The 71,337-nt window shown below is 51.0% G+C and overlaps 1 protein-coding gene across 8 annotated transcripts; it reads right to left on the minus strand.

The window, feature by feature from the left end:
- Nucleotides 1-555: 555 nt before the first annotated feature.
- Nucleotides 556-59,387, minus strand: Bin1 (bridging integrator 1). Of its 8 annotated transcripts, XM_041659783.1 has the most exons (19): nucleotides 59,127-59,386; nucleotides 29,512-29,592; nucleotides 23,677-23,731; nucleotides 23,454-23,548; nucleotides 22,978-23,073; nucleotides 21,862-21,969; nucleotides 21,136-21,228; nucleotides 16,732-16,817; nucleotides 16,516-16,591; nucleotides 14,927-15,009; nucleotides 12,104-12,251; nucleotides 10,702-10,830; nucleotides 7,733-7,840; nucleotides 7,337-7,360; nucleotides 5,741-5,848; nucleotides 4,812-4,883; nucleotides 4,468-4,578; nucleotides 4,152-4,253; nucleotides 556-1,154 (listed from the first exon to the last, which is right to left on the minus strand). In XM_041659783.1, exons 1-19 carry the CDS (start codon nucleotides 59,208-59,210, stop codon nucleotides 1,047-1,049), a joined length of 1,767 nt encoding a protein of 588 aa, XP_041515717.1. In that variant the 5' UTR covers nucleotides 59,211-59,386; the 3' UTR covers nucleotides 556-1,046. The 8 variants fall into 8 exon arrangements, with proteins under 8 accessions (XP_041515717.1, XP_041515718.1, XP_041515719.1 ...); XM_041659784.1 differs by lacking the exon at nucleotides 21,136-21,228 and having other exon boundaries at nucleotides 59,127-59,387; XM_041659785.1 differs by lacking the exon at nucleotides 5,741-5,848 and having other exon boundaries at nucleotides 59,127-59,384.
- Between the last annotated feature and the right edge of the window lie 11,950 nt (nucleotides 59,388-71,337).

Below are 71,337 nucleotides of genomic sequence, written 5' to 3' on the forward strand. Positions count from 1 at the left end.
TACAGGAAGGCACAGGACTTCATTCTAAACCCTAGTTGGCCTTCTCTGGAGGCCAGGCGGTTTCTGCAGTCCTGGACCCTGAACCTCCCCGGCTGTTCATGAGGCAAACATCAACAGCTATTTCCAGAGGTGCCATGGGGAGAGGGCACAGAGGGGTAACCACGGAACTGGTTCACCATCTACCTTCGTCCTTCCCCTGCTGGACATGCGCTCTCCATAGAGTCCGAGGTCCCATCGCAGGCCACCAGGGTCTCCTCAGGCCTCAGGGCTCTGATCCGCTGTGTGCCGCCCTGGCATCCACTGCCCACCCTCTAAGTGCCGAAGTAATAAATAAGGTCACCTAGGACAGTTTCCAGGAGGTGTCCATCACTTGTCCTCTAACCAACCACCAGTGGGCACCCCAGAGAGCACGTGCCCTTAGCCTAGGGGAGGCGGCATCCCTGCAGACAGAGTCTCCCACACCCAGTACCTGAGGGGCATCAGCAGTATAAAGGCCTCAGCTGGCCTGGCTCCCCCTCACACAACAGAGGCGAAGAAAGACATATGCACTGTTCCTGGGTGGTTTTGTCAGGTTTTTTGTTTGTTTCGCTGCATTTTGAACACTAGGGCTTATATTCAAACAGCACACGGATGGTCTGCAGAGCGGGACCAGGCTGGGCCAGTGTGCAGGCCCCACCCACGGCAGCTGCCAGAAGAGGACCCAAGCCCCCGCCCAGCGCGGCCAAGCGTCAGGCAAGTGTGGCGGTGGCTCAGCGCCCCCGGCCCGCCCTGAACATGCGGGCACCGGGAACTCAACTAGGGGGACACAGCAGCTTCGGGAACACTGGAGAAGTCCACTGAACTGGGCCGGACGGCTCTTTGGAAAACCACTTCATCTTTGGGGAAACACCTCTTGGCTTAGGTCTCCACTCCCCAATTTCCCGGCATTTTTCAAGAGTTTCAAAACAAAAACAGAAAAGAGAGGAAGAAAAACAAAGAAAAGGAAAGCACACATCTTTTGGGAAACGGTGTTCTTCACACACCGGAAGGCTGCAGGGGCTCCGCCGTCACTGCACCCGCTCGGTGAAATTCTCCGGGAAGACGCCCCGGCATTTCTCCAGCTCTTTGTGCTGGTTCCAGTCGCTTTCCTTCACTCCCATGAGCCAGCCTTCATCCTGCGGCCAACAGAGCGTGGGTAACACAGGTCCACGTCACAACACCCTCCAGTACACTAAGAAGACCCAAGCAGGCCTGGGAGGAGCCTGTCTGTCTGCCTGCCTGCTATTCTGAATCTTCAGTGCCTGACCGGCACTGGTCTAAGCCTCAACTATGTCCTCAGTACCAGCCCATAACCATCTGCTCCCTGCAAATGCATCCCTCCTGGTATCCAGACCCTTCAGATACAACGAAGGGCCAGGACAGGCCACACTCAGCTGCCGCCTGCCCTCTCATAGCTCTTACAACTTGTTCTGGGAAGAGGTCCTAAAAGAAGAAGGGCTGTAGACCATGACAAACGGCAGCTGTCACATGCTAACTATACCACCGCTCTTCCAGACAGTCCTAATCCAGTCCTTGTGACTCCAAACACCTGCCTCAGCCAGAAATACAAGCTTACATAGTACCTCACAGCCCAGTTGTGATTGCTGATGATCCCAGACACACTTCCTTGTCCCAACACACCCGCCCCGCCCCTCCCCTCCTCTTCTTTCTCTCCCCCTCCCAGCTGAAACTTCCTTCGGATCCCATTGCTTTGTCAACTCTAAGGAACCCGGAGGGTGTTCTGACTCCTGTGTCTCTCTCTGGTACGGGATTTTCCAAACTCTAACAACTTCTAAGAGGATCCCAACTGTCCTCCCAAGTCTCCAGACGTCTATAAACAGCAAGGAAGTTCTGGAAGTACTAGCAGTTAAAAGTTTCTAATCAGACCTTCTGGGGGCGGGGGGGGGGGGGGGGGGGGGCTGAGAAAGGATGGTAACAAGTTCAAGGCCAGCCTGGACTACAGAGTGAATTCAAGGTCATCTTGGAACAATTTAGTAAAATCCTGACCCCAAATTAAAACTTAAAAGAGAGGGCTGTGGATCTAGTGTGGTGGTAGGGTATACACGTGGTCCTTGATTCAACACAACACCCAGTGCTGAAAAAGAAACATGGGAGGGGAGGAGGGGATGAGGGGAGGAGGGGAGTGAGGTGGCTCCGTGGATAAAGGTGCTTGCTACCAAGCCTTACAACCTGGGTTCAATCCCTGAGGCCTGCCTGGTGGAATGAAGGAAAAAAGGAAAGGCTCCTGTAAAGTGTTCTCTGACCTCCACTCATGGACCAAGCCACATGCATGCACAAGTACACACACACACATGTACACACATACAATAAATAATGTAATAAAGATCTCAAGCCTCTAGTAGATGTGTCCAACGTTTAGATGCTGAGGCAGCTGCTCTCCTCTACAAAGCTCGCGCTCGAGAACTGGTCAGTCGAGTTGGAAAAGCAAAAGAACAAAAATCCCCTACTACCGGGGATTGGGATATGGTTGAGTTGGCAGGGTGCCTACCCGGCATCCACCAGGTTTCATCCCTGACACCACATGAACAAGGCTTGGTGGTCAGCAAGCCCAGAACTCTGGAGGCAAAGGCAGGAAGATCAGAACTTCAAGATCATTCTCAGCTGCACGGTAAATTCCCTTGTCTCAAAACAAAACAAGATGTTTTAAATAGGTTCACTGTTTTATGTTAGATCGTATTCACAGTTATCCCAGGGCACATGTGAGCCACAGGCTACAGGTCGAACATGCTTGTTAGAAAGTCCCAAATCCACTTTATGAAGCCCTTCAATCCCTACTTGCTTCTTCCTTCAACACTAAACCGCACAGGGGTTTTCTCTGCAAGCCCTCACTGCTGGAGTTCCATGACTGTCCCAAAGCTGAACCATGCCTGGCAACCTCCCGGGTCTTTACAATTTTATTCTATCATGATCTGCATTGTTATAGATCTCTACTGAGTCTGTACATAACCCATCTCAAGCCCTCTATTACCCATACACAACTTTCCTGCTGGCTGGTGGCCAAGGTTTACGCTTCTCAAAACCCTACCCAGCTAGGAAAGACCCACCGAAGTGGCCAGGAGATACCTCTGACTTTAGAACAGCGGCAGATGGGGCTAGAGAAATGACTCAGTTAGTAAAGTCCTTCCCACTCAAGGCATAAGGCTCTGAGTTTGAACCTCAGAACCTAGGTAAAAAGCCAGAAGTAGGGGTATGTATTGAAATCCCAGCATTGAAGGAGAGACGGGCTGACCTTATCACAGATATAGGTAGATAGTTCCTAGGGGATAAGTAAGATTGTCTTCTATAACACACATACACACACAAGGCACACAACACACAGGCATACGCATGCACAAAGGTACACAAAACATACACACACACACAAGCTGCTACGGGATATTCAAGCCTGGGCACTCCCTGCAGCTCAGCCCACACCTACTGAGGGCAAGAGCCAGCCAAGGTGCTCAGTGTCAGCATGGGTGCTACCAGCAATATGAAGGCTCGCTATGCCAAAAGTGGCACTGGGGCAGAGGAGTCAGCCACAGCAGGTCCATTAGGAGCTGCCTTCCAAAGTTAACTGACGTTAAGGCGGTGGCAGAGGTGAGAAAGGCCTAGAAGACCCAGCTAAGAATGCAGCTGAGGAGCTGTACAGAGTGGAGCCAGCTCTGATGGCGGATGTAAGCCTGCCTAGTGCTCTACCACTGCAGGCGGGAACCCTGCAGAAAAAAGGGACAAGTCTTGTGCCCAAGAGCATGGCAAAGACAAGAAACAAACTCAGATGCAGAACGTTGGCAGGGCAGCTGGAAGAAAGAAAAAGAACAGGCTGAAAAAAGAGGTACAGGCAGAGGAGGGAAATGGGAAGGAAAGACCGGAGGGGGACAGGGAGAATAATACAAGTAAGATGGGGGGGGAGGGGCGGTGTGAAGGAGGCTCAGGTAATGAATGGCAGCCCAGCCGCACCCTGCTACAGTGGGCCTCTGCTGCCCCCTGCTGGCCATAACCACCACTGCAGCAGCAGCCCCGGGATTCCCGTCCTCCACACCCCACTCCACTAGGCTCACCGGAATTCCCATCCTCCCCCACCCCCGCATTCCCCACTCCCCACCCCCACACTCCCCCTTCCCCTCGCTCACCTGCTCCTCTGGGTTCTGGAAGGGGATCACCAGCACCACATCGCCAGCTTTGAGTTGCAGCTCGTCCGTGTCGGTGGCCGTGTAATCGTGCTGGGCTTGCACCTGCGGAAGTTGGGAGAGCATGTCCAGGGGCTGTGTCCCCCCATCCAGCCCACAAAATATGGAGGCTTTTCTTAAAGTAGACTCAGAGGCTCCGTTAAGAGTGAGCCACAGCCACAGGGCTCTTGGGCTAAGCATCTTAGCCTGTAAATGAGGGTGACCCTGGCTCCCAAGGCACCTGGGACAAAGGCTCTAGGGTTAGCTAGGCTAAGCTCACCTTGAACATGAAGCCCGGGGGCAGGTCCAAGCGCCCAGTCCCACTGCTGCCCTCCACGGCACCGTTCACAGTTGCTGAAAAGGTCTCCACCACCACGGCAGGAAGAGAGCTCTGCGAACAGAGCCGGGGAGTTAGGCAGCATGGGTAAAGTCGGCCACCAAGAGGGAAAGGGATGCGTTCATGTCCGGTGCCAAACTACCCTTCCCGGTGCTCTTCCAGGGAACTGCGGCCTGCACCAGCATGGGTGAGGCACACAGGTAAGCTGCAGCCAGGCAGAAGACAGACAGCACTAGACAGACAGACAATGGGGAAGAAAAAACAGGGCATGGTCCCTGCCATCTTACGGAGGCTGCTTCACTGGCCGCTGTCTCCCCTGGCTCCTGGGCTCCACCCACCACCTCGGAGGCCTCTGCTGGCTGCAACATAAAATGCCAGCAAGGGATCAGACACGGAGCGGGATGCCATATCCAGGACACATCACAGGAGGGCAGCGTACAAGTAAGGGAGCCTGGTTGGCCCAGAAATGCGTCTCGCATAATCCAGGGGCATCCGGCAGGACAGACATCTCTGTACGGGAGGCGACTGGTGAGAAAATCCTGGCTAACACAGGGGTGACACGTGTATGCAGAATGCTCTACACCTCACCGAATGGCATACCACCATGCATGCTGCCCCCACCTAAGCCTTACAGGCCCTTCCCTCCAAATACCCAGCTTCCTCCTGCCCGCTCTGCCAGCCACGCTGCCCCTCACAGCTTAGCTGGAGCCCACTCGTGAGCCCGGACCCACCAAGCATGTTTAGGATGTCAGACAGCCTCTTCCAGCCTGGCTGCCATCATCCCCACAGGGACAGCGTCAGAGCCAGCACTACAGGAGACCACGGCAAAGGCTCCACTATGTGCTAGCCTCTACCAACACTCAGACTCAGCCGCTTCTGAGCACTGGAACCTAGTTACGTGACCTTTCTGCCCTCCACTTCCTCAAATGTAGCAGAAGAAAGTATCTGGTTGATTGGGTTATGATGAAGATAGGCCAGGGAGATTCTGGGAGATGCCTAGAAAAACCTGTTAGGGCCTCTGAAATGTCCCTCTCTTCCCACTCTGAAGGGCTGCTCTGAGGTAAGAGGGTGGGTGTACTCTGAGCCATGATTACCACTAAGGTACCACCTAGTGACACCATCTCAGGTTTTGTCCACACTGTGTGTTCCCTCTGGCTCTTTGTCCACGCTACACCCGAGATGGGAAGATGCCAGATGGGGACAAGGGGGCACTTACTTGGACAGGCCCTGGCTCGGCCGTCTGGCTGGGCCAGGCCACAGCAAAGGTACCCTCAGCAGAACTGGGCTCCCCGGAAGGCAGGACGCCAGCTTGACTCTCTGTGGGCTAGTGACAAGCCACCAGGATGGGGAAGGGGTAAGAAGGCCGGGGTGGGGGAGGCATATTGGACAAGGGCAGGAGACAAGAGAGGGTGGTCTTGAGTGGACAGCAGTAACAAGGGATGTGGCCTGGGGTAGCAGCCTTGTCAGAATTTTGTGAGGTCAACTGCCTCCCATTGCTCTGGTCCTGCCACCATCAAGGGGTCAGGCAGGTGTGATGCCACCTCATAACACAGCATCTACCAAAAGGGGCAGAATGGCCCTGCCAGCCCACTCCAGCCATATTTCTCTGGCAATTACAGAAAGACTTGTGTGTGTGTGGTGTGGTGTATGTGTGTGTGCTATGTGATGTGTGTGTATGTGTGTGTGCTATGTGGTGTGTGTGTACATGTGTGTGCTTATGCACATATGTGACATAGATGATCTTGTGTGTGGAAGCCAGAGGTCCAGCTCTTAGTCTCCTCAGTCACTACACACACAGACACACACACACAGACACACACACACAGACACACACACACAGACACACACACACAGACACACACACACAGACACACACACACACACCCTTGGCTTTTCTGAGGCAGGGTCTCTCTCTGAAACTGAGGCTCAGTGCTAGGCCGGCTGGCAAGCAGTATCCAGTGATGCCCCCACCTCTGCCTCCAGTAACAAGTGCTGGGGTTACAAGCGTGGGCCACCACAGTCGGTATCTTTTTAAAAGATTTATTTGCTATGTATTTACATGTATGTGTGTGTGCCTGTATAGGTGTACATGTACCAAATGTGTGCAGGGGCCTGCAGAGCCTAAGGCTCAGACCCCACGGAACTGAAATTACTGGCAGTTGTACACTCGCTGGTGTGGAAACCAGGACTAGAACCCAGGAAGTGCTCTTAACCACTGAGCTATCATTCCCGCCCAATGCCTGGAGTTTTTGCCTGAGTACTGAGAATCAAACTCAGCAGCACTTTATAGAACGAAGCTTTTAGAGAAACTTTTGAGCCCCCCAGAGTCCTGGCTGCTGTGTGGCCCAGCAGCACCTGCCACATTGACTGGTCCTTGTTAGATTGTGTCCTGGAACCTACATTTTACTGTAACCGCTTACTGGGCACATTCCAAGTGTGAGTCTCGGAGTCTCTCCAAGTCTCTGAATCCCCATGCCCAGGGCTCCCAGGGGTGGGTCCCCAGAAAAACAGTGTTCTAATACTGCCTTGTAACCAGGACTCCTTGACTCTTCTAGATGACCTGCTGGCTATTTGTGAAAGTAAACAGCAAGACCTGGACTCTAACCAATGGAGGGCACGGTCTTGAGACACCAAGGAGCCCACTCCTGTGGTTCTGACAGAGGGATGAAGTCTCAGTGGCCCCCTGTGCACATGAACATGGAGAAGCGACTGTGCCACATGCAAACTGGGTGCAGGGACGAGGGCGCCTCCGCACAGAGAGAAGCAGCCACCAGGGCTGTGGGCACTGGTGCGGAGCAAGGGCGTGGCTTACCTCCCAGAGGTCCCACGGGATTGGCTGAGCGAAGCGGTAACGGAAAAGGACAGAGTTAGTACAGAGGTTAGAGACAGCATAGCAAGCACACCCAGGGACCCCACGCACACCCCAACCCGGCAGGCTCCAAGTTGGGCTCTGAGGGCTTCAAAGCCCAGTTCAGGGAGGCCCAGTCTGGGCAGGATGCTGGAGGTTGTGGGACATGTCCAGAGTGAGAGTAACCCAGCTAATTCACATCTACTCTGCCCTATGTCTGAAGAGGAAAGAGGCTAGGGCACTGGGCCAAAGGCCTCGTGAGCTGTCCCCTCACCCCCGAAGACTTGTGTCTATATGGCTCACACAAGCACAAGGCCTGGTCCTCAGGGGCATGAATGGGCACTGGTGGGCACAACCAACCTGACCAGAGGGTGTGGGTGCCTTCACAGGGCTTGCCACTGGCGGAAGGGGGTCGAAGTCCAGGTCTAGTAGACTGGCCTGCTCTGCGAAAGGCCCAGGGGCCTCAAACTTGGTAACAGCAGCAGCAGAGGAAGAAAGCAGTTAGCAACAGACTGAGCCTATGCCTTGTGCACACTGAGGAAAATGGAGTCACATACACACACAATTGCACACACGCGTGAAGAAGTATTATCCACAACTACACAAACTAGTACAGGCCCCCAACTGCGTGAAGACACCTGATGCCAGCTAGGACATCCAACAACCGGCCAGATTTTTCCAGCAGCTGACAACAGATCACTCCCATGGCTTCTCGGCCCTTCACCCCCACAAGCTCACCTGACTTTGCCCTGTGTATCAAGAGCAGCACAAGGCTGTGGCCTGGGCTGAACATGCCCACCTCAGTCTTCCAGCTCAGAGACCCCAGGTCAAAGGTTTCACACTGGCACCTATCCAAACCACTCTCTGGGACACCCCAACCTGCCATCCAACTCTAGGGACGAGGAAAGGGCACCTTCATTGTGGGATCCCAGTGTCAGGCAGCTGGGGTACCTACATTACAGCTGTAGACAATACCCACAGATACCTCAGGATTCCCTTTTGGGGAAACTGGATGCAGCCCAGCAGTATATATGACGCTAGATCTCCACCAACAATATAAAGCTCCAGTATATGCCATCATGAGAGGTATCTCTCTCCAGACCCTCGAAAGCGACCCTTGAACAAGTCAGCAGTAGCTGACCGGGACAGGCTTCCAATGCTGGGTGCGTGCTAGGCAACCTCAGTTCCCCAGGGACACTCTGACTTAGCTGCCTTTGGGCTTCCCCCTCAGAGCTCTGGCAGACGCCACCCCAGTTCGATCAAGGATATGGTGCTATGTGCCCCCTCCACAGCCCTCAGGTGACAGCAGAGAGGCTACAGTCACACTAGTTCAGGCCGGCAACTTCTTACCTCCACTTGCTTTCTATGGGGGCCCAACTCGGAGATAACACCCCAGGTCCATGTCCCTCCCGATCAAGAAAGGCTAGAAAGATTGTGATGTGGCCTGCGGCTCTTCAGAGGAGCCTCTATGGTCCTGGGGACACTAAGAGCCCAAACAGCATGAGAATCTGGGATCCCTTTCAATTGGGTCTAGCCAAGTGGACCCACTTCCCAGAACAAGTGGCCTCTGGTTGACCCTTAGCTGTCTCTCCTTCCAGTTCAGCCTTGTCTGAAAGCTGGGCTAGAGACCTCGTGGCCATGGCCTCAGGACGTGGAGGTGCCTGAGGCACCACTGTCACACAGCCACCAGCCTCACCCCTTCTGCACTTCTTAGAAGTTACCCAAGTCCAGACAGCAATACTCCTGGAACACCGTCGGGGGAGGCCCACAATTAGGGTGTTGCTCGTCTCCTCTCAGTCCTGCCTCTGGCAAACGACTCTTTCCCACACAAGACCAAGACACTGCATGGGTGCAGACTGCTCACCACATCACACACCAAGCAGCCTGTTGGCACAAGCACCGTGGACATGAGCCCTCCCCCAGGCATGCAATACCACCCAAAGTATTCTCCCACCCCAACAGACTGGTAGTCCCAGCTCCCTGCAGATGGAGATGAGAGGCAACAAGCAAGGCGTGCAATGACATGGGGGGGGGGGGGCGGGGAGACAGGCATACATGGAGCCTGGTGGGCCATTCAATGGCTCCCTCTGACACATGACCATGGGAAGCTCAGCAGGTAAACAGGGTATGGCCCCTTACAGGGGGTGTTGAAAACCAAACAAGATGGCATAAGTAAGTAGCTACGACATCTCCCGCCATGATAACCCATATCTCTCACCTTAAACACATTCTGGCCACCTGCCCAGGCACCCTCAAGGCACAGGCACGCTCAGGAAGGGAATGGCCCCACAAGGAGCGAGCCTGGAGATTTTCAGCCCCATTCCCACACTACCTATTCCTCCTGGCCTCTGGATCACCTTCTTTCATAGAGGAGCTTTGGTTCCACCCCCTAGTCCTTCCACGGGAGCTAAAAGCCCATCCTCTCTAGGTTCCTGTTGTAGTGGTCCCTGTTCTCCATTCCAAGCTGCCCCTTCCACAGTCCCATCCTCAGACCCTGGCCTCCTTCTCCAGATATCTGGGATGTACAAATGATCCTGGGGAAGGTAGAGTCTAGAGACACCTGTGAAGGGAAGGGATCTGGCGAAGTCCCCCAGGATCTAGGATAGCCACCTCCTCGAAAGGGAAGCCCTGCACAGGGTTGGAGGCTTAAGGCCCGCTTGAAGCAGGGAGCCGATCACCCCAGGCTGCTCTGATGGTGTGTCCGCCTGCTCCAGTCTTAACAAGATGTTTTCCCAGCACAGAAGGTGGCTCTGTCTTTGTCTCCACCTGAGGGTGGGCATTTCATGACACTTAGAAGCAGCAGTGCTGACAGATTAGTCTCTGCCCTTTGGTCATTACAGTACCCAACAGGGCTCTGCCTGACTCCTACCTGCACCATTTGTTGAGTCTGTCTCTTGTCCCTTCTGGCCCAGTTCTGATATCTCTAACTAGAACAATGCCTGCGACTCCTTCCCAGGCAAATGTCACCCACACCAGGAATCACCCTATGGCTGCCCAGCCACTCCATGTCCCCATTATATCACCAATCAGTGTGAGGTGACAGCCAAGCTGACCACTGCCATGAAGAACAGGGAAGACCTGTCGTTAGCACATCCCTTTATCCAGCCATGGTGCATGCTCGGGTGGGAGGAATGGATAATGATGGGAGAATGATGAAAAGGAAAGGGGAGATAGATGGAACAAAGATGGAGGCTCCAGCCCATCTCTCCAGCCAAATTCTTGGCTCTTGAGAGAAGCTTGGAGCTCAGGGTGGACGATGGAAGGCCATGCATGCTGTAAGAGAAAGAGTGGCAAGGGGAGAAGACTGGGCCGCGGTGGACACGGCTGACCTGGGAGGGGGTGGTCACGCTGATCTCGGGGACAAATGCGTCATCAAAAAGGCTGAGAATCTGCTCCTGCTTCATCTCCTTAGATGGGGTGTGTTTGGGAGGCGGAGGGACAGGTGGGCCTTTCCGGAGCTGTGGGCCAGCAAGGGAGGAAGCATGGGAGACATGGTGGAGCACAATACGGGGAGACAGAGACAAAGCCAAGGTTACGTTAGTCAGTCACTCCCAGGCAGTGGGGGAAAACAAACAAGTCATTGTTCCCCTAAACAGACACCAAGGGAGCAGGCCACCCCAAGAGAAGAAACCAAGAATGGAGGTCCAAAACCACTGTGCAAAATGAAAGGAGAAAGAGGGAGGAGACAGAAACAAGGGGGGTAAACAAAGGCAGAGCGAGTGACCCATCAGGTCTCAATGCCTGACGTGTCCCCGTAGCCCACTGGAGGAAGGTCTACCCTACTTACTTAGAAGGGAACTTGGACTTAAAGGCCGCCTCCCCTGAGCACCGCCCCCCCCCCCCCCCCCAACACACACACACAGGCCTTACCTCCTCTTCCCTAGGCTGGGATTGCCCAAAGGAGGTCCAGCTCAGGCTCAGGCTATGCCTACGGAAGCCAGCCTGAACTAGGTCCCCACAAGGACCACATACGTAGATCGGGTGAAGGATCGCCCTAATCTTGGCTTCTACCACTTGCCCAAGGCAGTGAGAGACCCAGTGAGCAGAAGGGTGTCCGGCCCTAGCCTGGGACCCAACCTCAACAAGGGCAGTACGTTATCAGGTGTGGGTTCTTACTGCCACTCTTGACTTCCTGCCCTAAGTTCCCATGGCCAGAAGCAAGAGGACCCAATTCTTTCAACCAAACCCAGGTGCTAGCTCCTGGGAGCTCTGCAGGAACCCAGAGGGCTTGAGAGGACAGGAACAGAGGTGAGACTGAGGCCATGTACCTGTCCCCCCGACCCGCCTTTCCTCACAGAGCCCCTTCTCTTTCTGTTCCTTGATGGCCCTGTGAGACCATCTGATAGGGTTCTTCTCGCAGTCCCTACCAGACGAAGGACAAGACCTCCTGAATCTGGAGAGAGACTGGCTACTCAAGGCTGAACATCCAGAGAGCTAGGGAGGATGGAAGAAAGAGTCAAGGCGACAGGACAGGGAGACGGGAAAGGGGAAGATGCTCACTTCTGTGGAATGTTTACAGAAACCATCATCAAGTAGACCAGGAACACCGAGAAAGTCTAGGTTCAGTGTAGCCCAAGGAGACTGAGGTCATAACAAGTCTCTGCGGAGCAGAACCTCGGGCTCAAAACCTGTGTGGCCCCAGGTAGGGGATGATGGAGAAAGGGGAAGGGACAAAAGCAACGCAGGAAGAGAAGGAAAAGGTCAGGTCATGGAGACAGCAAACATGCCTACCTGAGATGGGGACTTGGGGATGGTGGCCCCCGGTGATGCCCCACCAGCCGGCTCTGGCTCATGGTTCACTCTGATCTCGGGGGTAGCAGCAGGGGAGCCATCTGGAGGAGGTGAAGGGCTCTTGTTCCCCTTTTCAGGGGCACTGTCACTGCAGAAGGACAAAAGGAGAATGATGTCAGTGGGACCAAGGGCTAGAAGACATGGAGCAGTTTGTGAGCGCCCTGAGGGTGCCCATGGGGAATGACATGTATGTATGCGCCAACTCCACGGATTCACATGTGGAGCCGTGTACCTATGTGAGCTCCTGGGATCCGCGTGTGAAGCTGTGTGGATGAGTAAGCCCCGTGGGCCTGTGTGTATATCAGTGCATCTATGTGTGAACCCCATGAATCCATGGGTAAAAAAATATAAAATTGTGTGCTGATGTGTGTCCTGGGCATCCCTGTCTGGAACTGTGTGCACGTGTAGATTGGAAGTGTAAGGAACAAGGCACGATCCTGTATGGTTCATAGGGGGCTTGCCTTCAAAGCAGGGGTGAACCAGTGAGAACCAGTCTCTTCCCCACCTATGTCCAAACGCCCAATGTCCACAGCATAAGCAAGCCATACATCCTAGAGGCAAAGTGAATCTCTCTTTCCTCAGGCAGCATCCTGTCCACCCAGGCTCCTCCCCTCTGACCTGCTCCAGCGGCCTTCCAGCCTGCACAGATCAGACCACAGCCCAGGAGCCCTCACTACCTCTGCACTTTCCTTCCCATGCTTCCTCAACTTAGTGCACACCCTGGAGAAACGGCTCCACGCTGGTGGCTTCACTGCAGAGAAGTGACAGTTGAGAGAGGGCAAAGCGAGCAGCAGGGTCCACTTGGGGACATGAAGGGTTGGGGACACACACTGCAGCCACTGGACATGCAGGAGCAGGGGATCTATCGGTGCCTGCGAAAGGCAGCAGGCAGCAGCCACCATTAAATTTACTCAATCTAAATAAATTAGCATCACCATCATGGCTTCCAGAATCAAAATGCACACATTTCAGCTGCTCAAGAGCCACTTGTAACTATCAGCTATGGTGCTGGCATCTGAAGATCTAGACATTCTAGAAGGACCACTAGGACCCCAGATGCCTAGTCTGAGGAGGCCTTGTTTTTTAGGGGGGTGCACTTGCCTCCCTAGAGAATATATGGCAAAGTAGAATACAGTGTAATGGGGATGCTTTCAACAGTGGGGCTCCTTGTCCCTGCTCAGTACCTGTGTGCTAGTGGACTCTAGGGTGTGCACAGGACAGGGGTACACTAACCCTCCAACCACCAACCTTGCACCTCCTACCTCCCTCATATCCCAGGTCCTCCACCGCCTCCTGACACATGTCCCCAAGCAACAGGACACACCGGCAGGTTAGGGGTTAGTGAGCCCTTCAGTAGGGCACAGGTCACAAGGCACATGCGCAGTCAGGGTGGGGCCCAGAGGCTCACGGCACTGCACTCAATGGCGGTACCTGTTCTTCTTTCTGCGCAGCCGTGAGAACAGTTTAGTTTTCTTTCTGTGGGAATGGTGGGGTGTGGGTGCTTCATTTGGAGGAGGAGCCATGGGAACTAGGCCTTCTTCTGCTGCCTTCTCCTCCATCTCTGCTCAGGGGCCTCTAAGAAATGACCTAACCCTCTACCTGCTCCCTAACCTGCCCTTAGTCTGGCCCATCCAACCTGTCTGACCTTCCCACACTGCCCTCAGCCCATCCCTGTTCTCCACCTGTTCTCCGCCTTCCTCCCTCTGCCCTTCTCCCAGGATTTTTCCCCATCCTCAGCCTGCTCCTGATACACCTGCCTTCACCTTTATCTCCCCTAGCCTCCCATCCCAGGACTCGCTCCCCACCCCGCCCTCAATCTGTACCCCATGCTCCTCCTGTCTGTCCTCTGCCAAGTGTAGTTGCTAACCGATCCTGGAAGGCTACAGGACAGCAGGGTGGGCCACAGATAGGCTACCTTAGTGGAGAGTACAGACAAGCACCTGTTCACCCAGCCTGGGCCCCACAGTCTTTCCAACTGGGTAAGGTCTTCCTAAAGTGACCACAGACTCATATCTGCTCTCATCTCCCTCTTCCCTCCCCCCTGCTCCCCAGGACACCTGCAGGCTCCTCTTTGCCAACTGCATGTTTTATTTTTAGGGCAGAGAAAAGAATAAGACTGGTTCACTGAAACCCTCAAAGTTCTGGGCAGCGGACCAGTTACCCAAGAAGCAGAGACCTCACAGACCCGTGGGATGATGCTTGCCATGCCCATGCACACATACACAATCCATACCCACCCCTCCCCCTTTCCTTCACACACACACACACACACACACACACACACACACACACACACACAGAAGGAGGGTAATACCAGACTCCAGTCTGTTTCTGCTGCTTGCCCTCTCCCTCAGGAAACAGGACCCCCTAGCAGCAGCTGCCCAGAAAAGGCAGCAAAGGACAAAGCCTAGAGGCACTGCCCCCATCCTTGACCCTCACCTTGAGCAGGAGGAAGGAAGGCTGGTGTGCCAGGAACCACAACCTCTGTCAACAATCAAGCTCCGCCTCCACCCTGTCCTCTACCTCTACAAAGGCCCAGGCATTTGCAGGCCCCCTGGCCACATTCTTTCCTCCACAGAACAGGACTACAGGAGCTGCTTCCTGATGTCAGGGGGCAGAGAGCTAGGGAGGTTCCTGGAGACTCAGGTTCGAACCCGTGGAGACCAAGGGGGACAAGAGAGAGTCTCGGGAAGTAGCTGCCCCTGTGGTGCTGGCCATCAAGTCCCAGGGCCCTGCAGACCTCACCCCCCTGCCTTGACCCACCTGGGCTGGGCCTTGACTGTGAAGGTGTTGCTCCCATGTTGCTTCTCCAGGCTGACCAGGACGTCGTTGAGGTTCTGATTGAGCTGCAGGGGAAGAGTGAACAGAAGCAGGCTTGGACAAGCACATCTCCTGCAGGAACCCCCTTTTTCCTCACTGACGCCCCCGCCTCTACCAGGAGTGATCTCCATTGACCCCCATCGAAGGAAGACCAGCACAATGAACCCCAGACAACTAACAGCGTAATCAGGGGGACATGAGCTGGATTGCCGACAGCTCTTATTTCTGAGGGCCACCTTTTCTCTCTTGCTCTTTAAAGGGATGTCCTAAATGCCACAAGAAAGCCACTGTTTTCACTTTTTTTTCCCAGTCGGGGAAGAGTTGAGCATTTGCCTAACGTGGCTTTGCATGTGCTAGGTAAATGTTCTACTACTGGGCCACGTCCCCACCTCTTTGTCCATTTCAGTCGAAGATAAGGTCTCACTAAGCTGCCTGAAGCCTCAACCTTGCTGGATTTCCAGCATAAGGAACTTCATTTTATTTCTTAAAACTCGTTTCTGCAGATTGCAGAGTTAATGTTTGTTAACCCTAGTTATTAAGGTCATTTTGGCAAGAAGCTTCTCAACCATCCTACAACTTCCAGAAATTTCTCCAAAAGCCAAGAGGGTTGCCCCACGCAGATCATGGGTCTCATCACTGACAACATTTCTCCTTTTGCTTTGGCCACTAGGAAGTGCAGAGATAAATTCTTTTCCTTCTTAATACATAATTGTGCCTTTTGTGCCTTGAACTAACTTTGCATAAAGGTTTCTTTCCCTAAAATATCCGTTTTGAATTTTTTCTCAATTTACGTATTTATTACTGGGGGACAACCCTGTAGAGTCGATTCTCTCTTTCTACCATTATTCAAGTTCCAGGGACTAAACTCATGTCACCGAACAGGCCTATGTGACAAGCACCTATGCCCACAGAGCCATCTTGCCCGTCCTAAGTGTTGTAGGCTTTGCCTCAAGTCTTTAAGAAGGAGGAGGAAAAGCAGGAAGAAAGGAGAGGCCTTAAACAGTGGGTTGTCGTCAGGAAAAGGCCCCAGACTGACTTGTTCTCTTCAGTCCCAAAACCTGGGATCCACCATCGTCACTTCATTCCTCTGAGTCCAAGAGACAAAGTCACAACAGCCACCAGGAGTGGGAAAGCTGCCCCAGAAGGTATCTCGAGTGGCCCTGTTACTCAGCTTCCATTCTAACACAGCATACAAGTGTGAGCTGACTTGGCCCTCCTATGCCAGATTCAGGAAGAGAAGCAGCCCATTTCACTATCTCAAGAAACACAGGAGACTTTTTCATTATTATAAAAATTCCGGTAACTTATTTATTATCTTCCTATAGATCGAGGAAAATATCCATCAGAGTTGCCTGAGAAGATTGTTAGAGTTGGAGAAGGGGCGGATCATGTTTCAGCAACATGGATCCAGGCAAGAAGAGAAGGATAAAGCATAGCAGGCTAGGGCTGGACTGGAGCACCCACAGCCGTCCCCAAGCGCCCCATCCCTGTCTTTGACTGACCCCTTGCCCTGCAGGATTGCTCTGGCCTACCTTACTCATCTCTTTATGGAAATTTTCCTCCAAGCCCGCGATGCTCTGGAACGTGTTGACATAGAAACCTACACGGCTGCCGGAGGGAGAGGAGGCGACATGATGAGAACCACACGTGACTACATGCTGCATCCTCAGAGGCACAGAGCCGTGGAGTGGGTAGGCGGACACAGGGTCGGGCTGGCCACTAGGTATACGGACCCCTCCTGACTTCACCTGTTCCACAGGGATGGCAGCTCCTCCTGCAGGTCCACATTCATCTCCTCGAACACCTTCTGGGCTTTGATGAGCTCCTCCTCTGCCTGGGATGGAGAGGCAGTGGAGTCCATTAGCCTGCGCTTGGAACTCTGCCCTGGGGAGCTGAGGCAGACCTGCCCAAACAGATGGTACCCTCTCCTGCTTGGATGCAGAACCCAGGGCCTAAGCAGGATAGACACTAGACTGGATGTGGCTACCCACCCAGAACTTCCCACTGGAGACGTGAGGGCTGCAACAGCTGGGCCTAAGGGGACACTCTGGGAATGGGAAGGCCGAGCTGTCACTAAACAGGAGGGTTTAGAGGGAAGTCCAATAAGACGACTGGAGACAAGGGCTGGGGAGATGGTTCAGTCGGCAAATTACTTGCAGGATAAGTAGGAAGACCCGAGTTTGAACCCCAGCGTCCACATAAAAAGCCTGATGATGAAACCCCAGTTCTGGGGAGGCGCCTATAGGAAGATCCTTGGAGCTCACTGACTAGCCGGCTGAACTGAACCATGTGCCTCGGGTCCCAGTGAGAGATCTGTCTCAAAATGCTACCGTGGACAACCTCTCAGGGACAGGACTGGAGCTTGATCCCTGGCCTAAACACACACACAGAGCGGGGGCAGGGGTTGGCCACAAACAACTTAGAGAGCTGGAACACAAAGGCAGACCCCAGACTCAGTGGGGCCCCACTTTCATTAACTCCCTTGAGCCAAGTCTCAGCCCTGAGATTCAGCTAGCTGGCAACTGCTTTCTGTGACCCCTCCCGAAGGTTCCTACTTGCTTTTTTAGGGCCAGAGTCCACTTGGCTTTGGTTTCCAGTTTCTGTTAGTTTCTTGGGGAAGCTTCCCACCCCCCCACAAATCCCTCTCCCATGACCTGTTCCCACCATGGGCCAGAGGCAGTGTCTCAGTACCTCTAAGAAGGACAAAGGAATTAGGCAGGGAGGAAGGAGCTGGGCTGAGGTGTCCATGCCCAGTACCCATGACTCTCCCTACATCTCTTATTCTAAAAAGTACCCGCATCCACCAAACGGTGGCGTTAGACCCCGCACCAGGTGAGTCACACAAACAGGGCTGACTCAGTCAAGTCTGACTCACAACCCGGCAGCCTCTCATTCTAAGGCTGGTGTTGAGCCCACAGCTGGCCAGAACACCACTCAGACAAAAATCACACCCAGCTTAAGACACACCAGGACCTGCCTGCTGAGCACCCAGCCCCAGTGGACCCCAAGCTGAAGCCTTGGGTGGAAGAAGGGACGCCCGTGGCTTCTGATTATCATACACTCCGGGTAACACATGGGCTCCTGGGTGTGTGTTATCAGAATCTGATTAAAAACGGGGTGGGGGGGATACACATGACAAACCTTTAAAAGTGAGGCTGGAAAGAGGCCTCAGGAAATTTGTGGTGCTCACTGTGCATGCATAAGGACTTCTGTTTGATCTCCAGAACCCACTTTAAATTTGAGAGTAGGGAACAGAGAGATTGCTTAGTAGTTATGTTAAAGGGGGCTTCCTGACTATCCAGAGGACCCAAATTCAATACCAGCACCCACATCAAGAAGGTCACAACCCCTTTTAATTCCATTTCCAGGTGACCTGACTCCCTCTTCTAGCTTCTGAGGGCATCACACACACACACACACACACACACACACACACACACACACCAGGAGCTGGTTGTGTGTGCTGTCCCAGCAAAGAGATAAGTGAGTCTCCTGGGCCTACCAGTCAGCCAGCCCAGTCTATTTGGTTAGTTTCTGGCCAGTGAGAAAGCCTGTCTCGTGTGGTAGAAAGCTCAGCAAGGAGAAGCACTTGCCATGGGAGCCTGACAGTCTGAGCTCAATCCCTGAAGCCCATGGAAGAAGGGAAGGAAAAAAAAAAAAAAAACAGCTCTGTAAAGCTGTTCTTTGACCTCCACATATGCATGACCACATTAAAAAAAAAAAAAAAAAAAAAAAAAAAGGAGATGGTGCCTGTGCTCCAAAGTTTTATGTCAACTTGACACAAGCTAGAGTCATTTGAGAGAAGGGAGACTCAGCTGAGAAAAAGCCTCCATAAAACGTAGCTGTAGGCAAGCCTGTAAGGCATTTTTTTAAATTAACAATTAGTGGGGGAGGGCTGATGCCATTGTGGGTGGGGCCATCCATGGGCTGGTGGTCCTGGGTTCTATAAGGAAGTAGGTTGAGCAAGCCATGAGGAGCAAGAGAGCAATCAGCATCCCTCTGAGGCCTCTGCATCAGCTCCTGCCTCCAGGTTCCTGCCCTGTTTGAGTTCCTGTCCTGACTTCCTTGAATGAACTGTGATGTGGAAGTGTAACCCAAATTAACCCTTTCCTCCACAAGTTAGAAACCATAACTAAGATAGTACCTGAGGACACTTGAGTCCTCTGACTAACACACACACACACACACACACACACACACACACAAATGAGAAGGAAGGAAGGAGATGTCTATCTAAATACAAACAATTCCCTTGGGGCAGCGCAGCTCAGAGCGGCAAGACTCCGAGCACAGACCCGGTGCCCCAGCAACACTGCACAGAACAAGAGCAGGTCCATTTTAAAGCACAGAAGAGTGACAGAGCAGGGCAGCGCTGTGGGCAGTGAAGGAGCCCAGCAGCCCCCACACCCATCTCCAGTCTAAAAGCAAGGCGCTGGCTAGAGAGACTGGGCCAGACTTAAGACAAGCCCAAGAGACTCAAGCAAGTCTGGAGAGCTTCCAGGACCAACCAGAGCCACAAGAAGCCTCAGTTCTACAAGCTCAGCTGGAAGAGGATACAATGTCTCCTAAAAAGTCGAGTCCACCCTCAGGGCAGATTACAGTCTCCAGTTTAAGCTCAGAGTCAGCCAACAGCCCACTGGTGACAAAGGTAACTCCCAAGCTGCAACAGTTTTCCCATTAGCATTAGGAGGAGAGGTCCCAAAGGGAGAGAGAAAGAAGTCACATGGGAAAATGAACCATCTATAGCCCAGCATTTGAAAAGGTAACCCTGTGCCTCAGCCTCCCCTGCTGCTCTGGCAGAATGAACTAAGGGCCCTCCTGAGCAGGATTCCCCGCCCACTCCTGTCTCAGGGGCCCTAAAGAATCAGGTAGACCCCATCCCAGGCCCTACAGCATCCCAGGGGCCTCTCCAACCCATTCAGAGTGCCCCTTGCCTTGTAGGGAGGGAACAAACAAACCTGGTCTCAGCTCTCCCTCCTATCCCCTCTCAGCCCATTACTGCCTGATAGTCCTCCTGCTCTGCCTCCCAAGGCTGCCTGGGTATTTTCCAGACCCGTCGGCCTGTGCCCGGCTCTGAATGACCAGTCACCTTGATCCTAACCTCAGTGCCTCCCAAGTGAGCCCCAAACCTTGGCCTTTAGGAAATCAGGCAGAGGGTCAGGTTAGAAATTTGGCAGCTAGCCATGTCAGGTTGGAGCTCCCTCCCTCCCCTTCCTGGACATCTGATATATGTGGCTGGCGATGACGAAATCAGGAGGTAGCCCAGGAAAAATGGGGCACTGTCCAGGAGAAATCTGATCTCTTCCTGGGTCAAGTCTCAACTACCTGCCTTATCCCCACTACAAAGGGTTTCCTGAGTCTCAGCAAGGTGGGAAGGAAAAAAAAATGTGATGTATATCTCTTGGTCTACTTGCCTCACCTCCAGCAGACCCCAGCCAAACTTAAGCCAGTTCCAGGTTCAGGATACCAAGAGGACTATAAGATTCACTGGCAGGCCCAGCGTCCAATAGAAACTCTCTTAAAACCTTCTTCCTTTATGTAACCATCACAGGACCCATCTAGACCTATCAGGTCCATTCCAGTCAGAACACAGAGGCCTCCAGGAGTCTCCTCCAGTGGCCAGGTTCTGGGTCCTCTGTAGCAAAGACCACCTACATGGAGGCCAGGCCAACGACCAGGCCTGGAGTTATGAGGCCCGCTCAGCTACAGCCAGCTCTGGGATACTGGGAGTAAGAGTGCCTCTGGGGGCAGATATGTCTCCTCAGAATACCCGGAATAACTTTGGAGCTCCAAACAGCTTAAGGAAGCCCCCAGAGAGGGCAGATACTCAAAGGTGTTCCTGGTTGGGGCCGTACTGGATGTCAGCCATCTGAAGAAAGCATAGACCCGGGTGGGTGCCCAGTTTAGCCACAACTCCTAGGCCCCAATCCGCCAGGACACAGCGTCAGTTGGCATCTAAAAGCCCCACCTCACCCCACCCTATGCCACAGGCCTCCAGCTCGGACCCCAGCCCTGTCTGCCTCCAAACCCCAGAAAGAAGATAAGCCCTCCCTTGCCCTAATGTAACTTGCGGAGGCCGGGCAGAGAGACACCCAGCAGAGAACAACAGACCAGAAGGCGCCAGCACGTGCAAGGTTAGAAGCCAGTATCACCTGATTTCGGAGCAGGTTAGTTTGAGCTACAAGATGAGCCTGTAGTTTGCCTTGGCACCACTGGGGGGCGGCTTTCTCAAGCAGCGAGACAGGCTGGGGACAGGGAGGAAGGGAAGGAGAGGTCAAGGCAAAGGAGAAAGGAGAGACAGGAGGGAGGTGGGAGGAAAAAAAAAAACAGAGACATTGATAATTAAACACCAAGCCCACAACCCCACATAGAGACAGACAAGCCAGCCCCTATCCAGAGGCCGGTCCGAAGCAGGTAATGCTTCTCCCCTTCCCAACTCCTGAGGCTACGAAAATAAGGGGAACCCCACCCAAGTGGGCATGGAAAGGAGGGTTGAACTGTAACCACAAAACAACTATGTAGGAGGAGCTGAGCACACGGGGCTTTGCCACCCACCCCCTCACCACCCCTGTGACCAGCCCAAAGGCTTGTTCCAACAACACAGGGTCATATCGGATCCCGTGACAGAATTCCACTCGGTGCATTAAGCAGGATAGCGCCACGCCAGGGAAACCTAAGCCGGGTTTATTCTCATTCTGGAAAATTGCCTCAGAGCAGGGCTAAGGGGCAGAAAGAGGCCAGCAACAGCCCCCACCCTCCTGCCTAAGCACCCGAAGGATGTTTGTCTATCTGGCACGGGGCTCAGCACCATCCCCACCCACGACTGGGAACCTTGGACTAACCTCTCTCTGATTCCCGGTCCCTGCCCCAGCCCTTACCTTGGCAATTTTGGCTTCATCTTTCTTTTTGGCGGTTTGAAGAGACTCATAGTGGTGCCGGGCACTGTCATAGTCCACCAGTTTCCGCCCCCGCTTGGCAATGCGAGACTAGGGAGCAGAGGGAGGGGGATTCAATGGGGCCTGATGCCAAGTTGCCCAGGCTGGGCCCGGAAACTGTAGGCAAGGTAAACGCAGCAGAACTAAAGTAGACCCCAATCTGGCCATAGCGCCTTCTGCAGGCCGAAGCTCACTCTGCAGGGCAACCAGTCCTCTATTTCACCCACTTCCCTGGCAACAGAAACTCATCCATCAGAACCACCTAGCCAATGTCATGTGAGCGAAATCTCTTCTTCAACCAGGCGGGAGGATCCTTAGAGACAGTTCGAAGGCCCCAGATCTCCCGAACCCACTCCATCAGTGGCTTTATACATCTGCACTGGAGTGCATAAGGGAGCCGGCCCTCCCAGCCCTCCTAGGTGCCTCAGACTCCTGAGCCTCTATGGATACAGCTCCTAGGGGGTTTGGTAGCACTGGCGGAGACTTTAGCATACAAGGCTCCAAGCATGTATTCAGTTCCAACAGAAGCAACTGGGTTTCTGAACATTCAATAAGATAAACACACACAGAGAGTTAACAGGCAACATACACCCTACCAAATACACAGCGTAAGGCCTTACATACATCCTCACACCTAAGGTCCTAGCTGAGGTTATATAAGTGGTAACCATTACTGGGGAGAGGAGATGCTCTGGATAGCCATGCTGTCTGCAAGTTGAACAGGGAGCTCCAGGGATATACCTTTGTAAGTTGTCACTCACGCTAGGGTAAGCACAACTCCAAGAAACTCAACTAGACTTGGGTGAAATTGTTTCTTTGGTGTATTATCAATGCCCTATATCTCCCCCCCCACCCCCCAGGAAGTCACGCAAGCCAGCTGGTGGCTGGTCACAGAGAGACCAGTACTGAAGAGACCAACTGCAAGGCTAAGCAGATACCTGACCACAGGGCAGTCACCTCCCGCCTGAGCCAGTCCTGCATGACAGGCTTCCCAGACTCCAGCTCCTTCTGTAGGTTCCATGCCACCAAAGCAAGATAGTGGACAAAGAGGTCTCTTACCTTGATGTCAGGGAACTGGCCCAGGTAGGTGTCCATGGTCAGCAGAGCCTGATCCACCAGCTTCTGGTGGTAGTCCATCCATAGTAGGTCATTGTTCTGAAAACACAGGGACAGGAGTGCTTCAGAGAGCTAGGCCACACAGTCCCCAGCTCATGTCCCTGAGCCCATCCCCTCAAAGCTCTGTGGAGTCTCAGAGCCTTGGTTTCCTGAGGTTGCAGTGTCCCTAGGATGACAGAAAGGATCAAATATAGTAAAGACTGGCAGGGTCAGCCATAATCCACTTTGGCAAACTCCAGTGTGAAGAGTACCAAAGGCACAGCCTGCAGAAAAGGAAGGCAGCTTGGCCAAGGCGAGGTGACAAATGAGTCCTGGAGAATCTGGTGCAAGCTTGCACCAGAGGGTGAGACATCCTGGGAAAAGGAGCTGAGGTCAAAGGGTCCCTGGAGAAAGAACCAAGGCCACACTCCCAAGCTTACCTCTGCAATCTTGTTTGCTTCATCTCTGCCAGGCCACTCGGGCTCATACACCTCCTGGAGACACTCACTCAGCTTCTTGGAGGCTTCGTGCATGGCTGTGGGGTAGGGAAAAGGTACATGGACTCCCACATGTCATCTCCCATCCAGACATCAGCACCACAAGCATGGTCCAGCTGCCCCAAAGCTCTGCAGCCCCAGTTCCTTGCAGACAGATGTACCCTACCTTTAACAGAAGCCAGGTAGGTCCGGAGATCCTTCTGCAGACGGGTACCCTCTGTCTGCCAGAAAAGCCAAGAACTAGGTCAGGGTCTGGGGACACCGGTCACCACCCCATCTCATGACAAACCAGGCTTCCCTCTTGCCAAGGGCAACCAACCCATGTTCTCTCTGCAAGCTGGAGCCTCAGAGCATAGCAGCTGCAGCCCTCTGGCCATTGTTAGTGTCATTGCTACTCCCTTCATTGGGAGCCCCACAGCTCAGTGGTGTCCTAGGAAGCAACCATCTTGCCTCTTCTCTCTCTGGTGGAGAGGGAAGGAGACATGGCCACACCCACCCACAGGAGACCTAGAAGGAGCAGGACTCAGACCTGAAAATTATCTCTGCCCATACTGGTCCACCTCCAGGAAGAGCATTCAGGGACTGACCACCTTCCTGGTTCACCCCAGCACCCTCCAACCTCTTCTACTGCAGGTCCTTCCTCCTCCTCTGGGCTCTGCATTTCTCTTCCTGGTGCCCACAGCCCTGTGTACCACCCCATCAACATCAGTACCACCACTTGACAAGGATGCTGTGAGGTCAGCTAGCCTCTCAACAACACTATCACCACTTGACAGACTACAAGGGTGCTAAGAGGTCAGCACTCAACGCTGTACAAAGTCCGGGAGATTCAGGAAGCGCCTGCAGCCAGCGGGTTTAGGCTAGGTGTGTAACTGGTTACAATGGCTTCCAAGAAGTTCCTGAAATGTACAGATTTATAAGGTCCCTCCCCAGTGTTATATAAACAGTAACAGTTGCTGGGGAGAGGAGATTCTTCAGCCAGCCACACTGCCTGCGAGTCAGGAAACTCCAGGGATACAGCTTTGGTGAGTCATCACCCACGCTGGGTGGGCTTTTCAGGGCACAGCTGCCTTTGAGTCACCCGTGCTCGCTCCAGTAAACTCACTGGTTCACCCCACTAGACTCGGGAGGAATCCTTTTACTGTTTTGTCTTCCGTACTCCATCTCACATCTCCTGTCACACAGCTGAGGACACCGGCAGTGGCAGTTAAAGAAAAACACGTGAAACGCCACATAATAAAACAGAGAGAATGAAAGGAACAAAATCCCTCTCTGACACACTTTCAGTGCCCCTAGAGGACAGCTGTACACTGAGAAGCATCAGGGATTCATCTGGGAACCCTGTCAGACACCCACACCCCCAGATGCACAAGCCGAGGACACAGAATCTGCACGGGACCCACGAGTCTTCCTGTGCACTGTGACCATCTCTCCACAACTCATAATGCAAAGGAGATACAAATAGAGCACTGCATTGCTTTTGCTTGTACAGTCTTGTTTGTTGTTATTGTTGTTTGGGTTGTTCTAGAAATATCTTTGCTCTGCAGTTAGTGAAATCCACAGATCAGCAACACGCAGATGATGGAGAGCCGACCACCTGGCATGTAACCCTGGTCAGATGTAAGCCTGAACACCCAAGTTCAAGGCTCCCTGAGTACAAATGAAATGAGGAAACAAAAGCCCAGCCAAGAAGTGTTCTGAGACAGGATCCAGAGCTTGCAGGACAGGAGGAATCCCAGCTCTCCCAAGCTTCCCCACGTTAACACCTTCAATGCTTCGCTGTTATAGATGAAGATTAAAGAATGCTTGCAAGGTGACGCTATACTGTCTTCTGACGCCACAGAACCTTCCAGACCCAGCTTCTCTTCCTGTTTGGCATCCCTCATCCCAGCCACACCTTTAGCCCCCTTCCTATCTCCTGCTAACATCTCCCCTTACTGTACCCAAGCATGAGGTCCCCCTTGGGTTGGTTATGCATTTACTGAATTTACCCAAGCTGCCAGCCGTACCAAGGCCCCCTCTGCCTCCCAGACGCTGAGCTGTAAGGGGTTACCCAGAACAGCCACCCCTAACAGGACAGCTGGGCTACAGCTCTCTAGAACTTCCTGATTTCAGGTCACAATGCCATTAGAGTCCAGCTGGGGAAGAATATTCCGGGCCACTGCTCAGCTGGGCCCACAAGTGTTACTAAGTAAGGAGCTGACACAGCCAGAGGAAGCCAAGCCCCGGCAGCCTTCATACACCCCTGCTGAGCCTTCCTCCGTTCTCAGTCCCACCCTAAGCCTCCAGAGAGAGGTTCCCAACTCCAGTGGTTTCCAGGGGCACTGGGCTTCAGCTGCAATCCTTGCTGCTGGCACTCAGTGCCAAGGACAGACCTTCATATCACAGTGAGCCCCAGAGTCCAGCAGTCCGGAACCAGAACGGCTCTACAAGTGGGAGCTCAGCCTGGAAGCCTGCGACGACTTCTTGGAATAAAGTAACGCTCGCAAGATATGTTGTGGAGTCAACCACAAGGCGACTCTGATATGAGCCAAACCTAAGGCAGTTCCTGTACATTACTAACCCGCCCTAAGCTGTGAGCCCCTGAAGCCCAGAGCTAACACCCACTGGAACAATACGAAAAAAACAGAACTCTGGTGGCAGCCCCAGGATTGTGCTCCCGAGACATGGCATCTCAAGCCTCTGCAGGGATCCCCATTGGCAAAGGGACTCTGAGAGCGGCCTCCCTGTGACTTTGGCTCCAGCAACCATTGCATTTCCTGCACCTTTGCTACACTGGTCAGTGCTGACCATTGCTCTCAATGACCATCGGGAACTTCCAACAGCACCGTCCTCCCAGCCTGCCACAGCTGAAGGACTCAGAAGCATGGGTCAAGCCTGCTCCCCAAGCACCTTCACTGGGGAGGATTCCCCAGTGGAACTGTCTGCCCAACGGTTTGCCACTTGGTGTGAGGCATCTGTTTGCATGAGACTACCATAATCTTTGTATAGCATGGCGTTTTAAGAAATGTTTGTGTGGATAAACTGAGCATATTCGAAAAGCAGACCACAATCCTAATTGCCAAGTGCCTCACAGCCTACTGGCTCTGCTCAATACAGTCAGTCAGGACAGAGCAGACGTCAGCTACCTGTGACTAGCACCAGCTGGGTCCAAAGAGAGTCATTCACCTAGGTCACCTTGAGAGGAAGTAACATCAGAGGTGACAAGAAGGAGTAAGGAGACCCACTGCCCTCAAGACCGAACACACTGTCAGCCTTACAGTAACCACCCAAGAGTTGAGCTCACTATGCTGAGGGCGCCAGCCAGAGGCACAGGAGAAACTGTAGCTCCCACTTCCCACACCCCCCAGCTCTGATCCCAGGTCTGTAGGCTGGCAGAGAACCAAGCTCACTGCAGCTCCTGGATTCTCTCCCTCAAGAATAGACAAAAGCCCCCACGCTGTTGGCAATCCACTCCTCACCCCCAACCCCTTCCGAGTTATCCCTCACACACCAGGCCATTCCAGACCTGTATAACCTCCAAGGGAGGGCCACTGAGATGCAGAGGAGATGGCAAAACCGCACTCTCCACACTACCCCTAACCCTAAGCAGTCAGAAGCCACGCCAGCCCAGGACAACCTGAGCCCCAGTTCAGGTGAACCTCCATGATTATCTTTAGTCTCTGGGCCTGGCCCCTCAGTACCCGCCCAGGAGTAACGAGAGAGGGCTTGCTCAGGGGCAGACACCGAGCACGAGTGACCCTGATGTGGCTGTAAAGTAGGCATTGAAGATTAGCATCAACAGAAGTCAACCAGCAGAAAGAAAGCCTTTCTAGCTATGGCTGACCTGTAACAGAGCATCGTAGAGAAAGCGCATCAGGTATAGCCATCCGCATCTGCCCAGAGCAAGTGTCACTGAGCGTCTAACTCTTCCCAGCTCCCTAATCCACATCCTCACTCAGGAGTTCTCTGTTAATGGTTCAATTCCTTGTTCTGGCACATAACTTAGAAACCCCAAGCCCATGCCTATAAACACTGTGGGAAGCATAGGAAGAGCTGCTCTCTTGGGCCAGGCCACAGGGACCCCAGCTCCCACTCTGTGCTCCAACCCCCACCAGCCCAGCCTGCTTTAAAGAGACTTCAGCATTCTCACTCCAAGCTCACCACATCTGGTGGTCCTCAGGGCAGGGTGAACTTGGGAGAAACTTAAAGGCCCAGAGTTCTAATTTTAATCTCCAAGCCCCCTAAACTAACCATGTTAAAGCCCAATGTTTCTTCATCTGACAATAAGGAAAACAGCTGGAGCTGAGGGGTTAGCTCAGTGGGTAGAGTGCTTGCCTAGCATACACAAATCCCTGGGTTCGATCCCAAGCACACATAGACTGTGTTGTAGAGCAAGCCTAGAATTCCAGCACTCAGGGGATGAAGGCGGAGGGGTCCGGGTCAGTCTTGGGTACAGAATGAGTTTAAGGACATTCTGGGATACAAAAGACTCTGTCTCAAGAGAAAAACATTAAAAACGATATGGGGCTCATTTCAAGGCTGACCAGGCTATGCATGGCCTACAGTAAGTGCACAGGTAACGGCAGTCTCCAAAAGGGTTTCAGAGCCTGAAGGAAACACTGATTAGGGACCCCCTGCCTTACGCTAGACAGAATCAAAGGCCAGGGCTTAGGTTTTCCAGGTGACAAAAATAAGGCGGCAAATGTCCCCTATCAGGGAACCTACTCGGGCCTTGAAACACCTCCCATTCCTGGCCCAAGGGACAAGTAGTTGTGGTGGCTCCCATTCCTGCCCTGGAGAACCTCTTGGATTAGACATCTCAGGTAAACTAGGGTAACTTATCCTTAAACCCTCTCCTCACATGCTTCCCAACCTTCTCCCAGCATCATCCTTGGTCTCTCCCAGCATGCATCAGCCCTCTTTCAGCATGCTTCAGCCCTCTCTCAGCATGCATCAGCCCTCTCTCAGCATACCCCAGATCTTTCCCACCAATGCTATCACTCACACCCATATCCCAGGCCCAGGTCAATGAGACCCTTCTGGATCCCAGTGCGGCTGCAGAGGCTTTGACGGGCACCTTTAAAGCTATCAAAGATCTCAGTTAGACAGTGTACCATGAGGTTGGAGTCTACCAGTTTGGGGCCGACTCTGCCCCGTTTCCAGCAGAGCCCTAAGCTCACCTCCCATATCCTGCCCCATCCTTGTGGCCTCAGATTCTCAAGGGACCGTCCTGAAGAGGCAATAGGCCAGGACTCAGCTCAGCCTCCCTCCTGCTACCTTGCACTTTACCCACTCCCATCATGGATGGTGTAGGTCATCTCCATTTGGGATGTTCAAGGTGTTCCCTTTAGTAGGGAAGTCCTCCCTTGTATCTAATTATTGCCTCCAGGCTATCTACTTAATTAAGCCTGGAACGTGTCCTTGCAAGGATGCCCTCGAAGTGTGTCCAGGCTTTGGAACCAAACAAATGGCCTCTGAATCTACCTCCAAAGCTGGATGGCCTTGGGTAACTGGCCCTACTTCTCTGAGGATCACTGCTTGATACAGGAAAGGGGAACGCTGAGACAGCGTCTCTCCAGTGCTGTCTGGAGATACACACCAGGTATCTACAAAGGACCAGCTGGAACCTGCCATACAGCTGGGCTCTCATCATGTCCAGATAAAGCCTAAGTCAAATCCAGCCTGCTTGGACCCCCACATGAAATGCCACAGATGCCCCTCTCCTAGCAAGAAGTTCCTCTAGCTCCCACTGCCCTTGACATGTGAGCTTCCCACAGTCTAGCCACAGTACCTGGCTTTCGGCCTTCCTCTTCCCTGCTTCTCACTGTAAGTTTTCCCCAAAACCTGGCCTCTTTTCTCTCTGATAGTCTCAGCCAGGACCAGAGCAACCCCCTCCAGGAAGTCCTTCCCGAACTCACCAACCCACCCACACCATTCCCCGTTCTGGGCTTTCCTACTCCACAGGTGTGGTCCTCACCATCCCCTACCTGGCAGCCGCTGCTCCACCTCCAGTACTCACCAGCTGCTTATTGAAATTCTGGACACACTGTTCAAACTGCTCATCCTTAGTCTCATCCGCCTTCCCCAGTTTCTGCAGGACCTGCCGGCACAGAGAGAGGGAGGGTCATCAGCTTGAGAAGCACGGTGGCTGGAACAAGGACGCTCAGTCACCGAAGGATGGGGCACAGGGGCCATGAGGGCTGTCGCTGTGCAACGATCAGAGTGTTATCTTAACAAGGCAGTGTGGACAGGGAAGAGCCCATAAACGGTAACCAGGCCAAGAGGGCTTTTTCTTCGTGGATAAAGAACGGATGTCATTATTAATGGATTAGGTCAGTTACTGAGAGTGGTTTAGTTGTGTGGGCTCCTCAATATTCACACATGATTGGCTCCAGGACACTGTCCCAATACCAGATTCCATGGGTGCTCATTCCCTGTATAGAACTGTAGTATTACATAGTCGCTCACACATCCTCCCTAAACATAGCAGTGTGGGTAAGCACCTCTCCTATAACTGTCTTCCAAAAGCCTATGTGTCAACTTGGCCTCAAGCCCATGGTTCCACTGGGATATGGTAGAACCATTAAGTAGAGTTTAGTGGGAGAGAGTTCAGTCATTAAGAACATGCCCCTGGAGGGCTGACCAGGACTCTGCCCCCTTCTCTTTCTTTTGCTTCCTGGTTGCTATGAGATGAGAAACTTTTCATCCATGTGTTCTCCCCATATATGACATACAGGCTCGCCCTGGGCCTAAAAGCAATGAGTCAAACCCACTGAGGATTTTAACTGCTAAATCTCTAACATGTGCACCAAGCAGGCCTGTCTTCCTTTGTGCTGTTTTCTGTTTGCATCTTTTTAATTGAAAAACAATTTTTCATATAATATATTCTGATCAGATTTCCTCTCCCCCAACTCCTCCAAGAACCTCCCACCTCCCTACCCACCTAGTTTAACACTTTCTTTTTCTCTCCTTCAAAAACAAAAACAAACAAACACACATACACACACAAATCAGGTATCTAAATATACAAGCAAAGACCAACAAGACACCCACAAACTAAACAATATGGGACAAAAAAAAAAAGTATACAAGAAGACCATAGAGTTTGCTTGCTGATCTACTGCTAGGCATGGGGTCTATCCCAAAGTGTGGTTAACATTCCCAGTGAGACTCCACTGAAGATGGATATCAATTGCAGACTGCTTCTTGTCAGGAGTGGCAGCCCTTGTCCACATCCCCTTCCCTGCGCTTGGCATGCTGCCGCAGTGTCTAAGGGCTCCTGTGCACATCAGTCCTGCTGTGTCTGGAGGACACTGTTTTCATGGAGTCATCTCTGGTTCTCACAATCTTTTGACTCGTCTTCTCCATAGATCCCTCATTTCCCTCCATAGATCCTTGATCCCAGAGGGGAGAACTTGATGAAGATGTCTGACGTAGGACGGAGAGCTTCAGCATCTCTCACTCTCTGCACACTGTCTGGTTGTGGATGTCTGTATTAGTTCCATCTCTGATGATGGCTGAACAAAGAACAGATCTATGGGTGTGGCAGAATGCCTTAAGTAGTCATTTTTTCACTACTTTCCTTTAGTAAAACAGTAATACTTGGTTTTATCTTAGGTCCATGGTCTATACAGTTTCAGATTCTTGGCTACCTGCGCAGGGCGAGACATGGGTTCTATCTCCCTGAGTGGAGCTAAAGTCTAATCAGAGAGTGGTTGGTTACTCACTCACATAACGTTTGAGCCACTAATGCACCAGCCTATCTCACAGGCAGGTCACCATAGTAGGTCGTGTGGTTTATAGCTGGGTTGATGATTACCTTTCTCCATTGGTAGTGTGCAGAGTACCTTCTAGTAGGTAAAGGCTCTAGTTAGGTACCACTTCGATTTCTGTGTTCAACGAGATAGAAAGTGCAGTCTTTAGCAACAGCACCTTACCATCAGTTTCTGGCCATGATGGATAATCTTTGTATGTGTTCTTAGATTCTATTTGAAACTATTTTATTGTAAAAATTTGCATCTATGTTCATAAGAGAAATTTGCTGGTCTTTTCTTTTCTTTGTTGGGTCTTTGGTTTAGGTATTAGTATAACGGTATCCTCATAAAAAGAATTAGGCAATATTCCTTCTGTTTCTATTTTGTGGAATAATTTGGAAGTGGTGATGTTAATTCTTCTTGGAAGGTCTGATAGAATTCTATGCTGAGTCCACTCTTGCCCTGGGCTGTTTTTGGTTGGAGAAACTCTTAATTACAGTTTCTCTTTCACTGGGAGCTACACGTGTTTATCTGATTTTAGTTTAACTTTGGTGAGTTGTATATCAAGAAATTTATCCATTTCTTTTAGGTTTTCCAGATTTTTAAAGTGTGTCCTTTTGATTCTCTGGATTTCTTTGGTATCGGTTGTTATACCCCATTTTGTCTCTAATTGTGTTTATTTGGATCTTTTTTCTCCATATTTTAGTTAACTTGGCTAATGGTTTAGCAATTTTACTGATTTTTCTCAAAGAACCAACTCTTCATTTTATTGATTCTTTGTATTGATTTTGCTTTCTTGTCATCCACTCCTTTTGGGTGTAAGATCTTCTTTTTGTTTTAGATCTCTCAGGTGTACTATTAAGTTGTTAATATGGAATCTGTCCAATTTTCTCAATGTAGGTATTTAATGCTATGAACTTGTCTCTTATCTATGAACAACTTGAATTTTTCTATGAACAGTCTTCACTGTGTCCTATAAGTTTGGTTATTTTGTGTTTTCATTTTCATTCAATTCTAAAACGTTTTAACATGTCCCCCTTAATTTCTGTCTTGTCTCATGTTTCCTTTAGTAGAGAATTCTTTAGTTTCCATGAGTTTGTAAGCTTTCTGTGGTTGTTGATATCCAGCTTTAATCCATGGTGGTCAGGTGGGAATGCAGTGTGTTACTTCATTTTCTTGTATCTGTTGAGACTTGCTTTGTGTCCAAGTATGTGGTCAGCTTTGGAGAAAGTTCCAGAAGGTGCAGAGAAGGGATTTTGTGTGTGGCATGCCTGGGTGAAATGTTCTATAAATATCTATTAGGTTCATTTTGTTCATAACATCTGTTGGCTCCAGTATTTCTCTGTTTAGTTTTTGTCTGGATGACCTGTCCATTGGTGAGAGTGGGGTACTGAAGTCATCCACTATCACTGTGTGTGAGGGTTGATACATGGTTTTAGCTGTAGTGTTTTTTATGAGCTTGCATGTCTGTGTGTTTGATGTATAAATAAATGTTTAGGATTGCAATATCCTCTTGGTTGATTTTTCATTTGATGAACACTTAGTGTCCTTCCCTACCTCCTCTGATTAGTATTGGTTTGAAATCTGATTTGTCAAATATAAAAATGGCGACACCTGTTTGTTCTTTGGGTTCATTTGCTTGGAGTAACTTTTCCCATCTTTTTTACCTGAGGTGATGGTGAGGTGTGTTTCTTGGATGCAGAAGAAAGATGGATCTTGACCTCTAATCCAATATGTTAATCTGTATCTTACTGAGGAATTTAGATGATTAATATTGCGAGTTACCAGTGAACAGCATTTACTGATTTTATTTTATTGTTCTGGTGTAGGGTTTTTTTTCTCCCTCTTTTAATGTACTGTTCTGGTATTATTTATTCCTTGGGTCTTCTTGGGTGTGGTTAGCCTCTTCAGAGTGAATTTTTCCTAGAAAAAGGCATCTGCAAAGCTGGATTAGTAGATAGAAACTGTTTAAATTTGTTTTATTGTGGACTGTCTTTCTTTGTCCATCAATTATGACCAATAGCTTTGGTGGGTACAGTACTCTGGGCTAGCATCTGTGGTCTCTCAGACTGTAGAACACTGGCCCTTCTGGCTTTCAGAGTCTCCATTGAGAAGCCAGGTGTTAGTCTGCTGGGCCTGCCGTTGTATATTATTTTGTCTTCTCCACATGCAGCTTTTAATATTTTTTTGTGTTCTGTATGTTTAAGATTTTGACTATTATGTGCTATACGGGTTTCTCTTCTGGCCTTTTCTATTTGGTGTGCTATATGCTTCTGACGCCTTGATAAGCACCTGCCTTCCCTAGGATGGGGAAATTTTCCTTTATAATATTTTCTGTATTTGGCCTGGGTTTCTCCTTCCTCTATTTCTCTTACTCTTAGATTTGATCTTTTCATGGTGTCCCAGATTTCCTGGATGCTTTGTACCTGGATCTTTTGACATTCAACATTTTTTTTTTGACTGAGGTATTCATTTCTTCTGCCTGGTCTTCAACGCCTGAGGTTTTGTCTTCCATCTCCTATAGTCTGTTGGTGAGGCCTGCCTCTGGGGTTTTTGTTTGACATTCTAAAATTTTCATTTCCTGTTTTGTTTCTGTTTCGATTTTCTTTAGTGAGTCTATTTCTACTTTCATGTCTTGAACTGTTTTCATTATTTCATTCAATTCATTACTTCTTTGTGTTCTCATGATCATCATTAAGGGATTATTCGTATCCTCTTTAAGGACCTTGAACACATTCATAACTGCTATTCTGAAGTCCCTGTCTGGTGCATCAACTGGCTGCATTTCTCACAGCCTACTCTAATAGAGTTGTTGGGTTCTGGTACAGGCATTTGTCTTGGCTGTTCATCTTTGTGTTTCTGTACTGGGGTCTAGACATATAGAGTCATGATGATCTGGGTGTTTCTAGGTGTTGATATCATAGTCTTGGCTTCGTTGCATGGCTGTTTTGTTCTTTGGTGTCTGTTGCCCTCTCTGGATCTTAGATAAACGCAGTAGCTGTGGAGGCCCTGGTAGAGGGTGCTTCTGCAGGTCAGTGGGGTGACAGAAAGGAATGCGGACAGGCTAGGAGGAAAGGCTGAGAGGGGCTGTGTGAAAGACTGAGGAAGACAGGGTCCACACCAATAGGGTCCCAGGGAGTAGAGTGGGTGTGAGGAGGGGCTCCTGCAAGTAAGCTGCAGGAGGACAAAGAGTAAGGCTGGAGAGACAGGGACGAAAGGTCTAGGGGGATTCTGGGCCTGCACCAAGAGACAGAGTCTCCAGTGAATGAAGTAGGGAGGGGAGGAAGGGCTTCTGCAAACGGGGTGCTATGGGAAGGACTCTGGTTAGGTCTGGACAGAGCATAACAGGAAACCAGAAGGGTAGTGAAAATCGCTACCCAGTGCTCAGTGTGGCTACTGTGGGTCCCTGGCAGCACTGGGGGTGTTTCTGACACAAGGGAATGTAGATGGACTAGATGGGGAGCTGAGAGGGTCCAGGAAAAGGAACTAACCAGAGGCAGAATCCCCCGTGAATGGAGGTAGGGAGGGAGGAGGGGCACCAGCAAGCAAGCTTGTCTAAAGTATTTGTTACAGAAACAGCAAACTGACTGAAATTTTTTTCTGTCTCCTCTTTCCCTCCTTCCTTCCTTCCTTTATTTATGGTATATGCCCTTTGTGTCCTTGTTCACAGGATGCGTGCAAATGTGTGCACATGCATGCAAGGGTCAAAAGTCAGTATCAGCTGTCAGTCACTCTCCACCTTATTTTTGAGACTGAACCTGTAGTTACCACTTTGACTAGACTAGACTGGCCAATGAGTTTTAAGGCTCTGCCTATCTCTGCACCCCCAACCCTGGGGCTACAGACATGCACTACCTTATCCAGCTTTTCTATAGGTGCTGAGGATCTGAACTCAGGTCCAGCATCCACTCCACCAACTGAGCCATCGCCCTGACCCCAAAACATTTTCTTTTACATTACACTGCCTGTATCATACCAGCGAAGAGTCTATGAAAATGGTAAGACGGAGGCACTTGGGGCTCCTTACCTTCTATCCAAAGTTCTACCAACAGCCAAGAAAGGGAATCTCAGACGGGCTGTCATGACATCACCACAGAGAAAACTTCAGAGACAGTAGAAGACTAGATACCCCTCCCTACTGATCTCACTGAGCTGCTGGGAGCCCCACCCACTCAAAGAGGGCTGAGCAGGAAAGGGACCAGAGTGTCCTCACATACTCAATGACACGGCTGCCTGCACCAGGCTCATGACACTGCAGGGAGGCCCAGGGAAGGCAAAGACCAGACCACAACAGACCAGAGACGGTAGGAAGGGCTGCCGGGCCTGCCCAAAGTCACTTGGAATCAGCTTCCTATCTGAGTAAACGATTAGCGGTGACATGGGCAACATTGCGCCCAACCATACTATCTCTTACAGTCTTCCACCTACCCACATAGTAACACAACACACACTCACACACGTGCGCGCACACTCACACATGCCCAAAATGATGGTCCACTCCCAACTGGAAATCTCCAAAGTGGCCTGCCTCATCAGTGCTGGGGAGATGAGGCGTAGGACAGAGGTGTTGTGTTAGGAGGCAGGAGAGGTAAACCCAAGATTAGGAGAGAAGTTAGGTCAAAGAGCTGAGAGGAAGCCCTGAGCAGAGGGCCTGCCCGACAGGGCGCCCCACTTTCTCCATAGGCCTTGCTCTCTCCAACCCCAGAGCTCTCCAGGATGAAAAAGGGAGAGAAAAGAGACAAGGGGTGGGGGGGGGGGACAGGCAGTCCAGTGATCACGGAGCCCAGATGCATCTGCCTCTGGGCACACCAGAACATTCTGATACACACCTCCCTTTGACGTCCCTGAGATAGGCTGCGCTGCCTGGAAAGGACACTTGGCCTACTCGGGGCCTCAGCGAGGCCCTTCCCACCCCCACTGACCCCTGTGGACCTTCACTGTCCCAGGAGCCACAGTACACCCAGTCCCAATCCCTCATGTCAGCTTCTTGTCAAGCTGCACTCAAAAAAAGCCCATCAACCATGGACTAAAATATCTCAACTATGAACAAATCTTTTCATTTCCTCTTTTTTTTTTTTTTTTTGGTTTTTCGAGACAGGGTTTCTCTGTAGCTTTAGAGCCTGTCCTGGAACTAGCTCTTGTAGACCAGGCTGGCCTCGAACTCACAGAGATCCTCCTGCCTCTGCCTCCTGAGTGCTGGGATTAAAGGCGTGCACCATCACACCTGGCTAAATCTTTCCTTCTTAAAAACTGGCTGTCTCCTGTATTGGTTATAGTAACAGCAAGCCGACTAGAATATCTTCTTTCTCAATCATCCCACCAATATGATGCCCTACATCGCGGCTAAAGCCACACAAGTGACTCGGATGTGTGAGCGAGGGAGTGGGGCAGAAAAGACAAGACTCGTGGGGGGCGGTGGCAGCTCAGGCAGAGAAGAGACAAGGGATGAGTATATTATAGGGGAGCAGGATATCTACTGGCTCCAGGTCACTAGAGGTCACAGGATGGGAAGAGAGATAAGAAGGGGAGACCTGACCAACAACTTTGTAAACTTTCACCTCTGCAGTGGTTTAAGGGACAATGCAGCAACTAGGGTGTGGTCAAGGATCAGAGAAGCAGCCCCTTCGGGTCCCACCTCACCCAAGTACCCCACTGCAGAGATCTGAGTCAATGAGACCTTGTGGCTACTGGGTGCATCAAGTTCAGGGCCAGCAAGCGATATGCAGTGGTGTATAGCTATGGATACAGACTAACACAAAATGATGGAACATCAAATTCTTCTTGTATTGTTCATATATATAATCCGACTGCACGGCTGCCTCATGAGTGTAAACTCTGTAGGGACTCACAGGAAGAAAGAAGACAAACAACCACTGCAGATTCCTATCTATACCACCCACACTGGGCACCCCATCCCACCCCGGCCACTGAGGGAGGCCTTCCTGACCAGTATTAGTGCCCAATCAGTTCCCTAACATGAATGTTGCTCAGCCACGCCATTCTGGGGTCAGGAGCACAAGATACTCACTTTAGGTCTAACAGTGCTCTCACCAAGAGACATATGTTTACACACACACACACACACACACACACACACACACACAGAGCCCATTCATCCCTGTCATTGGCATCTCCTGTGCTGAGCTCACAGACACAGGGCAGTGGTCCTCAGTATCTACAGCAACCCGAACCAGAAGAGGAGAAACACATGAGATTAAGCTGAGCCGTGAAGGATGAGAAGGGAGGAGTGACAGTGGCCTCAGTGGCACCCGGATATCCAGAGTTCTATACCCAACAGGAGAAGTAGGAGACTAGAGCAGAGAAGAAGGTTCCAGAAGCATCAGACAGACATGTGAGAGGCTGGGGAAATGGCTCAGTGGCTAAACCACTGGCCCTGCAAGTCCTAAGGACCTGACTTACACCATGTCTGGATGCCAAACTAGCCCAGGAACTTCCAGAAACCTTCCAGTCTCCGCCTCTGCTCTAGCCATAGCGTGCTGGTATCGCAGACACAGGCTGTGCATGGTTTCCAGTGATCTGAGCTCAGGTCACCACCACACTCGGGTTAGCAAGCGCTTAGCTGCTTCACCGCGGCTGCACCTCCCAGCCCCCTCTTTCCTCTCTGTAATGAGCTGTCTATCTCTACCACTACCTAGGGGTTCCTGGTTCAACTCCTTATTGTAGGACAGACACACCTGGGAATCCTGGTAGGTGTCACCTAGATTCTAATTCACACCTATAAGGAAAGGAGGCCCCAGACCTTGGTATCACCGACAGCAGCACACACTCATAAAGAACAAAGAGGAGCCTTTCAAGTGGAACAAAGGCTAAGGCTCGCACTGGCCACACCTCCGTGTGTATATGCTTGCCAGGAGGTCACTCAGCAGGCCCAGAGCCAGCAGTCCAGGAAGCCTTATCAGTGCCACTCAATGTCACCTCCTATCAGAGCTTCCTTTCCTCACATTCTCAGCTCTTGGCCAGATGTGAGCAGAGCTGGAGTATCTGTCAGCGGCTGCCTGCACACCTCAGCAGATGGCTTCAGACCTCCTTCCGCAACCCCCAGCTGCGGAGCCCCATGCAGTGACAAATGAGACAGTCACTTCCCCTAGGAAGGCTGAGACGAGGTGTCGGGCATAGGTCAGTGCCTGTTGGAGCCACCTGTGCCTCCGGGAAGGGAGGAAGTCTGCCCTAAGCCCCCCAACGTCCAATGCAGCCTTCCTCGTGACCTACAGTAAGTACAGAGGTTCTGGGCTCAACCATGCCCGAGTATATAAGGCATTCTGCCAAACTCTCCAACACACACACACACACACACACACACACACACACACACACACGAACCCCTACAAAAGTCCTATGGCCCCATGCCAATGCATGACCACCAACCCAGAGGGAGGAGGGCTAAGCCCCCAGGGCAGGTTTCTTTGAACTCGGGTCAGATCATTTCCGATCTCCCACACTGGGAAGCCTGGTGAGTGGAGGTAGAGCGCGCACACACACACACACACACACACACACACACACACACGTTCACAGAATAGGTAGGAATAAGCACGTTCCAGAAACCAGAGCCAAATCCAGAAGCCCAGAAGGAAAAATGAAGGGAAGCTGGAAAGCCCAGGCCAGGCAGAAAAACTGAAGTTCTCTGCGGTTCCACCCGCTATGGGAAGCAGACACTGGACCCCACCCACTACTCACCCGGTTTTGCCAGCACTCTAACACACAGGCACAAGAGCATGCACTCATTCACCTCCCCTCCCAGGACCCTACTCCAGTGCCAAGACCCTCAAAAAGCCACCAGGCCTTCACCTTCCTCATCATCTCCTCCGGGCGCATCTGAGCTGTAGCCGTGGCAAGAAAGTGGCTCCGAGTGAAGCTTCACCCCGTGAGGAGGGCGTCTCCCCATCCTCCCCACTGAACTTCTTCTTCCCAGGCAGGCTGTGGTTGGGGACCGCAGAGACAGGATGCACAGTCTAACGCCCTCGCCCTCACAAACTCACACTGGGGCTGACAGGAAGGCAGCAAAGGCCCTGTGAGAAACCAGACAGGTTTCCCCTGTAGAGGCAAAAATGAGGAAGGGACCCCAGAATCAGGTCAAAGGTCTCTCCATCCCTGAATTTTAGACTGATTCCCTGATACTCTGGGGTATTCTCCTGTGGGTCCTTCCTCACCTCTACACCTTGAGCATCACACATACCTGCACATGTGTGCGTGCACACACATACACGCGCGTACACACAGGCACACGCACACACACAGAAGACAGCTGGGATCAGTCAAGCTAAGAGCTTTGGTTCAGAACACAGGGGCTGCCTTCCCCTGTGTTCCTCTGCCCCATACTCAAAAAGGCTGATCGGAAGAGAGGGTCGAAGCCCATGCTCCACACCAGCCTTCCATAGCTCTCTCTCAAATTCTCATTTTGAAAGAATAGACCCAAAACCCAACGGTGGTGGCACACACTTTTAATCCCAGCACTGGAGAAGCAGAAGCAGGTGATTCTCTGTGAGTTTGAGGCCAGCTTGGTCTACAGAGTGAGTTTCAGGACAGGTTCCAAAGCTAGAGAGAAACCATGTCTTGAAAAACAAAACAAAGAAAAAGAAAGAAAGGAAGGAAGGAAGGAAGAAAGGCAGGCCTTGCAGAAAGCTGAACAGACACCAACCACACCTGCACTTCCCTCCATACTCACCAGGCAATCCTTCCTTCCCACTTGCCACATTTGCCCTTTGGTGTTTCTGTATGTTTGTTTTTCCCCTTTGAGACAGTGTCTCAGGTAGCCCAGGTTGGCCTCAAACTCACTACACAGCCAAGAATAACTTTGAACTTCTGATCCTCGTACCTCTACCTCCCAAGCACTAGGAATACAGGTGTGTCCACTACATCCAATTTTATGGGATCAAACACATGCATGAGGACCCAAGGTCAGATCCATAGCAGCCACATAAAAAATGCAAGGTGTAATAGGGCATGTCTATGATCCCAGCACTGGGGAGGCAGAGACAGATGGATTCCTGGGGTTTGGGGCCAGCTGCAGAGCCGGAGTAGCAGAATCTGTGACCCCCCCAGGTTCAAGGAGTGAGCCTGGCTCACAAAATAAGGTGGAAAGCAACTGAGGGAAAGAATAATGTTGGCCTACACACACACACACACACACACACACACACTCACACACACACACATAAGCACAAACACACACACACAACTCTGGTAATCAAAGTGAGGTGTTTTATAGCTGTAATAAAATGCTATAATCAAAAGCAACTTAAGGTGGGAAGACTTTAATTCGATTACAGTTCCATATCATGGTCTATAACTGAAAAAAAAGTCTGGGCAGGAACTCAAAGCAGGAACTGAAGCAAATGCCATTGAGGGATGCTGCTTATGGGATTGTTCCTCATGGCTTGCTCAGCCTGCTTTCTTAAAGCATCTGGAACTACTTACTGCTCAGGGGTGGCACACAGTGAGCTGGGACCTCCCACACCAATCATCAATTTAAAAAAAATTGCCCCACAGGCTTGCCAACAAGCCAATCTGGTGGGAACATTTCCTCATTTGAGATTCCCTCTTTCCAAATGTCTACAGCCGTGTCAAGTTGATGCAAAATTAGCACAGGAGGCCTGTGGACCAGCTACGTAACTATCAGCCAAGAGCGTGATGAAGGAAAGGAACGCCAGGATCCATCTAATCCTGCTGAGTTAGCTTCAGGTGCCCCCATGTAGCCCCCCCGCCCGAGTTCCATGCACAGGGAAGCCTGAGGTGCACTTTGTTCCCATGGCCCGGCCCACCCCCTCCCCCACCCCCGCCATGTGCCCTGGCCTTCTGTGAAGAGCTTCCCTGCTTACCTCTGCAAGGCAGCAGGAAGGCTAGCGCCAGAAACCCACACTGTCACTTTGTGTTCACTGTGTCACAGATCTGTTCCCATCATTATTCTTTCACGCTCAAATGTCCCAAATGTGGCTAGGGGAACCTCCCGACATAGCCCCATTTATCTTACGGCACTTCTGTCTAGTACCGCAAAATGCTCCAGGCCCCGCCTGTCCTGCCCTGCCTCTACCCCAGAATCAGTGCTTTCTTCCCTGTGGGTTTATCACTGCTACTGGGAATCCTTGCTCCCTTGAGCCTCAAATGTCTGAGTATTGCCCTCTATGGTATTAGTATTGTCGACTTGACAGGATATAGAACAGCCTAGGAGATGAACCTCTGGATGTGTCTGTGAGTTTCTAGACTGGGTGGGAACACCCAGTGGGCAGTCCCATCCCACAGGCTGAAGGGCCGAACTTAAGAGAAAAGGAGCTGAGCCCCAGCACTGGTCTCTCCTTGCTTCCTGATTTTGGATGCCATGTGACCAGCTGCCTCGTGCTCCTGCCATAACGGACTGTGCCTCCTCAAACTGTAAGCTGAAACAAACCCTTCCTTGTCAGGATTTGACCATAGCGATGACAGGAGTAACTAAAGCACCCGCCTTCAGAAATAAGAAAAGCAAGGCAGGGTAGACCAGATGGCTTGGTGGAAAGAACCTCCTACAATACTTACCTGAGGACTAGAGTCTGATCCTCAGACCCCATGGTGGGAGAGAAGAGCCCCCCCACACACACACACAAAATATGCACGCACAATAATAATAGTAACGATAATTTTTAAGTAATAAAAAGGAAGCAAGCAACGACACCATTGGCCATGTTGCTAAGCAGAACAGGCCAGATCTGTGGTCAAGAGCCAGTGCTGCTTAGATCTGTCAATGTGGGAAAAGAGACAGAGCAGGGCCAGCAGCCACCCAGAGCCATCAGCACCTGCAGGCAGCTCTGGCCAGTGCTGAGTGTGATGGGCTCCCATAGAGATCACATTCCTCCAACAGGGGGCCCTGGCTCAAGGATGCTCAAGGCCTGGCCAGCCTCTCCTTGGTCTATGCTGCCATTTGAGACGCCTCCAACCACAGCTTCCACTCTTCTTCTTTTCTGGGACGAGCAGGCCATGGCACCCATTTTGTGAGAAAGGAAACCGAGGCACACCAAAGAGGGTGGCACAAGCCAGGACTACAGCCTCATTACCAGGTGGCCCCTGGATGTGGCTCTTGTCACACGCGCAGGTTATTGCTCAAGGGGCAGCTTCTCATCTTACCAAGCCCAGGTGAGCTCTGCCAATCTCTCCTTGGACACCGAGTCCAGATGCTGAGGCCTAAGCACTTTGTGATGACTCATATTGGCTGTATGTGGCTGTGAAGGATTGATGAAGATAGGAAGATCTACCTAGGATACAGGAAGCACCATTCCATAAGGGGGGATGGGGGTGGGGAGTGGGGTCCTGGGGTGACTAAAAAGGAGAAGGGGAGCGGAGCACCAGCGTTCATTTCTCTCTGCTTCTTGACTGCAGACACAATGCGGCCAGCTGTTTCACTGTATGATGTCATGCCTTTCCCACCATGATGGATACATCACCCCTTCCTTCCTGAAGCTGCTTTAACCAGGTATTTAACTAATGCACGCTCCATCTCTTCGGAGTGGCCCCAGCGAAAGCAACTGAGACTGCTACGGACAGTTCAGGCCTGCAGAACCGATCAAAGCAGAGCTGTTGCTGTGTCTTACCTCCGCCACAGGAAGGAGAACAACCAAAGAGAGAGAGGCAGAGCTGGGGGTGGCTTCTCGGGAAGGCTGCAGGCTGCTGGACCAAGGCCCTACACCTGCCCCAGCTGTGGGACTAGCAAAGAGGAGCAGCCCAAGTTCCCACACAGGGGCTCAGTCTCCGAAAGCAAATCTAGGAAGGAGAAGATCATGGCCAGGAACAACCCAGGGTGCTTCCGGCAGGCCACTAGCTCTACCTTCTACCTTCCAGAGCGACCTAAGTATCTGGGACACTGGTCCTGGGAAGAAGCCAGAGACAGAGTTCCATCCCAGCCCTGGAAGACCAGAACATTCCCCAGCCCTCAGACAGCCCCTCCCCCCAGAGCAGCACAATGCCAAGCACTCATACCCAGATATGAAATGACACAGCTGCGCATCTACTCCCTCCCCAGCAGGGACCTCCGCCACGCTCTCCAGCTGCCTCTGGGCAGGTAGGAAGATGGCATGAGGCATGAAGAAGTCGAGGAGACATGGGAAGAAGGACCCCAAATCAGAGTGAAGGAAAGCTGGAGGGACTGAAAGGGATGGAAACTCATAGGGTAGAGCCCACACCTCTGTACCCGGGGTAGAAGGGCCTCCCCCAACCACAGCTCGGGCTAGTACTCAGTGAGTACTAAGTTCTGGAATGGAACTCGGGTCCTCATGCCTGTATAGCAAACGCTGTACCAACTGAGCCATCTTCCCAGCCATCAAAACGGATTTTGATTGACTTCCATTCTCTCATGACTTCCATGCCACACGGGGACATTCTTCAAAAGGGTAGGGCAGGGGATCCATTTGGGCAAGACTGGAGTGGTCAGACAGGAAATGGTGATAATAATCAAATATGGTATGATAAGATGTGGGGGGTCCAGGTTTGAGCAATTAGAGAAATGATACCATCCCCCAAGATGGGGTGATACATAGAGCAGTGAGGTACCCAGAGATGGCAGGAAGTGGGTACATAAGGATCAGGGTCACAAAACCCAACCTTGGAGTCATGGCTGGTTTCATTCCCGTCCCCTCTTCTAGATACTAACCTAGGTAGGATTGTTTCTACATACATTAGCCCACCTGGTCCCCACCCTGCCCAGCCCCTCCATATGTGCCCACCCAAACCTCTGTGACTCTCTTGAGCTCACACTTAGCCTTCCTCAGGAATAGACACCAGCTAAACCCACAGCTCATAGACCAAGCTCCCTCCAGCAGCTTGGCTGCGGTTCTTCAGGATTCCGCGAGAGCCCGAGCCCATTGCCCTGGTCCCTTGGTTAAAAGGTAAGGCGGGTTGGAGAAATAGCTCAGTTTGTAAAGTGGTGGTTGTCTTGCGAACATGATGACCTAAAGTTCAAGCCCTAGGACACACACAAAAAGACAGGCATGGTGGAATACTTGTAATTGTAATTGTAGGGGCTAAGACAGAGGATCCCCGTCAGCCTGGTCTGCCAGACCAATGAGAGACTCACTCTCAAAACGCAGGATGGAGAAGATGGGCCAGTGCTTAAAGAGTTAGTTATGTAAGCAAGAGGGCTGGAGTTCAGGGTCCCAGAACCCATGTGACTGTTGGGTGGGCACAGCAGCTCCCTGTAATTCCAGCCTTAGCATGCAGACATGGGGGATCCCCAGAGCAAGTTAGCAGGTGAGGTAGGTGAGCCCTGGGTTTGATTGAGATCCTGCCTCAGAAGAATAAGGTGGAGAGAGACAGACAACTCTGGCCTCTGCGCATATGCCACACACAATGATAAGACAGGACAAGGTCTTCAAAAACCCACAAAAGGAAAACTTGAAGTTGTATCTCTCTGGGGAACAGCCTTGCAGAACCAGGAACAGCCACTATGGGGAGCCCTTACTGGGCCTCAGTACTCTGACCCCAGGGCCAGGCCAAGTCTGACAGCCAGGCACCTCCATGAAATGTGAATGCCACAGGGTGACCCCAGGGCCTGTCCTGTTGGGTGTGGCACTGTCCTGACAGGCATATGCCCCACCCCTAGCTGTATTTCTGTGCCCAGCTATACAGATATATCATCAGGGCCACCCCTCCTTGGCCCAACACACATTACTGGCGACTGTGGGGTTATTCTCAGCCCAGCATGGGGGTGGATTTGCCTCTAAAGCCCCACCTCCCACCCCCTCAGCACCTGCTGCCTGGGCTGGGAAGAACACACATGGGCCTAGTATACCAACTGGCTTAGCAGGCATGAAGCCCTGGGTTCCACTCCCAGCACTACCAAACAAAAACAAAAGCTCTGAGAAGAAATCATATAATTCCATAAAAACAGAATAATGTCTTATTCCTACCTCCTCTCCAAGCAACATCAAGGGTAAATCCCGAGGCTTGGGGAGATGGCTCAGTAGGTAAAGTGTTTGTCTTACAAACAAACATAAAGACCTGTCAACCGACCCTCTCCCCAAAAACTATATGGCATCATAGTACATGCCAGTAATCCCAGTATGGGGGAGGCAGAAGAGGGAGGTCTGTGGAGCTCACTAATCAGTCAGCTTAGCTGAATCAGAGGGCTCCAGGCCAGTGAGAAATTCTGTCTCAAAATCACAGTACCTGAGAAGTGACACCTGAGGTTGACTTTTGACCTACACATGCATACATGCACACACACGTGAAAACATACACACATGCACACATACGACAGAATAAACTATGGAACTCGTGTTTCACTTACAACTTTCCATAGTTCCTCCCTAGAAGGGAATAACCGCTGGCGTGGTGGTCATGTCTATAGTCCCATCACTCAGGAGGCTCAGGTGGGAGGACCATGAGTTCGAGGCTAACCTGGGCTGCACAGCCAGACCCCTGCTGTTCCTGTGCAGGCAAAGAACACGGCTTAGAGAGCATGGCAGACAAAGGAAACTGAAGAGAGGTTGGAGAGGCCAGAGAAGCCATTGTCCTCCTACGTCCAGATGCACACGTCAAGGGAAGTTTGGGAGGGAGCGGCTCTGACAACTTGTGTGGTATTATCAAGGCCAACACAAAGCTCCACACTCTGGGTCCTAATGGCCAGAGCAGAAGGGAGCGAAAAGGCTCAGAGAGGTTGAGTTCCGCCTGGCTTGCTGCCTAGCGTGAACAATACTCAACAGCCTTGCATGATTCCTGCCTGGCGCCGTGAGCTCCACTGGGCTCAACACGTAAGGGGACCACCAGCTCAGGGAGACAAAGTGAGAAGCAAGAAAGCAGCCAGACGATGGTCACTACGCTGCAGCCTTGGGCATGTCACCCCAGTCCCTCTCCACTGGAGCAGACACGTCCATCTATGACTTCAGAACTCTAGTAGACCCGGCCAAGAGCTGGGTCCTACCATCTGTTACTAGTGGAAGGACTGAGAGGTGAGCCCAGGGAGGGCAGCACGGAGTCCCCAGCATCTGGCCCCAGGACCCAAAGCCAAGCCTCATGCAACCTCTTATCAGACTGCCCCACTCCCTAGCTGCCCCTGCCCATAAGACTGCTGTCTAAATTCAACAACTGCCAATCCCAAGAATGAGCCCAAGCAGGGGACAGGAGAAAAGGGTGAGGCTGGGAGTGGATAGCAGCCCCACAGATTCCACAGGCTGGAACTTATCCAAGAGCTAGCATGGCTGCGTGGCCTGAGGGCTGTCCCCTGCGAAATCTGACTTACTTCCTCCTCCCCCACTGAGTCTCAGGCCCCGCCATCTGGATCCGGAGCCAGGATTGAGCATAAAGGCCAAGCGCTCCAGCGGAGGCTACAGAGCAGTCTCTCACACACACACTGGTCGAAGGTATACCACGCACGCTGTAAAAGGCTACAACCTGACCTTCAGTGCCCTGGACTAACAAACAGTGACAGCTCAGCTCTGCCGTGGAGAATGGTGTCCGGCTCCACAAGCATTGTTCTCAATGTCAAAGGGATAGGAAGCAGGGTCTGCCCTTCAGCTGAGGACAAGAGTCAGCCTACACTGCTGAAATTGACCCTTAAGCCTCCTGGCGGTCACTAATGACTCACGGTATCCCCGATCTTTTCCTTCGTGGAACTGGTGGGTATACCTTGACCCAGCTGTTACTGCCATCTCGGAGATCGGGTCAGCTTTATTCATATCCATTCCTGAACCTCTGAGGACCTTTAGGAATAAGAATACCTAGGGCTTAGTCCCTGTGGCCTGCTTCTGAAGTGAACGGAAGATCCAGGATTGTGGAGAAATTCCTAACACAGTGAAAGGTCCACTCACTTCCTCTAGGGTGCCAGCCTCCCAGTTCCCTCCCCACCTACCAAACACACACCAGGGTCTCAGTAACAAAGGCAGCTCACAAAGGTGTTCATCTGGAAACAAAGGAGCTCTGGCATTTGCTCTAGGGTAGACACCTCCCCTCACCCACCCTCTCACTCCCTGGATTCAAGAGGAGGTCAGCAGAAGGTGGGCAAAGACAGGACTGAGGAGATGACTCAGCAGGAGACAGTGTAAGGACCTGGGTTCAAATCCCTAACTCCAGCACTGAGTGGGTGGCAGGGGGAGAAACAGGAGGAATGAATGCTTGGACTTGTGACTGCTGGCCCAGTTCAAGTTCAAAGACCTTACCTCAAGGGAATAAAGCTGAGAGTGGTATATAAGGACACCCATGTCCTCCCTCTGAGCCCCATGTATACACTCCACCCCCCCCCCACACACACAGAGTGGGCAAAACCAACCTGGGTTCAGAATGAGGTCCAGGACCAAGGGAATCCCAGGACTTCCCTGAGCACACAAAGGGAGGAAGAAGGAATCTGCTCCGTGCTCCTGTCTGTCTCCTCCGCTTACAGCCCCAACCTGGAGCCACGCATAGCACCTGACATAAGCACAGAGGAAATGCAAAGGCCACAGTGGAGCAGATTAGTCCTGTCAGGAGAAGGGGGACACTGCGGGGTGGGGGAACAGGTTCTCACACACACACACACAAAACACACACACACACACCCCTAGAAGGAAAGCAGGCTCCGAAGGCAAGCACACTCTTGGCCAGAGGACAAACCCCCTCTCCTCTCTCAAAGTTCTCTAACCTATCCCTAAGATGCTACTACATTTTCTTCCTCCCTTTTATCCCATCCAGCTTCAACTCTCCTCTTCTCTACCGTCCCATCTAAGTCCGAGCCCCATCCACCCATCATAATGTCTGAACACTCAGTCAGTCCCAAGGAGTGTGCAGCATGGAGCAAGATAGCTCATGCCATCTTGAACTAAGAAATAGGGAAAGCACAGCAGGCTAGAAGCATGGAAATGGGGTCCACGGAAGACCTCTGGGTATCAGGCCAGTGCCCAGGGCTCAGTGGTAGGGCCCCTGCTTGCCAGAGCTCAGGCATCTTGGCAGAAATCCCAGGGAGAGGGTGAACTTAGAAAAAGGTCCAAAGAAAGAAGCTGCAGCTGTTGGAAGGGGGCTGAACCGGTCGAGGCTGTCCTGTCACCCTATCCCCCTTCCGGCCCTGAAGGCCCAGCAAAGCTCCTCCAACCACAGACAGCCATGGAAATCTCCACCTCCTCACCAGCCAACAACTACCCCATCCTCCTCTACCCAACAGAATCCAGGATCATCATCTCCCACCCTGCAGCCTCACCTACAGCCAGGCATGCCCACAGCTGGCAGGACCCAAGAGTGAGGGACAGTCCCTTCTAGGCAGTAGCTAAAGAGGGTGAGTGGGCCTCGATATTCCAGCTCACCAGATCTGCTGGTGTCACCCCATCTTCATACATCCCTGCCATTCCCCATCCCCTCCTCAGGCCCCGAAGAAGACATAAGCAGGACCAAACATCAAAAGCCAATACAGGAAGCTTTTCACTTCACTAGCCCCACCTGGCCCAGGCCCTTAGGCCTCTCAGAAATAGTTGATTTCTACTCTGGCCAAAGTTACTGCCCCTGGAAATATATAGCGCACTTCCTCGTCCCAACTGGCCTGAAATCCCCATGCCTGGAGCCAGTAAGACACCAAAACAGTGAATGGTTGAGTAAAAGTTGGAGAGACGGAATGGTTCCGACTACACCTGAGGAAGAAAACTTAAGGGCTTGACCCAGGAGGCCAGGAATACAGGTCAGTGGGTGAGGTGTTATGCCCCAAAACTCACATAGAAGAGCCAAGATATTGGTAGCACACACTCACAATCCCAGTTCTGGGAGGTGGAGGCTGGCAGATCCCTGGGGCTCAATAGCCAGGCAGCATGACTTACTGGGCAAGTTCCAAACCATGAGAGACCCTATCTCAAAAGACCAAGGGGAGAGAGAACCAGGAAGACGGGTCAGTGGTTAAGGGCAATAGTCAATTGAGCTGCCAACTAACACCCTGGGACGAATACAAAAAGCCTGATGTAGTGGTGCGTATTGTAATCCCAGCACACCGACAGAGAGAGAGAGAGAGAGAGAGAGAGAGAGAATATGAATGATCTGGAAGTGCATGAACTATGCAGGGCAGCAGCAGACACAAGAGGCGATCCTCAACAAAGTGGAAGGTGGGAACCAACTCCCTAAAACTGTCTTCACACCTCCGCACATGCTCCCTGACACAAATCTACACTCACACACACATTCGAGATTAATTCATTGACTTAAAAGTTGATTTTAAAAATAATGAGATGGACAGAGTGCTGAGGATCGACACACACACACACACACACACACACACACACACACACGCGCAAGAAGCAGGAGTCAGACCCAGTCCTGAGGCAAAGCCACAGTTACTTCCCCCACCCGGCCTCCATTTAGCTTTTCTCGGCCTCAGGTCTTATCCTCCCAATTGCATTAACTCTCCATCTCAAACAGGCCTTGAAAATTCTACTTTCACGACTGCCAGAAACATGTCCCCACAGCCTTGTCTGCCACCTTGCCCTGGACCTCAGCTCAGGTCTACCTCTCCTGGAAAGCCTTCTCTGGATCATCCAGGCCTGTGGGGGCACTGTGTGAGAAGCAGGCAGTTCCATGAGGACGGCAGGAATCTCCCTTTCTGACCTATCCTGGTCAGGTGCTCGGTGAGAGAAATAACCTCAGCCCAAGAGAGCCGCAGTCTCCCCTGAGTCTAATTCAGGTCAGACATGCTGCATATAAAATGAGGAGCCCGCAGGGGTGGCCCTGACATGGTGCCAGGGTGGCTCCAGAAGGAGTGGAGCCTGCGGTGGTATAGAAGGTCTAGGATTTGCAGCAGCTCTGACAGGGGAAAATCCCTCCCTAGCCAGTCTGTAGTAGCTGCTGTCTGTGGCCACCCACTCACTCCCATGATGACCTGAGGCTCCGCTTAGTGCAGGGCCCTCCCTGCAGTGGAAAGACAACGCCACCAGGCACCCTTCCAAAGGACACCAGAGGCACAAATGCCCTTTCCCCGGGCTACCCAGAGATAGTCTGGGGCTCCCCCTCAAGCCCCATGATATGTCCCCAATCCCTCTATTGTGGCACTTGGGGCAGGGAAAGGGACAAAGGTGCAGGGCCTGGAAGAAGAAGAAAAAAATCTAAGGACCATGTCTAAGGGTGGAGGCTCACCAGCTGTAGCAAGCCACACTGCCCCACCCCTTGGTCCACATGACCCGGTACCTCTGTCACTTGTAAGCTTGCTCATATAGAGCACTGCTCTACTGAAAGCCAAGGGCCTATTTGTCATCTGACCTAAAAACAGGCAGCCCCCACCCCAACACACACACACACACACACACACACACACACACACACACACACACAGTCCTGAACAGCCACAGGAACGATTTCGCCAGGCAGCAAATCTGCAGCCACTGGAGATTTCAGTGAGTTTTACTCCACCGCATGCCTGAGCAATTTACTCATCCATCTTACCATGCAGAAAGGGAGGCCTAGATTACCCCAACGCGGCAGAGTAGGGTGGGACCAGCAACCTCCAGTCTAACCCTAGCCCCGTCCTGCAGCAAGCATCCCTGGTCTCCACCATGAAGCACAGTCAGCCTCCAGGCCTGTCGGTCGTCAGCCCTGTCTCCTGATGTCAGAAGTCATGCGTCCTTCTGCAGTAAGGACACTGGTCTTCCCACTGTACAGCCACAGATTCAACAAACCGAATAGCAAAAACATTTCAAAGGACAGAATAGTGTCTGAACACACAGAGATGGATTGTTGTTTGTTTGTTTGTTTGATTTTTTTGCTGTTGTGTCCTGAGCAATATGTGATACAGCATATGCTCACACCGACTTGGGCATTATAAACCATCTAGAGACAGCTAGCAGCGTGTAGGAATGTGTGCATAGCTTCCATGCAAATACTACATTAATTTACATGGCAGGCGTGACTTCTAAAGGATATGGACATCTGCAAGGTGGGTATCCTGAAATTAATTTTCTAAAGAGGTTTAGAGGTGATTTCAAGCTTAGAATACCTGCTGTGTGCTGCGCTGGAGGCCTGAACACCACGAAGAGGAGGTAGTGCCCTGCCATTGAGAACAGAGACATGGGGCTGCTCTCCAGGCTGCACACTGAGAAAAGATTTCAACAGCATAGCTATTTCCTCCTGGGAACTTTCCAAACACCTAGTATCCCTGTCATTTTATAAAAGAGATGTCGTAGCAATGATGGGAACCAAAGTATACAGTATATAATTCAGAATAGAAAGTGTTTCTGCCCCGGGCGGAGGTGGTACACACCTTTCATCCCAGCACTTGGAAGGCAGAGGCAGGCAGATCTCTGTGAGTTTGAGGCCAGCCTGGTCTATAGAGCTAGTCCCAGGACAGCTAGGGCTGTTACACAGAGAAACCCTGTCTCAAAAAAAACAAAACAAGAACAAAAATGAACAACAGCAAAAAAAAAAAAAGAAAGAAAGAAAGAAAGAAAGAAAAAAGAAAAGAAAGGAAGGAAGGAAGGGACGGAGGGAGGGGGAGGGGGAGAAAGGGAGGGAGGGAGAGAGAGAGAGAGAGAGAGAGAGAAGGTGTTTCTGAACCAAGGAATGACCCAGTGGGTAAATGCAAACACAAGGACCAGAGTTTCGATCCCAAGCTCCCATGTAAAACCCAGGCACAGCAGTGGGCACCTGTAACTCCAGCACTGCTGGAGGCAAATCCAGGGGCCTCGCTGACAGCAAGATCCAGGCTCAATGAGACATCTTGTCCCCCAAAACAAGGTTCTCTGGCCTCCGAGTGGACACCACACACACACACGTACATGCACACGAACATGCTCACACTTGGTCTACTCTGTCCTCAACTGTGAGACTTAACTGTCATCTCAGTCTTTCTCTGGAAACCCAGTCCTTCCATCACCTAGACTACCACACACAGCATAAACCTCCACTTCAAGTGGGATTGAAGATACATCCTATATAAGAATCACGCATCTCAGGGGCCAGCGTCCACTTCACCTGGATGCGTCTTCCCACCTTCTGACTGCAGGAGAAGTAGGAACCCGTAAGTCTGGCTGGCCCAGATGAGTCTGAAGTGTCAACCACTAGACCAAGCTTCAGTTTCTTTCTTTTTAAAATAAATGTTACTATATATTTGTTTATCTATTCGTGTGTATCCACATGTGCATGTATATATATGTACCACAGCACACATGTGGACGTTCCCTCTCTTCTTCCTCCACACGGGATCCTCAGGGATCGGGGACAGAGCTCTGGCAGTCAGGCTGGTGACAAGTGCCTTTTTATTTCCCAAGCCACCTTGCCAACCTCTTAGTTTCCTCACTGGGTGGGACTCACAAGACTGCAGCAATGATAACAAGGCACAGGGATGCTATAACCCACAGCTCTTACTATTAACTTGATGGCTGATGAAGCCTCCCGTGGGCAGGAATAGCAGCCTTTCTCTTCTCCATTCCCCAACCCCTGTGCAGAATCCAGTCACCTTGTTAGGAGGTGGCAGCCTGTTACCGGGGGCTTTAGAGGCCTGGATGCCAGGCTTTCCTTCAAGGAACCCCTGCTATGGTATTAGAGCAGTGAGACATGAAATCAACCCTACTGGTGGTTCCTGGGCCTCACCTGGCCTAGCAGCGCCCATGCAGATTTCCACTTCAGCTTCCCAAGTGCCCAGGCAGTAGGTATCACTCCCGGCTTTCAGAGGAGAAGACTGAGGTCAGAGAGACTGTTGTGATTTGCCCGAGGATAGGAACATGATGTGGGTGTGGGGAGATGACTCAGCCCCAGGTCACGACGCCAGTTCACGACGCCTGTGACCTTCTACTGCAAGATCGCTTGTATGGGATCTTGGAAGTGTACCCCTCCAGACCAAGCCACCTTTGACACCTTTGGTAGCATCCATAGGTACCTCTCCCATGCTCCCCAAAGTGTACTCTGAACAGGCACCGTCACCCAACCGTTCCTGCATAAACACCCACTTCAGGCTACATATCTGCCCTGGCCTGCCCAGCTATGGTTTAAAATTTTTAGGATTAGCATGCTTTGCTTTTCTTTGCATTTTTTTCAGCCCCAGTGGAAGCATGTCCAAGAGGAAAATACAACATAGCAGACATCCAACAGGAAGTCCCTCACTACTAGGCACGGCCTCTTACCTGGAGACCAGATTCTTCCCCTAGCCTTCCCCCATCAAGGCAGACATCCACGTCTGTAGTTACACCCAGCTAAAACCTAGCCACAGGCAGAGGTCTCCATACAAGGAACATGCTCCTGCTTGTGGCCACTGTGTGGTGACCATGTCTCCAGCGAGGACACCAGCTCCACAGGATATGGCTTTGATCCCCACTTCCTCAATGTTCAGAACACGGTGCATGCTACTTCTTGTGTAGAAGAATAAGTATGAGAATTCATCACCACTCCACCAGTGTCAAGAAGAAGAAGACTAGAGAAGGGGGCCCAGATTATAGTTTATCTGTAGGAACTGAATTAACTCGAAAATAGTCTGATTTAACTTAAGTCCAAGCCTTCTGTCTGTATGACTGCCCCTGTACATACACCACTTACATGTGTGTGCACCGCACACATAAACAGGCACACAGTACATGTGCATCACTCACACACACACACACACACACACACACACACACACACACACACGTGGGGAGTTGTTATCCTAAGCTCTGACAGGCCAAGGGCTCAGCAGGGATTAGCTGTCTACCGATGCCTGTATCAGACACTCCCAGGGATTGATTTGAGTAGTGGGCCTTGTAGGGAAAGACGGCTTCCCAGGAGATTCTGTGGTTATCAGTCTGCTTGCCTCGCTGGTACTTCATGAGCATGTGCTGTGTGGCAGGCATCTGTCGAATGCTTTCTGCTCCTCACAACACGCCTGAAAAAGCAGCATCACTATCTCCAGTTTATCCAATAAGCGGGCTGGGGCTCCAGAAGGACCTGCCACCTGACTACAGTCCTGCAGCCGGTCAGGGGGACCCAAAGGCCCCACACACGACCCACGGTGGTGTGCAGGATAGAAGATGAACCTCGAGGGGAAATAAGCTATATGAGGCACGTCCTTAGCTCACAGCAAGAGTCGGGGACTGGAGCATTCTCAACACTGTTCCAGCCTCACAGCTTGGAAAGAACTTACCCAAAGCCACCCAGTGCAGAAGCCAGAGAAGGAAGGTGACAAGGGAACCTCGGAGGATGATCTGTGAGGAAGAGGCAGAAACTGGTTCTGCCTCGGCTGCTGTGAGAATCCCTGGGGTACACTGATTTTTTTTACCCCAGCACACACCACTTAATTAAATCTGGCCGGAGGCTTTCACTCAGCGACCCCTCTCCTCAAAGGAAGTGAAATTCTCTCCATCCTCACTGGCCCTCCATACCTGGCCCATACCTGTTCCCTAGGCATTCCAGCAGGCTCCCCCTTCTGTACCACCCCCCAGTACAGTAGCATTGCCTGGCTTCCACCTGCCACAGTCACTGTACCACTGAGGCCACCAGGTCTGAGGGGGTTCAGGAAGATCCCAAGGACCTGCTCACTGCTCTCCCAGGTCTGAGGGGGTTCAGGAAGATCCCAAGGACCTGCTCACTGCTCTCCCAGGTCTGAGGGGGTTCAGGAAGATCCCAAGGACCTGCTCACTGCTCTCCCAGGTCTGAGGGGGTTCAGGAAGATCCCAAGGACCTGCTCACTGCTCTCCCAGGTCTGAGGGGGTTCAGGAAGATTCCAAGGACCTGCTCACTGCTCTCCCAGGTCTGAGGGGGTTCAGGAAGATCCCAAGGACCTGCTCACTGCTCTCCCAGTCTGAGGGGGTTCAGGAAGATCCCAAGGACCTGCTCACTGCTCTCCCAGGTCTGAGGGGGTTCAGGAAGATCCCAAGGACCTGCTCACTGCTCTCCCACACCTTCCTGAGACCATTGCCTCCAGAGCATCCCCTGGGACTCTGTCCCCCAGCACCCAACACCCCATCCGGGATGCAGGCTCCTGCAGGGAAGATAAACCATTTACGTAAAGAATTTTCAGGAAATCTGATCTAGGCTGGAAGGTTCAGCAGAGCCTGTCCAAGCTCAAGGAGAGAGGCCCAATGCAGAGAGTTCTAGAAAGAGAGGAAAGGAGATGGGGCGTGGGAGGTGGGGACTGAGAATAAGCCTTCATCTCTCGAGGGCAGAGGGAAGCGCAGCAATAGAAAAAAAAAAGGGTTGTAGAGTATGCCTTGCATGGAAGGCAGCTGTTTAGGCTGGGACCTCAGACTGGGAAAGGCCTGTGTAAGTAAAATCAGTGGCCCAGATGGCCTCAGCTGCAAGGGCTCTGTGATTCTAGCAGGCAGTCGGGTCTATGCAGCAGGAGTACATCCTGTTAAAGGGGACCTATGCACCTGCTCCTGCAGGTAGCCTAGCTGCTCTTTAGGTCACTACCAGAAGCTTGACGTTCCAACCCAGCTCACACTATGGAAACTGGTGTGCCTACCACAACGGGAGACCTTGGCCACGCACAGTAACACAGTGCAGTCCACCGCCCTGAGTCAGGGTGGCCTAACAGCAACATGGCGCAGTCTACCACCACGTGTCCAGGTCCTATAAATAACCACGCTGCCCCTTTGCTGAGCATCTGTTCCACATGCCAGAGATGTGCAGTGCACTGACAACCCCAGACTTCCCACTCCCACTGGTGCTCCCCACCCTCTCGCCTGCACCCCTCTAAGCAAGCTCAGGGACAGCCACAGCCATCAAGGAAACATTCCCGCCAAAGCCTGTGCTCAACCACTGACCCAGTACCGGGAGAACAAGGCCCAGCCTCCCTCACACAGTCTTCCCTGAGGACTCCTAGGCCATGGGCTTGGGCAGGCAAGATTCCACCCCCCCCCCAACCCCAGCTGTCCTTTTCCCCAACTACCCCATCCCCCAATGGGCCCAGCCCGCCAACCTCTAATCCTCTTGTCATCTGACCCAGCCTCCACCCTAAAATGGCTTTGCCCAGTCACCCTTCTGAAGCCCAAAAATGGACACAGTCATTTATAGAGGGTCAGCTAAGCCAAATGCAATGGGAAGATGACCTCATGAAGCCCATGGTTCTGGGCTCCAGGCACACATACTCACTACAGACACAGCAGCAGAGCAGGAGTAAGCACCATGGAGGCCTGAGCCATATGCTTCCTGCCTGAGGCAGCATGCCGGGACTCAGCCTAGGACAAGGCTCCAGGCATGTGTGCAGGCAGGAAAGTAGAAAGAATACAACCAGCTCGCTCCCAGGTCTGGGCCAGTCGGGGCTCCAAGACCAAGAACCCAAGGACCCACATTCTTTCATAAACATCCACTAAACACCCACCAGAGCCGGAGAGACACAAGAGGGTTACAAGTACAACTCTGTCCAGGTCAGTGAATCAAAGAACAGCAACCCAAGACCCATTAGGGGCCACAGAGGAGAGCTGGTCCTGTGACCCCCTCACAGGAAGGACCCCATGACACTAGAGGGCACAGCGCCCTGTCATTCTCTGTGTCTCCATAGCTGTTACGGTTGAGAAGTTGGGAAAAATTAATGTGAACCAATAGGGTCTTCCTTCTATGCTATTCTATAGACTGTAGGCTTTCTTTTTCTTTTTTCTGTGTGTATGCCCTTGCATGTAAAGGCCAGAGCTCAACAGCGGGTCTCTTCCTCAATTGCTCCACCTTCTTTTTTGAGAGAATCTCTCATTGAACCTGGAGCTTGCTGATCTAAGCAATCTGACTGACTGGCAAGTCCCAGAGATCCTCCTGTCTCCACCTCCCCAGTACTGGGACTACAAACTCACAACACTCCTGCGCCCAGTTATACACATGGGTTCTGGGGATCAAACTCAGATCCTCATGTTTGTTCGGCAAACACTTCTCCACTTGAGCTATCTCCCTTTCCACCTGCCATCCTTGCTCAAAAAACACCCTTCTGTGACAATAAAAAATAAAAATTTCCCTGTGGCTAGTTTATTTGACCAAGAAAGGTAGGCCCAGTGTCAGGACTGCTTGTAAGATCCCGTTAGCAGGGGGCATTGAATAGATTATGGGTAACCACGAGAAGATATCGGGGAGGTATCCAGTCAGTATACCCAAGCTGTGACAAATGCAGGTTCCAAGTGTCAGGATGATAAGTAGAAGAGGACAGTATCTAGGCAAGACACAGGGTTTCCTGAAGCAGAGTCTGTAAGGCCAAGGAGGGAGAGGATGGGAAACAGGCTACCGTCTCAGGATACCTGTCAGACTGTCTTGGCTTCCCCTGGGCAAATGGTCCCTCACTAATGCCCATGGGGCACAGAGCAGCCGTGGCAAGAGGCAAGTGCAGACCCATGAAGCCCAGGCTCAGACAAGGCCAGCTGCTGGCTAGAGGTATGGTCCACAGCCAACCAGCTGCCAGCCAACTGCCCAAATCCTTTTTGCGGGCACTGAAAAGAGAGGTGGCAGCAATACAGGAAAGGGACAGAGCCTACACTTACAGCCCCCAAGGCTGCATCAAAGGGGCCTACTGCTAGAAAAAAATGCATCTGGGCAGAGGTGCACACCTGCAGGCAAGAGGAGCAGGAGCTGCATGAAGTTGGTCTTCATGTAGTGGGGGCAGGGAACTTGTCTCAGCTTACACCCAGTGTTTCCATTCATTTCTTTTAGCAGTGGGAAATAGGCTCCAGGCACCTTAAATGAATTACTAGGTCATTGGGAGCCAGGGTGGCTGTATCTGTCTATTGCTCCAGCCACCAGCAGACTATGGGGGGTGGGGGGAGCTCTAATCTCTCTCTCTTCCTTTTCCTCCTGGATGGGGTAAGGCGCTCTAGCCAGATCTGGAGATTAGCAAGAGCTTCTCCATACTCAAATAGTTCACCCCCCCTCCTTAGCTAGTAACCACAAGGATGAGGAGGGCTCTAAGGAAGCTCCCCCCCACCAATCATATCACGTGTCTGCATCCTTGGGGAGCTCACAGCTCTCAGCTGCAAAAGTCATTGTTTATAAACAGCCCCAAGACTGGCAGAAGAAGGCAAGCCTGTCCCTGTCCCCACCAGGCCCTGGCCCAGCTAGAGCCATGGGGGGCTATCCCTAGCAGAAACACAGATTGTACAATCTCAGATTTCAGAGTCGGAATTGGCAGGGGAAGTGGCGTCAGCAGCTGGCGTGATCCAATTCAATAAGCCAGGGATGGCTAGGGGTAAAAGGCAGGCCAGCGAGGACCCCCGCCCCATCCCCCGCATTTCCTGCATAGTCAGGGTGTCCCAGGAAGCCCTGATCCCATCCCCAGCAAAAACCCCATAGTACTCTCAGACAACAGGAATAGGGTTTCCTGGGGCGCCCTCCACACCCCTCTTCTGAGCCACCCGTTTAGCCTGGAGGTCCCACCATCACTCTCTCTCCAGCGGCTGAAACCGCCAAAGCCCTGCTGGGGCGAGGGGTGCAGAACCCTCTGCAATCCGGCGGGTCTGGGCGGGACCATCTAGGCCTCAGGCACCTCCTGGAAGGAGAAAAGCAATCCCTCCTTCAGGAACTAAGGTAGAGGGGCCGTGGGAAGGAGAGGGCAGTGGGCGCCCGCACAGTGCAGTGGGCGCCCGCACTAGTCAGCTGGGAAAGTATAGCCTTAAAGTCTGGGACGTGTACAGCCCTAGGGGCGGCGAGACAAGCTCCCTCCCCCCCCCCCATGCAAGCCCCGCCTGGATTGTCCGCGTGGGTCTAGAGAGCTGGGGGTCACCTCCCAGCCTCCGACCCTTGGACTCCAGAGTAGGATGAGAGTGGACCCCGCGTCCGAGAAGCAAACCAGAGCGTGGGCCTCCACTCCTCTGCAGAGGAGCGGCGAAGGTGTAAACCGGTGGGGGAAGGGGGAGACCGGCTGGACAGCTGCGCCCTCCTCTGCCGGAGCCCGAGTGGGGAGAAGGGGACACCTTAACTGCAGGGAGACCAAGCCCGGGGACTCCTCGGCCACGACCATCCGGAAGTGACCAGCTCGATCCCAGGGGTAGGGGTGAGAGGTGTGGCAGGTTTACCGGTTCCTCACCTTCTCCTGCGCTCGGGTCAGCTTCTTCTGCACGTTGCTGGCGATCTTCCCCGCCGTCACCCCCTTGCTCCCCATCTCTGCCATCGCGGCGCCTGCCTCGCCCGTAGCGGGCGCGGATAATGGCGCGGGGAGGCGGTGCGCGCCGCACTCGCAGCCTCCAGCCCCGGCGCTCCACCAGCCTGGGCTCTGGCTCCACGCCGCGCACTAGAACAGCTCAGGGGACTGACGGAGACGGAGCGTGCGCGAGGAGAGCGAGTGAGCGACGCGGGGATCCAGAGAGGGAGGGACCCACGGGGGAAGGGAGGGGGCGGGGAGAAGGGACTAGCCGCGGGCGGGTCAGCGCCCCCAGCCCGCCCCCTCTAGACACGACACTGCCTTTTAAAGGGCCATTCTGGAATCCCGATTCCAACCCGCAGGAGGAGGGAGCCTCGAGGGCAGAAGCTGGGGGCTGCGAGACAAGAACTCCCCGGACGGACGTGCTGGCGACTTCGTCTGGGGGTGGGAACTACCTACGCTGTCCTTAGTTCAGCGCCACCGCGATCCTCCTCCCAAGCAGGTACCTCCTGCAACCCTAGAAAGGTAACCAGGTGAAGGAGCTGGGTGCTTTCTAAATTCAACGATAATGTGCGGGGATGGATGCCTGCGTGACCCTGGAATCCCTGAGTCTCCAGAGGCTGGGAAAATGCCCTTCCAGGGATTCCCCTCCCGCTGGAAGCCCGGCGTCCGCCTCCTCCTGCACCCTAAGGCACGTCTCTCTGTCCCTTTCTCTATACCTAGTCCAATGTCATCCAAGCACTTGGTTCTTTCCAGTCTGCCTTTAACTATCATTCTAACGAACCTTAACTCCAAGTTTAATGTGCGCCTGGCATTGTGCTGAGTGATTTGGTAAGCATTATTTTACCATGTCACCAAACAGTGAGGGAAAGGCTCCAAATTATTACCATTTTACAAATGAAACACCAAGAGTGTAACTGCATCCTAGGCTTTGCCACCGATGCATGGGGGCGGGAAGAAGGGGTTGTTGCCTAATCCTGTAATAGGGAAATGATTAAGGGTCATTCAGTACTTGTGAAGATAAGCTTATCCAATGACACGCACTACTTAGTCACTAGTGGGGGAGGGGCTTGCTACAACTTCTGGGAACACCAATATTCCAGGGATACTCAAGTCTTTTATGCAAAAAGACACCTGGGGAAGCAGAAACAGGCTGGCTGTTACCTGAGGCTTGCTGGTCAGCAAGCCTACTGTACTTGGGGAGTTAGGGGCCAATCAGAGACCTTGTGTCAAAAGGGCAGCTCAAGCTGTACTCTGGCCTCATGTGAACACCTCACACACACACACACAGGATCATGCGCACAAATACACATGGCAGGGTGTTTCCATATAACTGATACCTATTCCCCCACATACTTTAAACCATTTCTTATGACTCAGAATGTCTAATATATGCAAATATTGTGTCGATAACTTATATTGTTTTGTTTAGGGAATAAGGACAAGGAAAAAGAATTCAGTATAGATATTCAGTGCAGATAATTTTTTTCCCTGAACATTATCAGTACTCAAATGAACTTGAGTGCCCCTGGGGCCTAGCTATGTCCAAAAAAACATGGACAGGAGCCAGGGTATGAGACCTATGGAATGCTCACAGTAGACAGAGGGGCAAAGGTAGCTGAGACAAGGTCTCAGAGATGATGGAAGTCCCCAGAGGACTGGAAGCACTCATGTAGGCACGCCACCAAGTCCTTGTACAAATGGAGAAACTGAGGCCTAGAAACCAATGGTTCAGCCGGCCTTCACAATGGCCCATCTCATCCCCTGGAACTCTCCTGGAAGTTGCCTGGCTACATCTGGTTCTTCCAACCTGGACTCCTTCCTGTTGTGGCAAAAGGGCAGGCTCAGCAGCTGGTCACTGGCAACAGTCTCACAGGTAGCATATGGCAAGCAAAGAGCCGGCCCTCACAAGCACCAAACCCCGTGAATGGAAAGGATTATGTTGGAATTATCACTCTAGGACCTGTGTAGGCTCCCAGGCACTGCAGGCACACTGGTGTTCCCCGGGCTTGAGAAGCACAAGCTGGAGGATCCCTGGAGCTTACTGGCCAGCCAGGCTGACTGAAGGAGTCTGAGTTCCAGGTCAGTGAAAGATAACATCTTAAAAAAGGTTGGCCTTTGATCTCCATGTGCATACACACACACACACACACATACCACATTTATATGCACACACATATACACACAAACCTACAAATTTATTATATACTTATGCCCAATTTATGAGCCCCTTAAACAGAATCTAAACAGCCTGGGTTTCTGAATCAGCATTCTTCTGAAATAAATTTTTGCTTCATGGTCTCATTCTTTTTTTTGTTTGTTTGTTTGTTTGTTTTTGTTTTTGGTGTTTCAGGGTTCCTCTGTGTAACAACTGGAACTCACTTTGTAGACCAGGCTGGCCTCGAACTCACAGAGATCTGCCTGCCTCTGCCTCCTGAGGGTTGGGATTAAAGGCGTGCACCACCACCCAGCTTGATCTCTTTCCTAATTTACAATTGTCTACCATTCTCTCAAAGTAATTACTTCCCTCTCTCCCTCCCTCTCTCTTTCTCTCCCAGGAGTCTCTTATATCCCTTGACCTTGAACTTCTGATTCTCCTGACTCAACCTCCTGCCTGCAAATGCTGGGACTGCAAGTATGTGACATGGTGCCCAATTATAAAGTGTTATTTATAGAATCCAGAGCGTCATGAATACTAGGCAAGTACTCTACCAAATGAGCCACACCCCCAGGCCTGTCAAAGCAATTTCTTTCGACACTCCTTGAGGAAAGAAATGAGCAAAAGTCAAATTCTATTACAATCAGCCCCTGGGAACGGAAGATTCTGCTTTGTTGGGCTTCTGGTGTTTCCAAATATAGCAGAAACAAAGCAGCAGACATGTTCCTCGGTAGGAAGGGGTCAGCTATGCCAACAAGGCAGTGAGAGGAGTCACGGAGGAATCCTTCACAACTGGGAAACAATATAAAAGTGCTGCCCACGGCATAATCACAAATGAAAACACAACCAAAATATATGCATATGTTATCCTTAAATAGATGTAGGAATTAATTAGATGCTCAGAAGAACTATATGCATCAAGAAAGAAGGCTTGGGCCCAAGTTCCATCTCCAGAAGCCAAATAAAAGAGCCAGGCTCATTGGCCGGCCAGCCCAGCTGAGTAGTGGATTCCAGGTCAGCAAGAAACTCTTTCCCCAAAAACAACAGGGACAGTTCCTGAAGAATTACACCCAAGATTAACCTCTTACCCACACACACCCACATAGACAGATATACACAGCCACACATGGGGCAAGGTGGCAGGAGCCATCCTAACCAAATTAGCAAACTCCAGGTAAAACTGAGCAATCTTGTCTCCAAAAACAAGAGAGACAGTATCTTGAGGAATGACATCCAAAGTTGTTGTCTTGTCTCTGTGTGTACCCGTACACACAAAAACACACATACATAAATTGTAGACATAAAAATTCGGAGGAAGCTATTTTTGAGGACAGTGTTTGGGAAGCAACAGCGTGATAAAAGAGAAAGCAAAAGCTTGGGACAGAATATGTGTGTTGCACACCTGAATCTAGGGCAAAGGCTTGCCTGTTTCTAACTGACTTTGTGTTTCATAACAATTTAAGATGTATTTTATTTTAAATTGTATATATGCGTTGGGTGTGTGGGTGGGTGTGATTGCAGATGCCTACAGAAGCCAGAAGAGGGTCTCAGACCCCATGGAACTGGAGTCACAGGCAGGTTTGATCCACCCAACATAGGAACTAGGAGTCAAACACAGGTCCTCTGCCGAGGCAGAACGTGCATAACTGCTGAGCCATCTTCACGTTTGCAGCAAAAGTGAACGGAAGACGTAGCCATTCCCTGTGTACCTGCCATTCACACTCGAGTGGTATCCTAGTTTCGTTTCTGTTGCTGAGATAAATTACCCTGGCAAAGTGGGGGAGAAGGATTTAGTTTATTTCACAATTCCAAATTTCAGTCCATCATGGTAGGAACATCACCACAGCAAATGCCTAAGGGAGCATTCACGTCAAAAGCTGAACAGTGCCTACTTGATGCTCAGCTAGCTTTGTATGAACTGGTACAACCCAGGGCCCAACAGCAGGGAATGGTGCCACCCACTTCCACACTGGGTCTTTCACCATCAATTCCAGCAACCAAGACATCCCCACAGACATGCCTAAAGACATGCCTACAGGCCCCCTTGACCTAGACAGTCTCTTACTGAGATTCTCTTCCCAAGCCATTCTAGGCTGTATAAGGTTGACAGAACTAAGCATGATATGTCGCCTTCCCCACCATCAACATCTGCATGAGAGTGGCCCATTAATATAAACCTGATCATCTCTATATCTCCTAAATGTCCCAGTTTCCATTAGGGCTCAGTCTTGGTTGTGTACATTTTATGGGCTCGGACAAGTGCACAATGACATATTTACCATTATAGCATCATGCATGCCATATATGGAGCAGTTTCACTGTCTTCTGTGTTCCAGCTCTTCACCCCTCCCATCCCCAACCCCTGTCAACACATGATCTGTTCACCCACCATCCCACTGGTGTCCCTCTTTCAGAATGTCATAGCCTTGGAACTTCATGGTACGTAACTCCTTCAGTGGCCTCTTTCACTTGGCGATCCGTATTTGAGATTTCCTCTTCACTGCTGTCACGTATGTAGGGAGATGGCCCAGTGATTAGCGTGCTTGCCTCACAAGAGTGAAGACAAAACTTTAAATCCCAGATCCCTCATTAATGCTGAGTGGGTGTGGCAGTCTGCCTGGAAGTCCAGCCTTAAAGGGCAGAGATGGGATCCCCTGAGCTAACTGGCTAGCGAGACCAGCGGTATCAACAAGATCTAGGTTTACCTGAGAGCCCCTGCCTAAGGTGGAAGAGCAATCAAGAATGGTTCTTGGCATCTACCTTAATCCCCCCCCCACAGGCATGCACACACATAGAAAACATGCATATGTACACAGGTATAACACACATGGGGGGGACAAGATTCCTCTATCTCTTTTCATGTCTTAATAGCTCATTTCCTTCAACACCATATAGTATCCCACTGTCTTAAACACCACAGCTGTCCCGCTCACCTATTAAGGGACATCTTTTTTGCTTCTAATTTGGGGGAATTGTAAATATGGTAACGGAAAGCACCTGTATTCAGGTATTCATAAACATAAGTTCTAGACTCCTTTGTATAAATATTAAAAAGTGTGGTTGCAGGACCAAATAGCAAGAATAAATTCAATATTAAAGGGGTTTCCCAAACTATCTTCTAGAGAGGCTGAATCATTTTGCATTCCTATCAGGCAAAGTCAATCCGCCACTCTGTCCGCACCCTGCCAGCATTTTGGGTTGTCACTGTTTGGGACTGGGAGGCCCCAATAGCTGTGCAGTACTGTCCTTTGTGTAGGTATGCTAAAGATGGCCATTTTTCCCTTGTGGAGAAAGAATTTTCTTATGATTCTTTTATACTTTTGGTTGTGAGTCTAGCCTTTAATGACTGAGCCATCTCTCCAACCCTCCTTATGTTTCTTTAATAATTCAAGAACTAGAGAATATTATTTCAGCATCTTTCTATTATCATTTTTATTACATTTACTAGAAAATATCATTTTGTTTTATGTGTACAAGTGTTTTGCCTGCATGCATGCCTGGTGCCCATGGAGGCCAGAAGAGGGCATCACATCTCCTGAGACTGGAGCTGTAGATGGTCATGAGCCACCCCGTGGGTTACAGGAACCAAACCCAGGTCCTCTTCATTGCTGCGTCATCCTTCAGCATCCGAGCCCTTTTGAATATCATAATCAGATCATATTTTCAGGCTACCGTCTTTCACTTAGTAACACGCATTTAAGAATATTTAGCTGTGGTACCAGGAGATGCCATGAGAGTTTTCAAGGAAGGGAAGCAACATACCCAGCCAGGATGTCTACGAGCTAAAACAACAAGACCACCATGGCACACGAGCCCTAAGGGTGTAATAGAGGCATATACACCTTGGCAGTAACCGGCATCTCTCTAAGTGAACTTAAAATCCACTCAACAAGAGGGAAATCACGCCTGGTACTGGAAACCCACCCAGCTACCTGGCGCTAGTGAAGTCCTAGATCTTGAAGGAGACTACAACCACCATTTACTAAACCAACGTAATTCCTGCTTACATTCTAAATATTTATTCCTATACCCACATGTAAGTATAGTTCTCACCCCGTCAAAGAAACATCCCTTTGCAACAGGACAGAGACCATTGCAGAAAAGCCAGGAGTGATTCAAATGCAAACAAGTTACCAATATGGTGCCCAGCCCCAACTGATACATCTATAACACAGATATAATAAAGGTCAGGGGTCACAGAGGAAGGGGAGAGGAAAGATGGTAAGAGCCAGAAAAACAGGAAGTTTCCTGTGAGAGCTCTCCTAGAAAAGGCAGAGAAGCACCACGTATGAAGTCTCATCAACACGGCTGCCTAAGCAGGACTGAGCAAGGATTACTCCAATAGATGTGTTCCTATGGAAGGGGAGGTCTATAGGGCCTCAGCCATAGGCACAGAACTAACTACGGTGACTAAGCAGTGCTAAGAACATTAGAAATGTGTCTTCTCCAGATAAAAGCAACCACCACCACCCCCGCCCCCTTCCCCACACTGGTTATCCAATAACAAGTGGCCGGCCCTAAAAAATCATATCCATACAAGTAACATTATGTCGACTGCAGTGGTTAGGTTTATATATTTAGGAATATATTTTATATGTAAATAGTTTATAAAGTGGAGGCCATGAATTAGAGACAGCAAGGGCAGTGGGGGAGTATATAAGGTTTGGAGGAAAGAAAGAGAAACTCAAAGACAATGAGTTTAACAAGGACACTTGGCTAGTAGGCCCTTCGTGAGTTTAGTTAGCACCCCACCACCTCTGGAATAGACCATCACACTGGAATGAGCTTCACCTCTTAATATAAGAAAGGGCTATCTTGCCCAGGATCTAGAAGAATCGACAAGCAGAACCAATTGTTGAAGAGAATTGAAAAGTGTGATAAGGTCTCTAAGAAGTCATGGACTCTAATGGCATTCATTCCCTCCTTGTAAAATGTCACCAATCTGAACGTGTTGTAGGAGGAGGAGACAGATGTGGGGTCAGAAATCTGCGTGTACCACTTCTCACTGGTAGGCATCTCACTAAACAGTTCCAATCCCATTTGTCATGCAGGAGAAATGTCCTCTCTAGTTTATTGTGGGAACATGAACAGGATAAATGGTGACACATAGTAGACACTGGGTATTATCAAGTCAGTGTCCCTTTCAATAGCCATCCTCCTTATAACTCCTTCGGGCTGGAAGCATGCTTAATGTAACAATATTCACAAGTGTGACTTGTTAAGGGTGAAAGGGGCTAACCCGTAGGGCGCTGTCCTCAGAACGCCTTAGTGTAGCTCTCTCCTGGTTCAGTTAGTTCTCGTGAGAGCAGGCTGGTATAAAATGCCTTGCCACATGCCTGTGTGACTGCTCTACCATGCTGTAGGACAGCCACAAAGCCCTCAGGAGAGGCCAGCCGAGGGAGGTCCCCCCAAGCTTGCATCTAAAGCTGTGCGCTATAGAAACTTCTTCATATACATACATATATGTATGTTAGCCAGCACCAGGCATTCTCTTACAGCTCCATAAAATGGACTTGGGGGAAATAATTTGGGGAAAGCTTCTCTCTTGCACCGCTATATGCACACCTTAGCTTCAAGGCATGCAAATGTGATCCAAACAGAGAATTTAAGACACTTTCTTGGGGGAATGGGGAAATGGCTCCGTTAAGAAAGGGCTTGTCACACGAGCATGGTGACTTGAGTTACAGTCCCAGCATCCACGTTAAAAGTGCTCACCTGTAACTCTAGGGCTGCTGGGGCTGAGTGGAAACAGAACAATCTTTAAGGCTTGCTGGCCAGCTCAGTAACGTGCATTCCAGCCTCAGTGAGAAAGAGCCTCAAAAATTAGATGGTGTGTGATTGAGAAAAACGTCTAAGGCTGACCCCTGGCCTACACTACACACACACACTCATAAGCAGCGTTCTGGAGGTAACAACAGGAAGATCACAAGTTCGAGGTCATCCTCTACTGTATACTGAATTCTAGGCCAGGTTGTGATGCGTGAGACCCAGTCTCAATAAAATAAGTGTATAAATAAATAAATCCAGTCAGAGATCAATTGTAATGAAAAGAGACATGGTCATATGCCACTAGCATGGAGTCTGTCCTTCTGAGGCTCAGCTCCAGTACAGCTCTAATCCAAGTCATGTCCAAGCTGCTCTCTTTGTATGCATTGACCTTAACCTGTTTGTATCAACGTGATGTTTCAAATTTGGGACAGATTTTAGTAATAGGAAGAAAAATAACTATACCTGAGAAGTAAACATAAACCATGAGTATCCTAAGCAAACGGGATGTATTAATTATCAACTTGACAAGATCTGGGGTCACCTCGAAGGCAACTCTCTGGATATGTCTATGAGAGTTTCTAGACCGGGTTAATTGATCTGGGAGGACCCCCTAAATATGAGTGGCGCCAAGCCGCCAGCCTGGGTGCCGGACTGAATAAAATGGGGAAAGGAAGATGAGCGCCACTATGTATGGCTCCCTGCTTTCTGTCTCCCGATTGTGAGCAGCCACCTCAAGCTCCTGTTTCCACGCCTTCCCCGCCAAGATGGACTACAACCCGTGAGCTGAAATAACCCTTTCTCCCTTAAGTTACCTTTGCCTGTTATTTTTTGCAAAATTAGAAAGGTAAAGTACTTTCGGACATGTGCATGGCTGTCCCCAGGTTAGGGACAGACGCCAAGAGACAGACTGGGTAAAGGGGCTAAGAACAAGCCCTTCTTAGTCTGTGCTGAGCACTGACGTCTGCACGTCATTTCCTGGGTTTGTCCAGTTTCTTTGAGGCCTGGAAAGATGACTATCTAAAGAACTCTCCAGAAGAACTCGTCTCCTTCCACCCCATCTTTCAAACCTACTGATGTGGATGTTTAGAGGGGCCTCCGCGGTGAGTCAGTCACTTGCCTGCCTGCTAGCTCCAGACAGCAACAAGGCTTCTGACCATATATAAACTAGTTCTCTCCTTTGCCATCAGAAAATGAAGTCCTCTAAAGGGTCTGGGCCGAGTATGTTCCTTGGTGGTTAAAGCCCAAGGATTCAGATCCCCAGAATCCATGTAAACTGTAGCCTTGGAAGGCAGAGACAGGGAAACCCCAGGGCAAGCTGATTAGTCAGACCAGCAGTATCAGTAAGCTCTGGATTTGATTGAGAGAGCCTGTCTTAAAGACTATGATGGAAGAATAATGAAATCAACCTCAGGCCTCCACCTGCACACAATCCCGTGAGTGAGTGTGTGTGTGTGTGTGTGTGTGTGTGTGTGTGTGTACGCACACACACCTACATGCATGTGAACCTTCACACACTCACACACACCACAAAAAAGAAAAAAAAACCTTTCCAAGATGACAGTTTCCTTGATTCTGCTCTGTGTCTTTGTTGAATTCTCAGTCCAGGGTGCACCCAAAAGCCCGTGGGTTGAGAAGAAACACAACAATAGTTCAGACTTGGTAAGTGGCTCTTCTCTCCGCATTGGTCATGTGGTCCTGGGTCAATTACTGCTTGCTCTTTTTAAAGGAAGCCAGCAATCACGCTGGTCTGGCAGGGTTGTAGTTAGGATATGGAGGTAACCTAAACTCCCCGGGCCCTGAACTGAAGGACCTAGTAAATGGGGAAGATTACCACCGTACCCAGCCTCCCTAGTCGGTGTAGTATGTGGCCTATATCACAGGGAAGGCAGGAAGGAGTCTGACCTTTGCCGGCTTTACCAATGTAAACAGAAGTAGCAAAAAAGCAAACCGCCCTTTGCCCAGCACTCCTGCAACAAATCTCTACTGAGATCGGACAGAGAAGCAGCTGTCTCTCTGTACCTCTGGACGGTGACCCTTTGGGGGTCAAACAACTCTTTCACAGGGGTCTCAGATCAGATATCCTGCATATCAGATATTTACACTATAATTCATAACAGTAGTAAAATTACAGTTATAAAGTAGCAATAAAGTAATTTTATGGTCGAGATTACCACAACTCATTAAAGCTGTATTAAAGGGTCAGGACGTTAGGGAGGTTGAGAATCACTGATCTAGACTTATGAGCCCCATCCTGGGACATGCTCCTGGAAATTTACTCTATCTTTATGTTAGCTGCCAAACAAACAAAACAGGGCTTACTAAACAAAGTGCAGGGGCAAAACTACTCCCTTTTTAAAGTATTGATAAAGGTTCACTAATCTATAAATAAATCAGTAAGAGGACGACTCGCTTCCTTGAATCACACCCACAGGGTGCAAGGCACCCTTTAGGAGAGCAGTATCCGGACACATAACAAATCCATGCCTGCATCCTGAGGTCAGAGCACGGAATAAGTGCGGTGGTGAAAACTGAGCCCATATGGATGGCGGTTGACTCTGTCTAATTTAGGTCTATCTGTAACTTGAATATAAAGCTACCATTAAAAATAGCTAAATATGGCAAGATGGCTTGTTGGGTCAAAACACTTGCCAGGCCAGTCTGATGGCCTAAACTTAATCCCCGAAACCCATGTAAAATGCCCAGTGTCGTGGCATTCCTCTGTGGCATTCTGCTATGGCACTCGGGAGGCTGGGTGTTATTGTGTGTACATGTGTGTATGTAGGTATGTGCCTGTTCCTGTGGGTGTGAGTGCGTGTGTTTCCAGAAGATAGTCATGAGTGTTGTTCTCCAGGTAGTGTCTCTGGTTTTAGAGAGAGGGTCTCCCATTGGTCTAAACTTGTCAAATAGGCAAGGATGAGTGGCCAGTGAACCCAAGGGACTAACCTATCTTTGCCTCCCCAGCTCTGGGTTTACAAGAGTGAGCTGGGCCCAGCTTTTCTTTATATGGGTTCTAGGGGAAAACTTGAGTTCTCACGTTTGCAAGGTATGCACCTTACCATCTAAACGATCAGCCAAGCATTTTCCCCTTTTCTATGAACATTGGTTAAAATCAATTTGAACAGGACTTAGGGTTTTAAGTCACTGGCATATTTAACTCACTTTTCCCCTGATGCTCTGTATCGAATGCAATTCCAGGAGCTGGTGGAAGCACTGGGGACACAGCTGGGCTTGGCCTGAGCAGACCTTGAGGACAGGCCCACTGGGACAGACAGACACACATTCACCAGAGCGCAGGTGGCCAGCATCACTCTTGCAGTGAAATCATGAGTTTTGCATTTTGCATTTTACAGAAGAGGACACAACATAATCATCGTTTTTGTTCACTCGAGTAAACATCTGACAATGTCCAATTCAGCGGGCTCTGCCTCGGTCACAGCAATGTTGTCAGATGTGTGGCTCACCCCATCGTCCTGACAGTGCGAGAAAGGCTGGGCTTTTTTTTATCCTCCTTTTTCTTTGTGTGTGTGTGTGTGTGTGTGTGTGTGTGTGCATGTGTGTGTGTGTGTGTGTGTGTGCGTGTGTGTGTGTGTGCGCACGCGTGGAGGTCAGGACAACCTTAGCTGTCATTCTTAAGAACCACATACCTTATTTCTAAGGCAGGGTCTCTCACTTACCTAGGCCTCCTGGTCTTCAAGCCCCAGAGATACAGCTGCCTCCATCTCTCCCAAACACATCTGTGGTTGGCTATTTGTTTGTTTTATTTTGTTTTGTTTAGCATACTGAGAGGGAAAGACAGACAGACACACGGGAGCAAGGGAGAAGAGGGAGGAGAGGGAAAAAGAGAGAAAGAGAGAGAGGTTTAGTATATACAGAGTATCCCATATTCTAAACATGAGACAACTCTTTTCTGAGGCTCTGGTTTTTCTAGTAGCCTGGGATTTGGCATAACCACATGCTTGTCGCCAAGTCTGGCAACCTGAGTCCAATCCCCGGGACCAACATGACAGGAAGGAAGCCGTGGCCAGTTGTCCTCTCACCTCTGCACACATGCCACACACAAATAAATAAAGCTGCTGATCAATTTTTTTAATTACAAGAAAATAGACGTTTTTGAATAGGCACAAGTGTCCCATGTCACCATGGAAGTGCCTGATGCTGGCTGGGCGCATTGCTAAGGTGGTGATGCCTCATTGCTCCCTCGTGACAGGCGCTGTCATCTTGCACTGAGCA

Source organism: Microtus oregoni, unplaced genomic scaffold (assembly GCF_018167655.1).
Source record: "Microtus oregoni isolate MIOR12 unplaced genomic scaffold, Mior012 000011F_ref0000422, whole genome shotgun sequence".
Classification (NCBI taxonomy): domain Eukaryota; kingdom Metazoa; phylum Chordata; class Mammalia; order Rodentia; family Cricetidae; genus Microtus; species Microtus oregoni.

Bases quoted from the DNA above. Each gene is read 5' to 3' on its own strand.
- Bin1 (XM_041659783.1), bottom strand. From the start codon at position 59,210: ATGGCAGAGATGGGGAGCAAGGGGGTGACGGCGGGGAAGATCGCCAGC. The intron at 29,593-59,126 runs GTGAGGAACCGG...CTGTGCCGGCAG, and splicing joins TGACCCGAGCGCAGGAGAAG to GTCCTGCAGAAACTGGGGAA. The intron at 10,831-12,103 runs GTAGGCATGTTT...GCTGGCCCACAG, and splicing joins TCCCCAAGTCCCCATCTCAG to CTCCGGAAAGGCCCACCTGT.